Source organism: Strigops habroptila, chromosome 2, assembly GCF_004027225.2.
Source record: "Strigops habroptila isolate Jane chromosome 2, bStrHab1.2.pri, whole genome shotgun sequence".
Taxonomy (NCBI): Eukaryota; Metazoa; Chordata; class Aves; order Psittaciformes; family Psittacidae; genus Strigops; species Strigops habroptila.
This window is the reverse complement of record NC_044278.2, coordinates 50518494-50582316: the sequence shown is the minus strand read 5'-3', so window position 1 is coordinate 50582316 and position 63823 is coordinate 50518494. Positions and strand designations below refer to the sequence as shown.

General features: G+C 37.7%; 1 long non-coding RNA gene across 1 annotated transcript; it reads left to right on the top strand.

The window, feature by feature from the left end:
• The first annotated feature begins 6263 nt into the window (after positions 1 to 6263).
• On the top strand, positions 6264 to 46514 carry LOC115604044. Its single transcript, XR_003990108.1, has 3 exons — positions 6264 to 6625; positions 45624 to 45746; positions 46018 to 46514. It is a non-coding gene; the product is annotated as an uncharacterized LOC115604044 (long non-coding RNA).
• Positions 46515 to 63823: the final 17309 nt, after the last annotated feature.

Below are 63823 nucleotides of genomic sequence, written 5' to 3'. Positions count from 1 at the left end.
CAAGGAATCTGAAAGCTTACATTATAAAATCATAATTTCCTTTCTTAGCTATAAAATATTTGATCACTTAGCGCAGAGCCAAATATGTGCTTTCCCTTGTCCTAATTGTGGGTTGTGAACACAGAAAGACAGCTGCGGTTTTAATTTTCTGGTGAGAAGCTGTTTATTACTCTAGTATAATCTATACATAGAATAGTGATATCAGATGAGAACTTTGGGAAAAATGGGTTAAATTTTTAAACCTAGAGTTGCCTGATAAATAATAATAATTTTAAAAAAAGCCTTAATAATACTAGTGCTTTGGGACAGAATTCTTTAGAACCAGCACCTTGAAAGATCTCATGCATGCAAAAATTTACTTTTTTTTTGTCGTGGGTAAGGTTGAGGTATGAATCTTGTTGTCATTGTTTCAAACACCTAATTTCATAACATCTATAGCATTGCTATTGCCAAGTACCAAGAATTAGCCACAGTGGAGGAAACAAGGTTTTTTGCAGCATTTGTTACCAAGAGCACTTTGAAGTAACTATTCTGCCTTGGTGGTAATTCCACAATATCTGGTCAGATCCTTAGATCTACTAGTCTTCTACATGCTATAGATGGTAGCTTTCCTTCCTGAAGTAGGGTCTTAGGAGCTCCTGTTTCTTTTCTTCATCTTTTCTGAGAACTCCAGACAGACTTGATGCTGGTGAAAGGACCTTGTTTGCCTTCAGCCAGTCAGGACATAGAGTCTTTTGTTTCATTGTTACACTGGATTGCAATAGGTGGTGGTGGAAGCCAAAAGAATATTTTCTATCTATCTCCATTTTACATCACAAAATAGCTTAATAACTTGGCTCAGTAAAGAACATTAAAAAAAAAAAAAAAAAAAAAAAGAGCACTTAAGATACCCACAAACTTTCAGCTGAAAGATTTCATTATGCTTTCGTATGCTGACAATAGAAGAGATCTTCAGGATGTGATAAAGGCAGAGGATATGGCATGAGGAAAGGTGAAAATTACCAAAGACCTGACAGGAATAAGATGTGTCAGCTCATGAGAAATAGAGAAATTCATTCTTCATCTTAGTCTCTAAGCCAGGGGTGGAATCAAGGAAGTGAACCATGCAAGAGACTTTCAGGTACATAGTTGTTACAAATCCCCTGGTGAAAAAGCATTTTTTTGTAGTTGGGTGCTGATGAGAGAGGAAAATATATAGACATTCATGGCAAGCCAACCGCTGGTATTTAGACCACAACAGAGGGTAACCCCATATCGTACAGCTTTAATTACTCATGTCTAAGCAAAGAAGCCCTGCATTCTATCAAATTCTCTCTCTTCCAAGGGGAGAATAAATAGATTTTTCTCTTATTTATTTACTTATTAATAAAAAAAAAAAAAAAGACAAAAAAGAAGCCTCTTCATTCATTTCTCTGCTCTTCAGTTTTCATTTAACTCATTCCTTGGTGTACATAAAGCAAGATATTTGAGGTAGAGGATTAGGAATCAGGTATTCAGAAAAACAGGATGATCAACAGTCACACATTTGCATTGACTGTGTCAGCTTTCAAATTTTATTTTCAGGAAGACTTTCTTTTGAGAATGGAGATAAAACTTGCTGATGACTATAGGCAGACATTTGGCAGTCCCAACTTATAAATGGAATTTCTTGAGCGTAAAATTATGAAAAGAACAGATTTAGTTGTATTACTTGAAGAAAAAAAAAAATCCTTATTTTTGAACTTAGAATGATTCATGTTATAGAAAACTTTTCTGCACAAAAATTGGTTTAGGGAAGTGTTATTTAATTGCATTTTCCAACTTTCTAACAGACTTAGTCTAATGACCTAATTAATATTGTTCATTAATGTTGAACATACATGACAGCAGAGAAAGAAAATTATAATTAGGATATGGCTGATTAACTTAAGAAGGTGTATAAATCTGTGGAAGTATTTCTTTTCTGAGTCTAGTTTTAAAAAATAAAATATACCATGAAATTCCAGAGATCTTAGGATCTTATTGACATTTAGGCCTTTGCAGGCTTTGTGTTGAACCAAGTGAAACTGTAAAGGATCTGAAATACATTAGGGACTTAAAATTTTTGTATTCAAGTGACACTGACTCTTGAATTGGCTGTAAAATGACAAGATTTTTTGCCATCTTAAACTGAAGTGGACATAACCATAATTTCTGCTCAATATAGAGTAAACAATATTGGTAAATAAAAGCTGCATCTGGCCAAGAGATCACCTGTGGTTTAACATGGCAATGTTAAGAACCCCTATGTCCACATGAAGTCTTTTTCCAAAGTACTGTCTTAGGTTCTCAAGGCAATATTGTGTGCAATAGCTTTGGTCCTTTGGAAGTAAGGAAGTCATCTGACAGTCATCAGAGGAACCCCACTCAGGTTGGGTGGACTGTTCTCTCTCATCCACTTTTAGGTAACCAAAATACCCCAAATAGTTAATTCATATTGTCAAAAGACAGATTCCCCCAGTTTCTTTTCCCAACAGGTTTTACAGTTAGGGTGCAATCAAGGGAGCTAAGATGGCCACAGAGCCAGCAGGTCTGGGCCCTCCGTAATGAGGGCCCCATCTCACAGCACCCAGTGAAGGAGCAGAGCTGGGAGAAGTATGGTGATAGGACCAGCCAGAGCTGTGTGTCTGCCCAGCAAGATCATGGTGACAAGCAGTGCTGAGGTTCAGCCAGAGCTGAGGTTCAGCCAGGGAGTCAGCCTGCAGGTCAGAGTCAGGATCATGCCTGGAGACAGGAAACAGAGTGATCCCAAAATGCTGAGGTTGAAGGCCTAGCCAGGCAGTCAAATCTGTGATGTGGGGTCAAGATCAATTTGGTACGTTGCCAGGAATGGAAATGGTTGCAATGCAGCTGCAAGGTGACTCAGAACAGACACCCACCAACCTGGGGAGTCTTAATTTAAGAGCAGCTCACAGGGAATGTGAGTGAGCCTTCATTCAGGCTTCTTCCAACTTTTCTTTAAGAGCTCCCCAGCTGGCAGAGGCATCTTGAACATCTCTTCTAGGAGAGGTGGTCTTGAGCAATGAGAGAAAAACTCCTACAGTGGAGGACAGCACTCCAGGCCTTGAAAACTAACTCCACTACTCTCCCTTTCACAAACATCCATGCGTATTTGAGCTCCTCCATCACAAGCATGTTCTCTCTTTCCCTACATGTAGTTTCATTCTGATGTTGTGAGAGATTTTTCTTGAAAAAATAAAGTCTGTGATTCACCAAGAGTTGCAATAGGAAAGAGGAATCAGACTGCTATTTCTTCCTGAAGTAGTGAAACATCGAAGGTAAATGTCAAGGCAGATCTGAACCCTTTTCCTAGGGAATCTGTTTGTGCTGTTATTAAAATTATACAGTTGTAATGGCGAAATTTTGAAACAAACTTTGAGAACTTCTGTTACTGTCAAGGCCTCCTACAGTAATTGGCCCTGGTTTATTATGAATGACCTCAGCCAAGATTGTTTTGCTAGCCATAGAGCTTTGATACCTGCAAATAAGTAAAAAAAACCAGCATAATTTGAATGTTCAATATTGTTACCTACTATGAATTAGTGGGGAGATTAAGATTTTCAGCCCTGGAAGCAAAAGCTGGTAAACATTTTAAATTTAGTTATAGTTGTACTTTACTTTAAATTTTTAGTTTTGTAAGATGCATTTTCTGCTGCAGTTTTTGACAACAAAGAATGGGGGGATTTGTTCCTTAATGGAAAGTGAGTTCTTTTTGTAGTTTTAACTAGATAATGTGCCCAAAAAGCCAAGAGTGTGAGTCTTTAAGGAAATTATCACTGATTCTGATAAATGTTGAGGAAACTATCACCAAAACCAGAAATACAATTGTCAAGAGCACTGAAACTCAACAGAGAGACTGAGGGTCCACTGTAAGGAACCAAAGCAAACAGTGTGACTTAGCAGTCTAAGTGGCAAAAACTTACTGCATATCATTTATTGGTTAGCTTTGGCATGGTGGTTGGCCATAATCCAGCCTTACAGCCAAAAACCAGCAAATCCAAGTTTATTAACTGTAACTGTACTGACATTATGAGAAGGTAATTATGTATTGCAGGATCCAGGAGTATTGCCAGTTTCCCAGCTCCAACTGTCTCGATCCTTAAATGCAGTCCAGCTATGTTCTTACTGAATAAAACCTATATAAGCAGTAGACTCTTATTACCACATGCTCTGGTTTTCTTAGAAAGGAAAAGAGGACATCCACACCACATATTGTGTCATACGTACAATCTGAGAACCAGGTCTTGTGATCCAGGAAATTTTGTGGCATGCCTGGCACGTAAATGTTGTTGCAGACAGAGAAGCCAGTCTTCTGCATCTGGCTCTTGCGAAGATAGTGGCTTTGGTGGATTTCTTAATAAGGAGTGGAGATTAAGGAGTTTAGATTTTAGTTAAAGAAAAATCAGCTCTTCTTTCTTCTGTCAAGACTAGTTCAGTCCTGCAGTCTTCTCCCTCCCTACTTCATTACTGTATCAAACAAGATATTTATTCCTAGTGCTCAATAACTATAGCAGGAACAGTTTGCTTCTAATTTGATTAAACTTGATTGGACTACAGTCCTGAAACCATTATTTTTTTATGTTGTATGACAGACATCCAAAAAACTGTGAGAGACAAGAAAAGTAAAAAGTATCTTTTTACCGATTTAAAAAAAATAAATCAGATCCAAAGTTAAATAATGAGAGACCTCTTGCACTGCTATGTATTTCCTCTGTGCTGTTTTTAATTTTCATCCTTTTAAATACTCACAGTTTTTTTATGTCTTTGAAAAGTATGAGAAAATGCTAGTTCCCCTTTCAAAATATAATAGTGAAAAAAATCTTGGAATAACCATTCAACTCAATTTCATTTCCAAAAAAAAAGATTTAAAATAAATATATCTTCTCTGTTTCTCTGTTTTACAAAAAATCTTGAGGGAAGTAAGCAAAAAAGTTTGTTTTTTGTTTAAGAATATCCTACTGAGGAAAACGTGCTTGTTCTCTGACCACCACTCACCAAAATAAAGCCAAATACAAAATTTAAGTAATGCTGTGATGTTAGGTTTTCTTAATAATAGGTAATCAGGCCCCATCCACATGACCTCTGTTTAAATATACAAATGGCCTCCATTGTTGTAAAAGGAACGCTTTCTTCCTTGATACCATTTTCATAATCCCCCAAAAGCTTTTGCCTTCAAATTAAGTTCTTATATTTCTAATTCTTCCATTTGATATGGCATCTAAGTTAGTTGTACATTTCACAGCACATTCACTCTGACACATTCTCAGAAATAATTTTTTGCTTGCATATTTACCCGTATGTCTATATTGCCTACATTTTAGTTAAAGGTTTCTGTGAAATGCTATGTAATATCTTTTTGTCCTGAAACTAAGAATAAATATATTGTCCTGGGTTCAGCTATAGCAGTCATTTTCCTCCTGCTTAGTAGCTGGTGCAGTGCTGTGTTTTTTAACTTTCAGCCTGGGAACAACGCTGATAACACCGATGTTTTTAGTTGTTGCTAAGTAATGTTTATTCCAACCAAGGACTTTCTCAGTCTCATGCTTTGCCAGGGAGGAGGGGAAGCCGGGAGGAAGCAGAGACAGGACACCTGACCCAAACTAGCCAAAGGGGTATTCCATACCACAGCACGTCATGCCCAGTATATAAACCGGGGGGAGTTACCCGGAAGGCCCAGATCACTGCTCGGGTCGGGCTGGGTATCGGTCGGCGGGTGGTGAGCAATTGTATCCTCTCCCCTTGTTATTTCACTAATCGTTATTATCATTGGTGGTAGCAGTAGTGGTTTTGTGTTATACCTTAGTTGCGGGACTGCTCTTATCTCAACCTGTGGGAGTTGCATTCTTCCCATTCTCCTTCCCATCCCTCCGGGAGCGGGGGGAGGAAGAAGGGGAGGGGGGGGAGTGAGCGAGCAGCTGTGTGGTTCTGAGTTACCGGCTGGGCTCAAACCACGACATATATGAATCTATCTATCTATCTATCTATGTATCTCTATATATCTATTGTCACAACTTCAACTCTTTAACCTGAGTTCTTCTCTGAATTTTACAAGTTAGTCTTTAACTCTTAGTAATATTTTCAGGTATTTCAGATATACTACTTGCTAGATGAGCAAATGATGAAGGGAGAGAAAAGGTGTCAGCTTTACAAGAGAGCTTTGTTGTTAGGTGTTTACTTTTTCTTGCAAAGGTAAGAAATGCTTCGGTTATTCTGTGATGCCTTCAGGGCTTATGCATCCTGAAATTTATATTGCATGTATTTGTTCTGATAAATATTTTACATATATAGTGAAAATTATGTAGTCCATTTTAGAGAAGTCTGTTTACATCGTAGCCATATATTAGATCTCTTATTTTTTAAGAGGTGGCATTTCTAGGCAACAGTGATATGTTGAGTCTTTCTTGACATCCTAATGTTTCTGAAGAGCTAATCTAGTTGTAATATGTCGTTATGTGAGCCCTAGTTGGAGTGAAGTTTGTAGACTCTAGGGGTGGACTTCTGTGCTCAGGAACCTCCCACATTCTCATGCCCTCATGACCTCCAGCCACTCATGCACCACGGCTGTTCTTGGGAACTTGCTCACAGAAGCAGCATCCATACTCTTCAGGTTGGTAACTCTTTTTTCTCATGACTCATTGACCTTTGGGCCTTCATGCGTTATGAGTATCCATGGGAACTTGATAGGCTGTTACCCTCACACAATATTTGGCCTAGAAGATTTCTCTGAGTACTGTATTGAACACAATGTGTTCAATATCAAATATTGACTTGTGTTTCAAAACAGAAATTATATGACAGTGATAGGATTAATTTAATTGTATTTAACACATTGACTATATAAGATGAACTTAAGGCTATCCATATTCTAAAAGTTTTGTGTTTTCTTAAGCAACAATGAATACCCCTGCTTACCTCCCAGGAAAGGGAAGAAATTATCTTGCAATTTGGAAGAAGTAAGACTCAGCAGCATACTGCCATGAGTAAAGCATTGAAGAAAATAATTTGCTTGCCTTCCAACACTGTAGTGTTTCATACAGAGTCATCCAGTTTCTGATGTTGAGTATTCATTGTGTTAATGATAGGGAATAGATACTCTCTAAGGCTGTCAATGTTCACAGAAAAATGAGGGTTAGTCATTTCAGGAAAATGAAGAGAATGGAGGACACAGATGCTTGAAAGTGTTTTCCCAGAATATGAAAGGGATATATCCTCATTGTCCTGATCCTGTCTTCAATTCATTTGAGGAGTAAAAAATATTTAGATGCTGATGCCTGAGGAATTTGGTCCATCATGTACAGTGGAAGTTTTCCATTACTTTTCATTGTGAGCAGGAATGTGTAAGAGGAAGTGTTGTGAGGAGTGGGGTGTGAGGATGAAGGCAAATAGAGTAAGGAGACTTATAGTGTAGGGATCCAGAGCCTAAAGCCATTTGGCATAAATCCACCAGATCCACTGCAATTATGAATGATGACACCAATGGAGATTTTTTTGCTTTGATTTTTAGGCTGTAATGATGAAAGTCAAAGTGGTTGAAAAATTTCAGCTACTGCATATTTTTGTGGTTATCATTTAATTTCCTTTTCTTCTTAGATTGTCTTTATTGTTAAACTTATTTTCCTCATTTAAATCACAGTTCTTTCAATGCTGAGGAGAATAAAGTTGTCCAAGAAGCTTTAAGACACTGTTTTCACAAATATTTTATGTCTCTGTCAGCCATCCTAATATATGGCTAACAGCTGTCCATTACATGCCTGAGATATTCAATTTTAAATACCTGTTTGTTACTTTCTAATAGAACACAAATCAACCTTTTTTAATTCAAATACTTCTTCCAGCCTGTCATTTAAATGCTTAAAAAAAATCAGTGACATTGCTCCAAGTTAGTTATTATTGTAGGAAGAAGTCATCAAATGGAGACAAAAATATTCAGTAAAAAAATAGTTGTGCTCCTTTAATCTATAATCATGCTCTCACTCCTAGTATGTTGAAAAGTGTTAAGCCAATAAAACACAAGTTTAACACAAGTTTCTTAAGTAACTGTTTCAATGATGTGTTAACAGTCAATGACTGCCAAGTGGGAAAACTGTGAAAGTGATCAGACTTTGTGTCTCAGGCCTAATAAAGCTTCAAAGGCTAACCACATTATTTAAGTGATGAGGTGTTTAGGCTTTAAAGCTTATTCACAGCCTTCACCATCAATCTCTGTATTACATTTCTAATGGAGCTTTCTGTAAAAAAGGACTGTGAGGAAGCCATGTCTAAAGCTATGCCTAAAAAAAAGATGGGTAAGAGAGACATAAAGGAGAGATCAAAACATAAGTGGTTTAATCGGAAGTATGTGTACTACAGAGTTATTTTCATATGAAGTATGGAGATTGGTGACCAATACCAAAGAAAGTAAGATTATAGGAACATTTGAAAGTAAATAATTGTTTTCTAAGTCCTAAGATGTAACACATCAATTGCTGCATTTAATGGTTGCTACTCTGGCAGCTTGTAATACAAAACAAGCTCATCAGAAGCTTTGCCAGATAACCTCTGGCTCTTTACTTAAATTTTTGAATAACATGTATAAATTATACTGCATGTACAGCTCTGTCAGTGAAACACAAACCGTACAACTCTATAGCCACTGCTTGCTAAATTGGTAGATTTTTTTCACTGCCAATTTGGTAAATTATGAAATTGCAGTAAAAGTTAGTTCCATGTCATAGTTGTTTTAACTACTTCTCATGGAAGATTTTGTATGAAGGGAAATTTCAAACAGATTTGAAATAAATCTAAAGGCTGTTTCTAAGTTAGACAATTCATAAATATGATGTTTCCAGTTCTCAAAATTTTTCACTATCGTTGTCCATGTAATTCCACACACAGTTGGATTTAAAAGTAATTTACTGAGTAATCACTACTGTGCCAAAAGGGTGGGGATCACATACCCAAGATAATTTTAGACTGTAGCTCCTGTATTCTTAATTGTAACAAAAGAAGCAAATAACTCAGGGCATGCTAAAAAAGCTCATCAGATTTAATTCATCTTCACTCAATGTTTCAACCATTTTAATTGCTGAAAAAGCAGAGTGAAATAGCCAAGACTGGTCTGCAAGTAGCTGCAGCAAGACTTCTTCTAGTACCCAAAAAACCTTCTACAGCTCGACTCAGTATCTGTTTTCTACACTACTTCTGTGTCTGGGGATACGTCCAAAAAGTATGAAAGGGTTCTTGAGACAATGCAACTTAATGTATAAAGTTTTCATGGAAACCTGAAGACCAGTCTGAATGAAGAAAGAAGGGAAATGTCTGGCTAGGGAATCACCAGAAGTAACGGAGGGCGGGAAGAGGGCTGTGAACAAGACAGGTCCCAGTGGTATTTTGAATAGGAGGTCAACAAGACTCTGGCACATGTATGTGCTGCTTCTTGGGACACACAGCTCTGAAAATACAAGCCTAAGAAGAGGGAAAACCTAGAACAAGGAATACCATAAGCCAATATTAGAGAGATTTGAGCCATTAAGAGGTGATGAAAGGAAGACAGACAACAGGTAAGAGCCAAAATTCCCTTTGATAAGTAGACAGGGGACAGTGAGTAAATCTAATGACTCCTTGACAGGGACAGATGAGAATACAAACAACACATTCATGGTCAGCCCATACGAGGATACAAAAGGCAGACCTAAAACCTGCATGGGGTTGCATACCCAGAAAACATCAGTCACAAGGATACCTGCGCAGACTTCCTGGGGTCAAAGGTCTTGGTGTATGCAGCATGGGCAAATGTCTTCTTGGTGCTTGTGAGAATGTGAATATGACAGTGTAACTGAGTGCATTAAATCAATTTTTTTTCAGTGTTTTTATAAAATAAAATTACTTTCACCCGCCATCAGGTCTCACTGAGGTGTTGCTACAGTAATAAGGTTAGTCCTGCCTTCTTAAGCTTACAGCATCTCTCTCTCTCTTACTGTCCAACATCTTTCATATAGAGGAAGGTAAAAGAAAGTCTGCATATTACTCCATTGCCATTTTCTGAAGTGAAAGAGGTGTTTATAGGGCATACATCTCAGCAGAGTCTGTAAATGGCATAATTTCTATGGTGACATCCACAGTATTTGCTAGACCATGGAAGAAGATGTAGCTGAATTTTGAGAGTGAGAAGAAGACAAATGCAAATAACAGTTGTACTACTTTACTTATGTATTTATTTATTTATTTCTCCCACGTCACCCAGGAAAGGTAACTCATGTTTGATGCTTCGGTGAAAATCTTTCTGCAAAATTCCTGGGTGCCCTTTGTGAATGTGTGTCCTTATTAATTTGAAATAACCCCTCATATCAGCTCTATCTTCTGTTCCTATCTTAGCTTTTTGCTGTCTACCTCCAGCTTTCCCTGACTTTCCAGACTCCTTTCCTGACAGTCTTTCATTTTCCTAACAGAGCTGTTCCTCTAGAAATATTGAGGTAAAGATGTCAGGCAAATGAAAGAGAAGAGCAAAACTCTGCATATAAAATGCAAACAAAACTTTGAGCACAGCTCAACTTTGCAGAACACTGACAGTTACAGATGTTGCACTTGCTAAATTCAGCTGTGAACATCATAATTGCTTATAATAGCTCCTGCTCCTTCTGTAGTGAGGACTGTGTTTGCAGACCACTTCCTATATGATGGCAAATTGCGCCTCATTAGATTGGCATTTGTTCATACTTCCACTAACAAGGCTGTGTCCTTTTAGACTGCTTTGCAGTCACCCATTCTGTCATAAGCCTCCTGCAGTTTGCTGTCTCTGTCTTAGCTATTGTATATAGTACACATAGCAGCCTGGCTTCATGCATAGTGGCGGAAACTTCGGCAAGAAAGTGGAAGAGACTATTGTTCTTTTCAGTTTATGGTTACTGGACTGCTTCCCTCTCTTTCTAACAGGTTCACTGCTTCTGTAGGAGTCCAGTGGGGAGCATGGCAAACAAATTGCAGAGTGCAATCAGTCTCGAAGCACTTAGCATCCTAACTCTCTGTCAGGATTGGCTCACATCTGAGGTGTAATTCTGATTGCCATTTGGTGGGAGTGAATAAAGATCTTTGGTGTCAGGATGGCCTAGTGACAGAGAGTCTGGAACAAAAATAAAAGAAGTTATTTGTTAAGTGTCTTTTAAAAGTCATCATGATCAGTTTGATTGAACACCCGGATGAAAAAATTGTTCTGAGTAGTGGTTTTGGCTTAGAGAATGTGGTGGTGGGTGAAGGAAGACCTAACCCTCAGAAGTGGTTCTGGCAAAGAGCGACATGGTGTGGGCCAGCATCTGCTTGCAGGTTCTGGGCTTAGAAAATGGAAGAGGAACAAGCAAGGAAAAAGGTACACACTGGCTGTAGAATGTGCTGTCAGGCTAGGCATCCTAATGCAAGAAAATCTGCCTACTCAAAATTGCTATCACACATTTTCTTTAACAAATTTAACCCAGTTGGCTACTTTTTCTGTGTGACCTCAGCTATTTTTTTATGGTCCAGTAAATCTGGATTAATTGTAACATTTAACCATGGTCTCCATTTCAGTCCTTTTTAATTCTTATTTCTTATTCATTTTACAGTCAGCTTAACCACACACATTTCTTGACTGATCTGATAGCCAGAATATATATACACTCAAGAATAAGGTGTTAATATATATATATATACTATAAAATAAAGATCAAGAGCTGCGAGCAGGCATCAGTCTATTTCAACCACTGCTTTGTCACTTCGCTCATTTTCCCACCTTTTTATTCAGGTCAGGATCAAGCTCTAGGCCAACTCCTTAACTGTACAAAGGGTAACTGTGGCTGTATTATTCTGGAGGTGTGACTGGATGTTGTTGGTAAGAAGCATGGTCCAAAAATGGAGATAGACTTATAGTGGAGCCAGGAAACTGAAAGATTTCAAAACCATTCTACTGTGTAACTGTTTGATATACTTAACTCTGTAACTTATAGCTCCCTCTGATCTTCAAACGCTTACTATAAAAGTTTGAGATGGATAAGACATAACATATCAATATGTTGTAGAAAGATGTTTTATTGTACTTCTTTGGTTTCTTGATTGGCACTTTTCTGAAACTTCACAGTTGTGGCTGTTCATGCACTGAATACCTTCCAGCATTTCTGCACTAAGTACTTTTTCTTTATTACCCTCCTCTGAGATGCAAATACAGTAGTATCGGCCCACTGATGGGAGGATGGAAGGATATGTTCATCGTCTGAATACTCGGAATCAGGACTATCAGAAAGCTGATAGCTTCTTTTCAGCATTTCAGAGAAAGAGATACAAAGTTGTTGCTCTGCTTATTTTTATGCATTTTCTAAAGCTCATTGTTCAGGATTTCTCAGGGTGGTTGTTTCTTTGCTGATGTTTTGTTCTTTCTTCCTCAAGTCTGTACTTTTGTGCATACTGCCTGAATAAAAAAATATTTTTACATGGATAGGTTAAACATAGTTCTTCTAAACTGTTTTGAAAGCACCCAGACATATGAAAAATAATACTCTTACAATACAAAAATACCTAAAATATATCCAATAATGATAAAAAATAGTACAAAATCCACTGATCTGATTTCAGTTTCTGATGTATATAATCAATACACATGCATATTTATGACTGTCTACAGGTAGAGTATAGCACATAATTAACATGAACACATTTAAGAAAATGTGCTGTTATATGTATGTATGATATGATACACCTTTTTTACACACACACACAACTATGTAATTCTAGAACAATCTCAATAATGCTAAAAATATTCAGAGTCAAAACGAAATATAAATAAAAATTGGGTAAACGTTAAAAATGCGTGTTTTCATGATGTCTTTTGTACATTTGAGTTTGACTTTCTAATAAATGTTCTATGTTCATTCTAGGATGATTACACATGGAACAAAATTATATTGCTGCCTGTCATGTCATATTCCTTTTGCAAAATTAATTCTAGAACTTGGGTAATTTTTTCTAGAATTTGCAGTAAAATATTTTCAAAGTCTGCAAAGTTTAAACTCCCTATTTTAATCTCAATTTCCAGTATTAAAGTACGAATGCTACCTTAGGAAGAGCATCACATTTCAAGCTTTCACTAAACAAGATTTCTAAATGCAAGAGTGAAAGCAACATTTTAAAATATATGAGAAGTCTCAAATATGAAACTGATAGCTTAGAATTTGAGCTAAAATAACAAGTCACAGTGAAGATTTGAAATTTCAAGAGTGAACTTCTCTTCAAAAGAAAGTAGGCTACAGAAGATTCAGGAACCGTGAATTTCTTCCGTAGTCAACTGCTGTTGGAAAGAGTGCAATAAAAGTTATTTTCTCATTCTAGTTAACAACAAAGATTTTTAATAATCACATCTGCTTTTCTTTCCATAAAGAATGAATCCAGATCATATTGATACTGGTTGAAATATTTCTCACTTGAGTTTTGGTTTAGCTCACTGAACTAACATAATATTTTGCAAGGGATCCAAACAAAAGTGTCTCAAACATGCAGCTTGTTAACAGAGCTAAACATCTTTCTTTCAATTACAGACTAGTTTTCACAAATATGATGTTCCTTTCATAGGTGCACATGTATACATAGGAAGGAAAATATGTAATCCAGCCTTAATAAACTCTTCTGAGCTGTGTTCTGGCTATCTAAGAAACTTGCTAAATTACCTTTCTCCCCACCTCAGCAGAGAAGTAAAGGACACCAAAAGCTATAAAGCACTGGTAGACCAGTCAGTCGAGTTTAAAATGTTACAGTGTCAATCATTAATCAACCAGCTCAAGCATGGCACATTGTTCTTTTGAATGGTAAATATTGCTAGCAATTTAACCAAGACATTATTAGATTATTTATTTTCACTCATTCAGTTTAGGTCTCCCATGTGTTATTTAATAATCCCTTGGGTGCGAGAGGAATTTAAGCCTACTTGTGGCTTATTTAGTTTGTTTCTAGAGTTAACACTTTTCACTTCTGTCTCTTACATTACCTGTTTAAGAAATTATGTTTCTGTGAAATTCAAATTAAAAAAACAATCAAGTGTAAAAAAAACCCCAAAATTATTACCTGCAGTTACAACCTTAATACATAATGAAAACCATACTTTTTCATATAACTTTTTCTTTTAAATAAATTATTTTATCTTCTAAAGCTAAATTTTGCTGTCATCCACTCAACTTGTAAGCTTCATAAAATTAACATATATATATAATAAATGTCAGGATATTTTTATTTTAATTTTTTCTCTACAATAGTTATACAATTAGAAATGTGTAAATAAGCTTTAAAGTGTGTAGCTAGACTATGCCATGATATGAAGATGCTGATAAATTTTGTGGACAAGTAATATACGGTTCTTACTTTTAATTAATTGGCTTATAATTTCAAAATGATAGCAGCTGCATTTTTGATCTTTTCACTGGAAAACATCCATTTAGAAGCACTTCCTGAATATGTATGTTTTCTTGAACATGAGAGCACCAGTATCACTACTTAGACATTTAATTACATGGCAATTAATGCATATATAATTATGCACTGATATTGTGCAATAATTGTGCATTGTATATGCATATGTATGCAGTAATTATGCATTATATATGTATTTCATATGTATATCCATGGTATATGTGTATGGTATGTGTATCTTTATGTGTGTAGATATGGTATATAGAAGGTATGTGCCTGAGAAGCTATTTACATGTGTGTGTGTTTATGGATAAATATATTAAAATGTAGAAAAATACACAGCTGAGTGCTTAACTACCCTTATAAATAATTGCAGAAAACAGCATATGAGACTTTTAGACTGCAAAATTTTATTGATGAAAAGCAGTCTCATTCAAAACCCAACCGTTGCTGTTAATCTTTGCGTGATTCTGAAAATTAGTTGTTTCCTTGGTACAGATATACAAGGGTAAGTATCAGAAGTCAGAAATGAGAAGATGGGAGCTAATGTTGTTGATACTTAGTGGTTACAGAATCGGGCATAACTTTTCTGCTTTGTTACTTACTTGTTATTTCTATTTAAAGCAAGAGAAAGTGCTGAGCAGCATAAACTGGGTCTTTATCCAGTTGTAGAAGGTCCTTTATCTATGAATAAGCAGAAGAAATTCATGTACCTGAACTGCTATCTTCAATCCATCTTCCAAAACAGGGAGTTAAGATACCCCATCCCTGGAAACATTCAGGGCCAGGCTGGATAGGGATCTGAGCAAAGTGATCTAGCTGAAGATGTCCTTGCTCATTGAAGGGGGAGTTAATGACCTTTAAAGGTCCCTTCCAAGTCAAACTATTGTATGATTCTATGATTAAGAGTTGTACATCTGTCTGGACCACAGCATGAAGCGCAGCTGAAAGCGTGGGGCTTGTGAGTTTCTGCAGAGACCTGCGTAGGCTACCCTGATCCTGGTGAAATCCTGGGCACTGTGGGGCACTTCTGGTGGGATACAGGGATAGGGATAAACATGCTTTCAAGGCATCCAGCCCCACATGTACTGTGAATTTCCTCTTGAGTTTCTTGCAGATGTAGGTTAGGATCTGTCACTGTAAACAACAGATGTGAAGGGAACGCTTTTACTTTTGGAAGACTTTTGTTAATACACCTATTGGATTAAAAATCCAGTTTGTTAAAATGTTTCTGCTCTGAACCACACAGACATCTTTTTTGATGGCTTTTCAAATTTCCTTGCTTTTTAAAAGATTTTTTTCTCCTTAAGGCAAACAACAGAGATCTTTATTTCAGCAAGACTTTTTGTAGAGGTCTGACATGATTAAGTCTGTCACCAAAATGCTGAAAAGAAAGTGGGTTTTGAAGAAAGGCATTCTTATGTGTCCTTTTTTATCTTCAGCCAGGAATGTTTTAACTCACATGGCAGTGTTAATCTTTTCACCAATGTAGTCTAACAAGTTTGCTAGTCTAACCAATAAACTAAACAGGCTGAAACCTAGTCTCTAGCAGGAAGGCCATCTGGTGTGAAATGGTCTGTATCCATACAATTAAACTCTGCTAGCCTCCAAAAGAAAGTGGTGGCAGGCAAAGTAATTATGGGGAATGGCTCCTTGCATGTGTTCATTCCTGAATCTTACGCAGAAGTCATCTGAGAGAGTAATACTTGTTTCATTAACAGCCTTCCCAGACTCTTCTATCAATAGATCATGAAGTTAGAGGACTCTAATCTGAGCTCTTGCTGTAGTTTATTTACTAGTACAGACATAGCAACAGTACTGCAAAGGCAGACCATAATATTGACTTTAAAGCTAACTTCCTAAATAATAAGTTCTACAAAACAATAATTTCAGTCAGTAAAAAGCAGAGATTGATGATGGAATTGGGAAGAGGCAAACTTCTGTGTTGGTTTTGGCAGTGGAAGTTGCATGTGTTTCAAAACATCTCTTCAAATAATAAAATTTAAATTTTTCCTCTGTGAGTGTTGAGTGTCTAATGTTTTACCTGAAACAATGGGCTGTTAGTACATAGCAGGTATTTTTAACCAAGCACTACGAAAACTTGCAAATCCTACACATGATTATTTTTAAATTATCTGTATTCAGATTCCATTTTGCCATGTCTTGGTTCTTTCATAATATTCCATTCCATTTTAGGAAACTATCTATTTGAAAAATGTTATAAAAACCAGCACTAGATAACATATTTTTCCCCAAAAGAGAGCTGGGTGGATTTTAGCTTAATTAAATCAACTGCATAGTTGCTTGCAAAATACATATTTTTTTCCCGAAGTATGAATTTCAAAGAAAATGTCACTCCTCAAAGAAATCAGTTATCAGACTATGTGGTTTGGTTTTTTTTTTTTTTTTTTTAGTACCTAGGATATCAGACTAATCCAGAAACTGTTCAAGCCCGGAACAAGCTTTAAAAAGAAAGCATCTTGTTGTCCTTTATGAAAAGCATTGTTTATCTAAGAGGTCAGTTTAAATTTCTCCAAGTGTTCCTAATGAAGCAAAATTGCTAATGATTGCACTTTGTTTTTTCATTCAACTTCAAGAATGAGGACAGAATACAGATGAGTCAGAATCACTTCAGAATGTGTTTAACACAGTTCAGCCTGTGGTGGTAACGAAAGTTTATCTCCAATTCTGTAGGGGTGACACAAATCACCTTGACACTTCTGATGTGAAGAGGAGAAGAGAGAGTTTCCTGGGTAGCATCTGTCTAAAGAAGATTCACACTTAGCCTGACAGAAGGTCCCACCAGTCCTGAGCACCACTTCCATTCAAACTCTCTATATTCCTTCTGGAGTGACCAAGTGCTTTAGAGAAGGACTCAGACCCCTTTTAAATACATATTTTTTGCTTTCCAGTGGTAGCTTAGTTTTGTTTTCCCAGTTCCATGTGAGGCAAAACAGTTTCTTCAGTAAAGCCATGGACCTGAATTCCAGTCATTTTTGCAGACAAGCTAAATTTAAGTTGTTCAGCAGTTGGTGCCCATGGGGCTGGAATTGTGCGGGATCCTCATCCAGCTGAGTCCTACTTAGTAACAAGCTTTCTGAGTCTGGAGGTACCTTTTCCTACATCTTTCTTTGCACAATGATCATGAAGCTTGGTTGCTAGGTGCAAGTATAGATTAAATATCAGAAAATGAAATCATCACCATAAAGATTGGATCTATTTTATTTTAAAGATATATTTTTATATCTTCAGGGACATAAAAGTTCTAATCCTTTTTTTTTCATATAATCACATAATCATAGAATTATGATTCTTCTAGAATCATAGAAATATGATTCTTCCTCCCCCCCCACCGAAGTCCAATCTTTGGTTTGTTGGATGTGAAGTTACTTTAGTTTCTTTGGATTGAAAACCAACAGAGAACTTGTTGCTTTCAAATACAAAATTATAAGAGTTTTTAATTTCTGGAGAGATAATTTGCAGCTTTATTATTGTTTAAATCCTTAAAAAATACAATCGAAATTTTGTATGGCAACAAAAACATCCAGCTTTCATGTATCGTATATCTACCTGTTAATTTTTGTGAACTAAAACGGAAGATTAATTTCACCTCTCACCTAGAAATGATTACAGATATTACAAATCCTAATTAATACTTTTTCCTTTTGGAAGAAAGCATTTATAAATCTCTGATCCATTTCCTTTTACAAAATTTCCTGTACAAAATACTTGGCAAGAGCCTGTATGGTGACCTGGAATCTAGATTTCTGAAAGTTTTAAAACCTATTTCTGGAACTGGATGCAAAAGTCTAAAGTGAAGGAAACTGTAACTTGTACTGCCCATGAATTATTAGCATTGTAAATTATGCTATTTGATACTGTGTTGCATGGCAATGTACAGTAAATTATTGTGTGTTTATACTTCACCCCTTACTTTGTTTTCCTGCCACCCTGTTACCATTTGCCCTGGGATTTCAGACCTCTTGTCTGACAGCTCTGCTATAAATATTTGACCTCTCATTCTCTCATTTGTCTGTTTTCTCCTGCTGAGTCTTTTCCTCTTCTCATAAAAGTCAGCTGGGGAGACATCAGACCATTGAGCAATAGCCTGTCATGGGCAGCTACCCAAGTTGCACTGTGCAGCTCTGCCTCTCCACAGGTCACATCCTGATAGAGAATGCTGCCAGCTTGGCAGGCTCCAGGCAGAGGGGGATTTCCTCAGTGTTACTAGGGAGGACAAGGGTCCTTCTGCAGCCAGCTCTTACCAGGGAGGGACTAGTAAACAGGGCAGATGCCGTAGCACCTTGTCTGGCTGGCATTAAAGGTTCAGTGTAAAATCTGCTCACTACACTAGCTTCCAAAATTTCTTCGTCCCAGATGAAAAAAGTACAACACTTTGAAGGATATTAAGAATCTTTCATTTCCCCCATGCATTCGTCTCTGTTGCATTGCAGGATCTTTTGACCTTTGAAAAGAAGATTATGAAAATAATAGGCCAATAGCCTAAAGGACTTCTGCAATCCATATGTGTATTCATTCTGTGTTGGTTAATGAAACAGTTGGAAAAAGAATGAAAGTGAAGGTTCAGATAGTTTCTTACCACTTTGAGACATTACATCAGTTTCAGGAAGAATATAATCTGCAATAAATGGCTCAAAGAAGGGTGTACTACTATACGGCCATTTGCAAGGGTCTTTTCATTATTAAAGCACATAGGTTAGGTCACAGATCTGGTAGCTGTAACATGAATAAACAAAAATTCAAAGTAGTACAAATAGGGAAAAAAAATTCCACAAAACAGAGAAGAAAACCCTCCAGAAACAAACAAAATTTAAATCTATATTTAATTTTCTAATTTAAATCTATAAATTTATCTTTCTTTTGATAGCATTTGTTGTTTAACAGCATCACTTTAGCTGAAATAGTCTTTAAATGGTCAAAATTAATTTAGCTTTACAATGGTTCTCTCTGACCTTTGCGCTGCCTGGGTTACAGCAAGACGCACATAAGAGCTGCTGGTGAAGGCTCCACTCTTACAAGCCCTGAAAGAACATCCTGCCACAGAAAGTCCCCCTATTTAGATAAATTGTATGGCCAAGGTTTTACAGTTCTGTTCCAAAGCTGTTTTCTGACAAGTTTTTTTATCTAATATTCTCACCACCTCCTTCCAGACTATCTTTAATTCTCAAGACCAGAGAAAGCCTCTTATTTTTCCCATTACAGTGACTTCTTGACTTGCCTTAAAATTAATAGGCCCTGTGCTCTTACCATGCTTTCTTTGCTTCCCCCAGCAAATGACTGGGCATCTATATTTCCTTTCGTTTCTGTAAGTTGATTCTCTTCAGTAAGACTTACTCCAGCCAACACACAGGCTGGGAGCACATGATAAAATTAATTGTCCTGACTGGTCCATTGGATGCCTGACCTGTTATAAATTCTTATGACCTGCCTGGGATAGCCACAGGTAAAGGCTTCCAGAATAAGCCATTTGGGCTCTTTTAGTTTTTAGCAGACAGTTATTCTTTACTGCTGCCACGTGGGAGGCACTTCTCTTGTGTCTTGGATGAGATGGAAAATATCACCAATTAAACCATTTATCTGAGAGAGGAAGATAAATATTGATGTGTCAGATGTAGTGTATTTTATTGTAACTCTATCAAAGTGAGTTTTTAGACACTCTAACACAGGTACCATGCTAGTAGTGTTTTCATGATCTCCAATGCCTTTCTAAGATTACTTCTGCATAGGCTTTTATGGGAAATTTAGTTGTTAGATTGTCTGCAAGCAGGCCTATGCTTTCTTCCTCAAATAAAATAGAGACATTGAAAACTGCAAATAGAAAGCTATCTTGAAGACAAATATTCTATTACAGCATTCAGCAGAAGCTTGTTACCGGTTATGGCAAGATATCCATACAAGTAAAGCTTCAGAAAAAAATTATTAAATAAGTAGTTATTATATTATGATCATTTAACAAAAAAGTTTGTTAATATTTCTGCTAAATGCAAAGTTGCTCTGCATAATAAAGAGGAGTGCAGATACAGACCAATTAATTTTTATGCAGCTAAAATAAATAATTATGATTAGAACTATGTAAGATTAGAAATCCATGGCAAATCCTGGATCTAAAGGAAATAAGTTTTAGCATAAGTTTAGATCTAAAGGAAATAAGTTTTAGGAATAAGCTCTCAGTGCTTTACGAATGTGGCAACAGAAATTTGTATTGTGAAGAAATCTATAAGCAAATTATATGTTTCTACATTTACTTTTATTCATACTACAAGTTCCATTGGATTATTGAATCAGGAATCTACAATAAAAATCATGAGGCTTAATTAATCCACTTCACTGATTATAAGCTGTCGAACAACTTAAGATAACTAGTAAAAGGAATTTTGTCAGTTGCATTTTGTTGCAACTTTTTTGGTAAGTCCTAATAAATACAAAAAGAAGTGTTCTTACACAAAATGTGTTTTTTCAGTGGTTTGAACTCACTTAAAAGTCATTAGTTTCAGGCAACAGACAAAATTTGTTGAGTAGTCTTGGAAAACAGATAATAATAATCTGTCTGGGCTTTACTATTAGATTACAGTCAGCATGAAAAATAAAAAACATGAGGAGAAGGCATTTGACCATGAGACCTGAATGTTCATTGTTTTAAAGCCAGCTGAGGAAATTCTGGGTGTAGGTAATCTGGAGGCATTTTTGGAGTTTTATTTTATTTCCTCCACCAATATAAGATTTTTTTAAATAGTTGTTTCTAACTTCATGACTGCTTACATCTCAATTAGTCAGAAGAGGTGATTACATAGACATGCAGCTATACACACAAATGCTTTTTAATTCTTTTCATCTGTGAACCTTTCTCCAGAACTGAACAGGAACCAGAGATCAGGAAAGTTAGGAAAATTAGTATTTTCAGTTTTGCAGAAAACTAAGCATTTCAGTCATGCTTCAAATTTCACACAATAGAGAGAAGAAAATTCCATATTGGGGGAGGGTAATTTTGCTGAAAGCAGTGTGCAGTGCTAAAATATCAAAATGCCTTTTGGGGCACAGGCACTATTCCGCCAGGGAGAAAAAAAACCGCCAACATCTTCACTGAGCAGCTGTGGCAAAAGTAGAAAACATTACTAATGGACTGAATTTATGAGCACATAGGTTACTGCATGAAGTTAATCACAAATTATGGATATTCTTACCATTCCAGCAGTTTGCATACACATTTTAACCTCCCCCCCTCCTCCCCCCCCGAAGTCTTCCCGGACACTTTGAAAGGGTCAAACTAAAAATACAAATAAAGGAACAAAAGCCTCTAAAGGTTCAGAAAAGTCTTCAGAAAAACTCCGCATGAGTGTCCTCTGCCCTAGCATTAGGACAAAGGTGAAGTTTAACCCTCACAGTTAGCTGCTTCAGGCCTGAATACTGGACGCAGCTTGATCCTTGGCTGCACTCACAACACAAACAGGGTATGCTGGATGAACTAGAGGAGCAGGTCTGCAACTCTGAGCAACAGCCCATGGTCTAACTGAGTTGGACCAGCCCGCCAGTATGTGTTAAAGAAACATAAGGTTTATTCTTATATATACAGCATACCAGTTATCATAAAGACTCAAAGATCACCTGGAGATTATCTGAGTTCATAACTCAGGTTCTCTCACATTTAACAGCTGGGAAAAGTGACATCAATTTTTTCCCAGCAGATTTTTCCCAGATCTGTTGCATAAGGCTGGTACTTTCATTGCCAAGTATGTGAAGTAACATGTCTCTTTAAAATAGCAGAGCTGCAAAAAATTAACTGGAACACAGCTAAGAACTGCAACAAACTGATTTTTCACTTTGGCTTTTGAGGTGCTGGCTATAACAGGTGTAAAAAAGAATAGCTGTCCTCAAACAAGTTTCACGTCTAAAACACAGCTTGCTCAGCCTGCTGGTTGGTGGTCCACTGTCTAAAATTGCTTATTATCAGTAGAAACTAAAAAGCAATAAAGTGATGCAGAATGGAAGTTTGCTGCAGTGTGTTGCTTAAAGAGCAAAGTTGCTCTCCCAAGACTGGTGGCCACAGCTCCAGGCATCCAGCGGAGCAGGTGTCAAAGTTATCTCTCACGACTAAATACGCACAGGCTTCCTGCAGAATAAGCAGCCTATTCACACTGCAGACTTACTGCACCATGTGTGCCTCATTAATTATTATTATTCATGTTTTAATTGTTATTATTTTACTGTGCCCAAGAGGAATGTAGATTTTATATCATCTGTTAAAGACACAATTAGAAGAACTAGGCTCAAAGGAGCAGCAGAGGCAGATGGTATATTGGCAGTTAAATTTATAAAACTCTTCTCTCAAGTCTTGCCAGCAAGCAAAATAGCTTTTTGCTCTTTTTTTTCTTTTGCTTTCAGGCAAACAGTTTATTTCAAGATGAGTTTGCTGTATGTGAGAGGGTAGAGAAGTACATGCTTGGGTTTCTCAAGAGTTTTGACATTCGGAAAAAAACCCACAAGAAACTAAAATTATTTTGACTGAGTCACAAATCATTTATTCATATGTTCTTGCCACAGAGAAACCTCCACCAGCTTCTAAACCAAATAATACATGCCATGTGTCCAGCTTCTCTCTTCTGTCTGTCACGTTTCTAGTTAACCTTGTTAACAGGGTTAGTGGAAAAACACTGGTGTAATGTAACACAGGCAGTGACCTGCCAGATGACCTATGCAGATCAGATGAAGAATATCAATTTCAGGGTTGATTGGGGGTGTGAATAGGACCACTACTGCTAATAAAAGCTAGGGGTTTTTTACAGTCACACCCCTCACAGCAAAGCAGTAGCCTTTGGAGGTACCAGGAGCTGATCTGAACTGCAGGTGAGAGTGCAAGTGCTCACATACCAGAAAGCAGAAAAAAGTTTACTGAAAGGGCAAATAGTAAGGCTGTCAGGCAGCTAGGATTACTTGTTTAAATGGCATTTTGGGTCAGGAAGCAGCTGGTCTTAAATAAGCAAATACTCCTTAGAAATGAGTATTGTGCTCTGTAAATATGGTGATATACAGGAGTTTGAGGATTTAAAGACCAAAAAGATATTACAAAGTTTTCTAGTTTTCTGCTGATAAAATGTGGTAAAATTAGGAAACATTATATTGGAATTTATAAATATTATATGAATGAAAGTTGTCCCAAAAACATATTTTTTATACGCAATAGTTTGAATACACTTACAGTCCCTGCAGTGGGCAAGATTCTGCCAGTTTATGTGTTAGAAAGTTTTGCAACACCCAAGTTTCCCATGCAGAGTATTTAAAGACTCTGCTAAGCTGCACACTGAAGTGCTTTTTTTCACGGACATATTATTTAGCTATGCTTGTACGGTCTCCTCCGCTCTATAGCACCTATACAGAGCAGATACTTTACCGTGCACACTTTTACCCAAGCACTGCATGGATGGGTGAAAGTACGACCTCTCTCGCTTTGCTGCTGCTTGTGCATCGTGGAGCAGGGTCAGGCACGTTCACAAGAATATTGTCTTATGAGCCTCCAGTGAGTTGACTAGACCTGGTGGAAACACACGTTTCAGATTTATCTTTTTCGGGGGGTTGAGGTGGGGGAGAAGGGGTTTGAAGAGAAAAAAGAAAACGTTCATAAATTCTGCCACACTTTCCAGCCACTTTGTAGAGCAACTGAATGTTTTCAAATATTCCAAAATGTAAAAAAGAATAGCTTGTTTTGCATAAATAAATCAGTTGTGTCTTTCCCAACCAACTCATTGTACCAGGCAAAGGGAGGGATATGTGCTATACTAGAGAGGAGAAAATGTTACTAGTGAAGTGATTAGTCTGTAAGACCCAGAAAAGAAACCCCAACATTATCAGTACATTACTCTCGTTTCTTTCTTCAAAGGAGCCAAAAGCACAATTAGCTACACAGAAACATAACTAAACAGTTCAAGTACCCAGTGAGCTTATGTGTAAACGTGATTGGGAACCTGAGTCATCATAGGTCCCTAGGTCCAATAGTCCCTTTCGTCAGTTCATGGTCATCATCTCAAAATTGACATACAATTTTTCCATATCATTTTTATGCAAAAGCTCTTTATCTGTTGCCTCACAGTTTCTTATACCCATGTTACAGTTTAGACTAAATAACATAGCGATACCTCAGCGCTGCTAGCGCCTTGGTGGGCTAGCAATAACCGGCCGCCTGCCTCCAGCAGGGTGGGCCCGGTGCGGAGCGCTGCTCATGGTCGGGACCAGAGGGGCGGACAGATGCGGCGCCGCCTCTCCCCCGTCACATACTGCATGATCGTGGGGCACCCAGCGCTAAGTCATTCGTAGACGACATGATTCTGGGTCAGGGTTTTGTACGTAGCAGAGCAGCTCCCTCGCTGCGATCTATTGAGAATCAGGTTTGGTGTTTTTTTTTTTTTTTTTTTTAGCCTTCTACGATGGAGCCACGGAACTAATGGACAGGGGCAGAGCAGTTGATGTCATCTACCTAGACTTGTGCAAAGCGTTCGACACTATCCCGCACAACATCCTTGTCTCTAAATTGGAGAGACATCAATTTGATGGATGGACCACTCAGGGGATAAAGAACTGGCTCGATGGCCGCACGCAAAGAGTTGTGGTCAACGGCTCGATGTCCAGTTGGAAACCTGTAATGAGTGGTGTCCCTCAGGGATCGGTGTTGGGACCAGTCCTGTTCAACATCTTTGTCGGCGACTTGGACAGTGGGATTGAGTGTGCCCTCAGCAAGTTTGCCGACGACACCAAGCTGTGTGGTTCGGTTGATACGCTGGAGGGAAGGGATGCCATCCAGAGGGACCTTGACATGCTTGTGAGGTGGGCCAATGCCAACCTTATGAAGTTTAACCAAGCCAAGTATAAGGTCCTACACCTGGGTCGGGGCAATCCCAGGCACTGCTACAGGTTGGGTGGAGAAGAGATTCAGAGCAGCCCTGCAGAGAAGGACTTGGGGGTGTTGGTTGGTGAGAAACTGAACATGAGCCGGCAGTGTGCGCTTGCAGCTCAGAAAGCCAACCGTATCCTGGGCTGCATCAAAAGAAGTGTGACCAGCATGTCGAAGGAGGTGATCCTGCCCCTCTACTCTGCTCTTGTGAGACCTCACTTGGAGTACTGTGTACAGTTCTGGTGTCCTCAACATAAAAAGGACATGGAGCTGTTGGAGCGAGTCCAGAGGAGGGCCACGAGGATGATAAGAGGGCTGGAGCACCTCCCGTATGAAGACAGGCTGAGAGAGTTGGGGCTGTTCAGCCTGGAGAAGAGAAGGCTGCATGGAGACCTCATAGCAGCCTTCCAGTATCTGAAGGGGGTCTACAAGGATGCTGGGGAGGGACTCTTCCTTAGGGACTGTAGTGGTAGGACAATGGGTAATGGGTTCAAACTTAAATAGGGGAAGTTTAGATTAGATATAAGGAAGAAGTTCTTTCCAGTGAGGGTGGTGAAGCACTGGAATGGGTTGCCCAGGGAGGTTGTGGATGCTCCATCCCTGGCGGTGTTCAAGGCCAGGTTGGATAGAGCCTAGGGCGACATGGTTTAGTGCGAGGTGTCCCTGCCCATGGCAGGGGGGTTGGAACTAGATGATCTTAAGGTCCTTTCCAACCCTTACAATTCTATGATTCTATGAGTCTATGAACTCATGTTCTGCCCTGCTGTTTATACCTCTGTTAAGTTGTTCTTAGACTTCCGTTTGCTGAAGGGCCTTGCATTTTTTCGATGTATTAAGTATAATTAAAGGAACTATTTAGACAATGTATTAATAATAGATGATAAAGTTAAAAAAAAAAAAGGAAAGAAAGAAACCCAAGTTCTATCAAAATCAGTATGCACAGTTTGATTCTGGCTTGTGTCAGGCACAAAGCTCCAGGACAGCAACCTCCCTGACTGGATAGTCTCCAGGCAGTTGTGTTAGCATTACATTTTATGGGATCTCATATACTGTAAATCTCTGGAGCCTGAACACAGTGCTAGCCCTATTCTAGCTCTGGATTCTGGGGCATGTTCTCCCCAAGTGCGCAGCTCACATCTGACACCATTCTGTGAAGCCAGGACCCTATAGCTCAGTGCCTAGGCGCAGAAATCCATGTGGGCTGCCCTGCTGTGGAAAGGACAAGCATGTGTTGCAGTATCAAAAGTCACACCCGTACACTGTAATTTCATAATATGTCATTTTAATAGCATGATATCAGCTGGAGACCACAAATGGTGCATAGAAAGATTTCCCAAATTACCACAGCTGTAGGAACACATTTGACAGCTTGATCATAAGACATTATTTTAGGCTAGAGCAAGCTTCGACACTTAGAACCTGCCGAAAATATTAAAAAAACCCAAAGAAAAAACAAACCAAACAGAAAACCTTAGATTTTTAGCAAACTTAACTCAAAGAATGTGAGGTCTGTTGAAGAGATAAGAATTTTTCCAATCAATAGAATCAGAGCATGAATGGAATAACAATTCTCAGTTACTGCAATTCAGCACAAGCTATTTTCCCTCTGTTGCCAGTAAAGAAAATAGCAGTGAATAGCCGAATATAGTTGCACCCTGAAAAGGAACAATAGAGAGCTGCAAATCCTCCATGGGCCTGAAGCTTTCACTTAGAAGCACTGCAGACAAGATTGCATGAAAAATAGAGGAAAATAGAGGATCTCTTCTTCTCAGGTCTTGAGAGAAATCTCTGTTCATAGGAATATGAATCCTCACATATAAGATCATTGAGGAGAGATGTGCCTGCACACCAGTGTTTAGTCACCATCACATTGGAAGTAAACCTAGAGCAGGTGTTGCTGGGGGAAACTCTGGTGGCCACTGGAGAGGAAGGTCTCCACACAACAGACCTGTGCACCATGATGGTGTTTATGGAGATCTTAATTCTTACCAGTGTTATCAGGCACATCTCCAATGCCTGTATCTATGTGGAGAATCAAATCAGCACCAGGAATAGATCCCTAGCTTGGAAGCCAAAAGGTACAGACAAGCTTGTGTGCACTTTTCTGACAGCTATCCTCTTCGGTGCTAAATTGCCTTGCAGTTAATTCTGAGTTTCCTTCTGGGATTTCTCTCTGGTCAGACTATGGGTTTTGGGTTTTATTGTGTGTGTGTGTTCGTGGGGATTTTTTGGGGGTGCTTTTTTTTTTTTTTTTTGGTTTGGTTGGTTTGTTTGGGGTTTTTTGCAGAATCTTGCCCACTGCAGGGAGCATAAGTGTATTGAAACTATCGTGTATAAAAAATATGGTTTTGGGACAACTTTCATTCATATAATATTTATGAATTCCAATATACTGTTTCCTAATTTTACCACATTTTATCAGCAGAAAACTAGAAAACTCTGTAATATCTTTTTGGTCTTTAAATCCTCAAACTCATGTATATCACCATATTTACAGAACACAATACTAATTTCTAGCTGTGCTGCTTATGCACCTCTTTCCAGTCAAAATGTGCTGAGTTATTCAGAATCTTTTTAAAATGCCTAAATTAAACTAGCTTATTTTTCCCAACCCTGGGGATGCCTAACACTTTTCACTCATAATAAGGTTAAACATTTGAAATAGTTTATCCAAGCAATCCAACTTGTTTCTCCTGAACTGTGCAAAGAAGCATTATCAGCAAAATGGCAAGAGAGTGTGTCCAACAGCTGGGGAGCAGCTGGCAAGTGGTGACCCTCTCAGCAGAAACAGCTATTTGCAGAACACAACTGTTGATGCCCTTGTTTCACTCATCCTTATATCCTAGGAAAGTGACATGGGGATGTGTGCACTGAAATGTTAGCTACCTCAGAACTAGGAAAGTAGTCATCTCCTTTGGGTGCCTTGAGAGGTGAAACATCTAGCAGATGAAGGTAATTGAAACAGATGGTGTGAATTACTTAACTAATTGGGGTGTGAATGAATAAACTATGTGTATGCCTGTCTTTTTGGGTGCTATGCACTAACCAGTAAATTTATATGAGCTAGCTAACGTTTAGAATATGAAATTAGGGAGGATAAATCTCACTCTTCAGATACATTAATTCTGTTATTTGTATCTGTATATGTGAAAATACCCATAGATATATAGCTATGGAAGATGTTTTCTCTGAAGAACTTTGACTTTCAAAAAGCCCAAAAGATATCAGAAAGAAAATCTATGTTTATATGATCTCAGACAATCCAGCAAGAATTAAGGAGATATTGGAATTAAAGATAACCACTCGCTATTCTCTGACCTGGACAGATAATGGACTCACAATTTTTTGAAGTGTGTTCCAGAGATAGTCTTTAAAACAATCAGATCACATTTTAAGGGGTTTTATTTTTTTTTAATCTCCAAATCCTGCAATGACATTTTAAAATAAAAATGAAGAATTGTACAGTATGTCATTCCTATATTAATGTCTATATTTCGGTGTGTGTACATTCATTCCCTGTGGTGGATCATATATTGTAATCTTTAGAGTAAAATAACACAAAATTTGATATGTAGAGTATTAGAAAAAGAATATTAATGGTTGCACATTCACTATTGTTCCTAGTAGGGAAATAACAACAAAAGTAAGATGCTAGTCAGTAAGTGATTTTGTAATAATTTTTGGTACTTATGAAACAAAGATGTAATTCATCTGTATTCTAGAAGTGAGAGTAAAATGGAGGATTTTGGGAAAATATTTTTGTACTGTTGCATCATAAAGTTTTTTTCTAGTTTGGGATTAAAAAAAAAAGTATAATTTTGTGTGTAAGAAGGGAAAAGATTTTGCCTCTCTATGCAACATTATCCCCAGGTCTAATGCTCAGTCTTGAGTAACGTTAAAAACCAAGGATGCTCACAACATTATTTGCATTCAGAAAAGGAGACAGAAAGGTGACATATCTGCTGGTGGAGAATTTTCAAGTCTGATGATAAAGACATGACAATATACAGTTGCTGGAAGTCAAAGTTACGAAAAATTAAACTTGAAATAAGATGACGTCTCCTATTAGCGTAGGAGTAGAATTCCAATTGAAAACTGAACATTGAGGGAGAAGGTGCACTTTACCATTAGGGACTTCAGATTCTGATTTGATAGGACTAAAAGAATATTTATTTAAAGCAAATTTTTATGATCTGTGTGGTTGTGTTTGAATGAGTATACCTAGGGCAAAAAGGGGAGCTAAGAAAGGAAGGGTTGTTGAGATAGTCTCTTTGCTTTTAAAATCTGGGTTTAATGCCATACTTTAATGGGCATTAATGAATACTGTGGCAGCTGTTTAACACTCAACATGCCAAATAACACTTTGTTAAAAATTAGGAATTACAACTAAACATCATTCTCTAAAGCTTAGTAACAATTTATTTCTCCATCTTTAGACGCAGAGAAGCCTACATAAATATGTTGAAAAGTTGGGAGGTTTTTTCCTCTGGAGAATGAAATATTATCTGTTGTCAAAGATGAGACAATTAACAGCATAGCCCCATGTGTTGAGGGATTGCAGAGAATTTTAATTTTCAGATGGCTGACTAGTGTTAAATGATTACTGATCACCTGATTTAGGGTTGGGAAGGCTAAGAAGCATGTTAATTGGCTTTGTTTATATCATAGGTCTTGGTGAGGTTGTCTGGGTACACTTCACCTGCACCTCGCATGTCCATTGCTGACCTCTGAAGACTTCAGGCAAACACTGGTCTCACCTGTGCATTGATGTGAAGCTGAGTCCATTGAATAATAAAATGACTTTGTGAACTTGCTTGTACATAAAACAAGTTTTCTGGATGAAATGGGATGATTTGTGGTGTTCAGTAGGTCTGGCTACAATAATTCTTAAACTCAGGCAAACTGAAAGCAAGGCATAATAAAGTATACAGTAAAAGCTGGCTATGCCCAAACTGTTATTCAGGAACTTTTAAAGTCCAAACCTTTTCTTGTCATGAACAAGTAATTTTTCTCATCGTCTACTGTACCTTGTTATTTCTGTACTAAGTTTGTGCCGAGTTGAAAAGGACTGATGGTAATGCTGCTCTTGTGCACCTGTTTTGGAAGATTCAGTTACTGTAAATAAATGATTTTTATTTTTTTTTTTTTTTTAGGAAAAAGAGATCTTATGGACACTATTTAAATTTTTCCAGCATTAGAGGAGTTTTGCCTCTGAATATCTGGGAACTATGAGAGAAACAATACCGGACTAGGTGAGATCCATTAGTTGGATCTGGGAGGACAATATATATAGTCCTCTCCCACATACAAAGACTGACATCATGCCTTGATTCTCTAAAGAAAGTGATAGTAATTCAGACTCTTCGGCTGTGATTTTTGAAGTGGTTAAGGTCTTCCCTGATGAAATTTGAAAAGAAATCAGTGGACTGACTGAATGGATTCTTCTAGGTCTGTAGCATCTGTCATTCCTTTTCCTCAGTGTTTTTTTCTTTTCTTCTCTTAAAAGTCTCTGTGTTGATGCCCTGTCTGGCACATGGGAGTAGCAAGGTCTGTTTTCAGGCAGGTGTCAGATCATATGACGAAAGATGCTGGAAAGTGATGGGCTTTATGAAAGAGGCAAGACACCCTCTTGAAAAACAGTATTTATCCTTCTCCTTTCTACTGATTTCCGGAAATCAGTATCAGAGGAAGGAAGGGAGCTGCAAATTGACAGTACAATCTGCTGTATGCAGTTACATGCAAGTGGAAAAGATCTTGGAGATGAGGAAATCAGCATCACCTCCTTTACTGAACCCACTATCTGAGTTTATTATTGAAAGCATTCCTTTTGCACTCACTGAGGTTAAGATTTCACCATAATACTCAAGGCCATGCTGGCTGACCTGGTGCTGTTCTAGGAAGTATTATATTCTTGCTGCGTTTCTCTCCTGAGGAGAGTAATAAGTTCACATCCTCAAGGAGCACCTAAATCTTTGTGCTTTTAACCTTTTGGCAAAGCTACCTATGGCATGGGTTAGAATGTGAGGAGTTTAGCCTAAGCATCTTCCATAAGCTCCCAGATCCATGTCATCTGTTTAATCCTTCATGGTGAGACAAATGCATTAGCCATTTAGCACAAGACGGCCTCTGCAATAGGAATAATGAAAGACTTAACTACAACATGACACCATCTGTGTGGCCTCAGATGGTTACATAAACACAAAGGAGGAGGTTTCTGTGCATTTTAGAGAAATTAATGCCGCAGCACTTTAAAATTTATATGCTGGGTGACCTCTCAGACCGATAAATTTATCTATAAATGAGACAGGGTTTACCAATGAGCTAGTGCCTCTTGCCTGTTAAATCTATAAAAACATAAATTACAAAATCTGTTGGCCACAACATACAACCACATATGTGTTAGCAGGAAAAAAAAAAAATAAAATGGCGGTAGGAAAAGGTGATTTTTTTTCTCCTTTTTGTCCTTTTTTTTGTTTGTTTGTTTTGTTTTTGGATTTTTTATGAGCCATATAGCAGAACTTTCTGTCTGGTGAAAAAAATGCATTTAGAGGGCTGTTAAAAGGTTACAGCTTAAACTTTTGTTTGAATGCCAGGCCACTGAGAAGTTAAAAAAGTTTCCATACTCACTGGTGAAGAAACATGAGTGGTTGTTGTCAATGACTTCAGTAATTGGCCCATTTTTGAACACAGAAGCTTCCTTCAAGACAGAGAATAGTTGGTAATAAATTATTGCTTAGTGCATCTGAATTTTAACAAAGATTTGGCAACATAATAGGGGATTTATTTACTTAAGTATTTATTTTGTTGATACTTACATGAAGAGATATTAATTTATCTTAACCATAATGGAATCAAAATGAGTTATGCTATCATTCTAAAGGTCTGAAGTCTCACTCTGTGCTACTAATTAGCAATGTATTTTACTAGTAGTACTTTAACTAATCTTATTAGCTAGCAATAGCTACTTTAACCTCTAGTAAAAAATGTATTTGCCAACTTTGATTTGTGTAGTAACTTTCAGTTCACTACATGATGCCTCCAATCTTTGCTATTAATTATCCATGAACATTGATATAAACACTATTTTTTCATTCAACAGTACTTGAAAACTGTAAAAGTCACATATAAGTTCATTTTAGCAATATATCTCATATGTTCTCATGTCCTTTATTATGCATATTACTGCTACAACTTCTACTGAGATGAATTTGTCCTTAGCTAGAATTACACTGGCTTACTCTGCTAGGTCTGGAGGTCTTCAAATTAAGGCCAAAGGATGATCATTATGATGTCTTTTTACACTCAAACCTCATACCTACATATGAAGCAACCAAAAAGATTTACAGCTGTGTGTGTATGTGAGACTGCATCTATTATTTGTTTCCTTTTGCTTATAGATAAATGATACTGGCATTTCTTTGGTGAAAAAAAATGTTATTTCTGGTTATTTCCTCAGCATGTGGCCTATAACATGTCTAATAATATACAAAGCTTAACAATGTAATGGTTTCATTTTTCCCTGTTCATTTGAGAACCAGTTCTGTGTTTAATAAAAAGTAATACTGTGTCACCATTAATTCATCTCAGAATGGCTCTGGCTGCCAATGCTTGAATAGGCTAAAATTTTGTGAGAGTAAATGGATTTCAATCTGTCCCATATTGAAAGTTGAGAATTAATAGCAGGCTTACACTCAAAAATCAGGGACAGAATATAGTTAAGTACCAATGTCTTTCACACAGATACCTTTAATGCAGACTGGCATTATTTCTCTGTCAACCTAATTAAGCATGGCAAAGTAGATAAAACAAGACAAACACAATCATTTAAATTTAATTGAGTACAGAGCTTGTCATAAGAAAGCAGTAAGACATACAGGAGTCTTCTAAAATAGTCATATCCAATTAATTGAATTCTGTAGAGATATGAAAGGGTCAGATATAAAAATTAGGTAGGTGATGTGAGTTATGTTCTTATAATAAGAGGTCAGAAGGCAACATTTACTTTGTCCTGGTAATTGATTATCACTGCTCTCCCCCAGTTCCTGATTAACTTGGAATGAGAATCTCACTAGATCGTATCACTCAAGGACAGAAAGACTATTCTGGAAGAGCTATTACATTGTATGATCCAAAAGATTTCTCATACTAGAAGCCAGAAAGATAATCGACTAGGGGGAAAACGAATCAAAACAACAACAAAAAATCTCCAACCAAACCCCGAAAGAAACAACCCAGTACAGTTGTTTAAAGACATCACCGGTGCATAGCATAAACACACACACATAAACATACTTATTATAAACAGTGAAACCATTTAAATTGCCAAGTTGAATGAGAAAAATGAGAGTTAATTGGATTCTTTTCAACAGTTCAGAGCTCCCACAGTTGGCTTTATGAACCTTGGGCAGGGGAGGGAGCAAAGAAATGCTGAGCAATTCTCATTAACCATTTAAACAGGAGCTGATGTGAGGGTGCTGGTCACTGCGCAGAACTGTACATTTTACCCACCAGTTTTCCCCTTTATACCCTTGTTTCCTTACCTTCTTTATGAAACAGAGCCATGACCCATGGGTGGAAGAGCTCTATTCTGCAGTGCCAAGAACAGTGTAGCCTTGATCCTTAACTGCTAAATAATATCCAAATAATAGATCATGATAATCAAGAGGCCCTTGGCTCTCTACACTGAAGACCAAGTGATTTATATCTGTTACATCTCTCATTTCTCTATAAGCAGTACCTGAGTTAAAAAGCATGAGGTTCAGGGCCTGGAGACAGTAACGAGGTACTGCTTCTCACTACACACTGCGGTAAGAAGATTCTATATGGTCCTAACTGGCTTCACCAAGGACCTGCTCCACTCCTTTGCCTATGGCCCGGGAGCCCTATTTCATCTCAGGCTGGGTCCCCGTTCCCCATTCGGGCTGTGCTGCTGCTGCTGCCTCCAGACCAATGTCTGCCTTCTGATATTCTTGACTTGTTGGATGACTTCTTGGATGGATGTTGGACTTGCCATTCTGAATTTGTCTGAAAGTCACTGGACTGCTGACACAACCTGTTATCGTCAACAGCCCTGCCCAGCTTACTGTGCTCAGGTGCCATGGGGCTGAACTTTCTTAGTGAGGGCTCTGCTCTGTTGCTGGTTGGGTCACTGTGACTTCTGGTTCATCTGCCTCATAGAGCAACCCCATTCCTGGAGACTCTCATGGCCCCAGAGCACATGGAATGTGGCTTCCCCACAGCTGACAGGGCTCTCATTAGTGACCTAGTATATTGTCAGCAAAAGTTCCTTTGCATACCAGCCTAGTGAAAGCAGAAAAAATGGGTGATGAATATAATAGTGGCATAGCTAGATGTGAAACACCACATTGAGTTATTTTTAGTTCATTCATGGTAAAAGAACAAAGTCCCTAAAATTCTGTTGTCTTTTTTATAAAACAGAGATAGAAAGAGGTCTTCCCTAATTACTGTCAGATTAATAAAGTTGGATCTGCTTGGAAAAACACATGGGCCACCCAACTAGGTCGGTCTAAAGAGAGACTGGTATTCTCTCTCACAAGAGACACCTGTGTAGAATGGGAGACTGGCTAATCCAGTTGCAACTTGCCTAATTAAAATTGTCCCCTATGACCAAAGGAGAGAGAATGTCATGTCTTGAAGGACATTCAGCTTCCCAAAGTCAGCTCACCATCTAACACTGCCTGTGACTAGATACAGTGTCTGACTTCCTCTAAGTGACTTCTGATTGCTTCACTTAGTGCTGAAGGTCAGAGTAATCATGACCAGATACATTCACTAAAACTTCAGCAGATTGTGTCTGCTTCTAAACTGAGGAAGACTGATGCTCTAATGAACAAGAATGTCTCGTCACTTCTGTAGCTACATGTCTCTTTTTCTCATGCTTTCTGTTTAGACTAACCTAACTTAAGCTTGAACCGCCATATGTTCACTCATGTACAAATGACTTAGAAATTCTCTACCAATGGACTACTGAATTAAGGGCCTGCTTCAGTAAATAATTGCCTTTTACTCAACTTCATTGCCATTGCTATGTACCTTTTTAATTAACATTTTCAGAGCAAATAGTATGACAATTAGTATTAGATTTTTCCTAATCTGTCTTTTAAGAAGAACATATGCTGTTGAATAGCCATCTTAGAAGTGGAAATATATCTATTACTAATGCACAATATGTGCTACCACTAACAGCTACTGAATAATATTAAAAACTTCTTAAGAATTCATTAAAATTCATTAGAACCATGTGTCCACGGACTTATAGGGAAGCAGGACAACCTAACCACTTGAGACATGATCACCTAGAGAAAGACCAGAGCAACAAAGGCTTTCCTTCGTTACTAGAGGGCCATGGAAATTTTACCTATTTCTTGGTGTTTCCACAGAATTTCTTCAGGAGAGTTCTGAATAAAAATGCAACTTAAGATTGGAATACAGATCTTGTGGATGAGATCGATCTATTTTTTGTTTTGGCTATAATGTTAATCTAAACTCTTAAAATGTTTCCAGATCAATTTCTATGTTGCTTTCTGCCTTTATGTGACCTTGGCTTTCCATACAAAGATTACAAAAATATATTAGATTTCAGCTATATGTTTATTATTTCATGCAGTCTTTTAAGAAGAACCTGTATAGGAACAAGATTGTTGTAGATTTTATCTGCATCTTCCCTTTGACTTATATAAAAATATAATTTTAAATAATATAATTTAAATGTGTTTAGAAGAAATAAATGGAAACCAACCATCCATACTCAGTCATTTGAAACCAAATGAAGTCTTTTTCAGACACTAGGCATCACACATGGTATTGAGCAATATATTTGGTTCCCCAGTGCAGGAGCAGAACATCAGAGGGCAGTATTTTCAAGAGTCCGATAATCAGGAAAATGGTTCTTTCGTGTAGTTAGAACAAAGGGAACTTGGATATTCCTAACTAATCTGCAAATTCCAGTGTTAATAGTCTTTAATTTTAGTTTGCGTCAAACAAAATTCCTGATTTTAGCCTACTCCTAGAGGGTACTCCTACTCTGGGGTTTTGTGTGGATTTTTTTTTTATATTTTTATTTTGCTTGTTTCACACAAGGCTGATATCACATAAAAACATTAGTCAAAGAGGAAGATGGCAGAAATCCAAACGTAAGCTCTTGCTATGGGAAGAATTCATTGTGGCCCCATCCCCTAACTGCAGCTCTGATTCCTTTCCACTTTAAACACTGAAACCCCCTCACTTAACGATTAATTAAATCTGATTTAGAATGCTGCTTCTTTTGATCAAATGTAATTTGAAATCACCACATTTCCTGAACAATCTTCTCCCAAACATCTTCAGAAATTCTGGCTTTTAAAACCTCTATAAAATAAACTATTTTTACACTGATTTATCCATAAAACAAAATTCTATACTTCCATGCCATGTGATTATACAGTTTGTACAGCCTGTATAAAATGAATAATTAAATCTACCAAACACTGTGGGCACTGTTCTTACAAAGTACTGTACGAAATGTCTTTGAAAATGCATGTAAGAAAGAATTTAATATGAAAACTATTAAAGTCAGTTACACAATTTGTCCAAAGTTGTTTGGGGTTTGTTATTTATTCTGGGGTTTTTTTTGTTGGGTTTTTTGGGTTTTTTTTTCCCCCCAGGAAATATCAGAATCTCTTGGCTTCTCTATCCAATCTGAGATGACAATGACAACATAGCAAATTGTATCTCACAGACTTCTCCCCAAAGTGATGGGAATTTGATAATGTTAACATACGTATCTATGCCACATTAGATACTGCAGGTTTCTTACCTGGCCCCCACCTGCAGAAGAATAAGGTAGCTCCTAGTCCTATCACATCTGTTCTATGTGAATATCTGACACTCAGAAGATCTGAAATATCAATGAAAGTTTATATGCTTAGACAACTTAACTGCTCCTGGAGTGGGGGAATGGGAGCAGGGCAGCCCATTACTTTCACTGAAGCCTGAGTCAGTGCCTTGGTTAAGTAAAAAGCTGATTAATTTTTTAATGAAACATCTTTCAAACCATTTACAGTTTTTCCTTGTCTTTTATTTGAATTAGTATATATACATTCAGGGCACCATTTTCTTGTAGCTTCATTTGGAGAGTATGACCTCACACTCATAAAAGTTATGCTTGTCTTGGAGGCGCACAGATTGTACTGTGATGGTATGGAGGTTCAAAACTATACCTCTGTTGTGGGTGCAGATGATGTCTCTTTTCTCTGAACTATCTTAATGGGGTCTGCCTTCACCCATGTCCAACGTGCAGGAACTTTGGACTTGTGGTAGTGGAGGGGGTCTGACAGGACTTTATTGTTTTGTGATCTATAGCAGGCTTTGATCAGTGAGTCATAGCTGTGCTGTTTTCTGCAGGGCAGCCCCTGCCCCGGTCTGTAAGCCAGGTTGGTCTGGGCAGCATCATGGGGAGCTTTCAAGGGGGCAGAAGGGTCATATCCACTGGGCCTGGCACTAGTCTCCTCTGCTACTGCTCTCTACATCTATCAAGGGTGACATTAACTGGAGTCTTCCCTGAGGTTTGCGAAATGTGTGAATATGTTCCTCCTTTGAAAAGGAAAATACGCCTTTGGTGAGGGCTCACCATTTCTGAGGATGAGTTTGACAGAAGTCGTCTGCTCCCTACCTCGCTTTGTAGGGATCCTCCCTTGGATTATTGCTGTTACCTGAATCTGTCCTCAATGGACTGCTCACTTCATTAACGAAAGATTTAGTGGCAGGAACTGAGTTAGGTCTCAAAGAGAGAAACAGAGATGGGAGAATTAGGCAGACTAGCCATTTAAGTAACTTACTAATGTAACAGATACAGAATGTATACATTTAAATACAATGTGGCCTTTGCTGTTCTGCTGTGAAATCCATTAAATGGCTTTCTTTGATGGCAAAATAGCACAGATATGCACTGTTATTTTTGAGGAAAAATGCAAACAAGCTACCAGTTTTATTTCCTATGAAAAACAGCTTCGCATTTTGTGACAAGCATTTAGGGATGTATAATATTGTTTCTATAGTAGTCCTCATCTGTATAGCATTAATTAGGTATGCAAAAAAATATTATTATGCAAAATATTAGGTACAAAACCCATGCTTTTCTTGTGGTAAGCACCCATAAGGAGATACAGGTGCATAATGAGCTATAAAAATGTAAAATAAAGTACTATTAATGTGTGATTTCTAATACTGACCTAGTGAGTTACATTTCTAAACCAGAAATATAGCCTTTCTGTTCTTCTCCCACCCCCTGCATTTCATTTAATATTGGGAGATAACTGGTGAGATCTGCAGGTAAAACAAAATCCATGGAAAATAAAGAGACAGTAAAATAAATCACAACATCTAAGATTTGTGAGTTAGCAAACAACATGTCTTTTTAGGGCTTTTCTTTTTTTTTTTTTCTTTTTTTTTACTAACAAGTTTGCATTCTGCCTTTTAAATATAATTACAATGGTGTGAAAAATGATGGAATTCAGTACAGAGATAAAATACCATCTCTTAAAAATCTCTTTGGCACAAACCTAAGGCTCATAGAATCATAGAATCATAGAATAGTTAGGGTTGGAAAGGACCTTAAGATCATCTAGTTCCAACAAACCTGCCATGGGCAGGGACACCTCGCACTAAACCATGTCGCCCTAGGCTCTGTCCAACCTAGCCTTGAACACCGCCAGGGATGGAGCATCCACAACCTCCCTGGGCAACCCATTCCAGTGCTTCACCACCCTCACTGGAAAGAACTTCTTCCTTATATCTAATCTAAACTTCCCCTATTTAAGTTTGAACCCATTACCCATTGTCCTACCACTACAGTCCCTAAGGAAGAGTCCCTCCCCAGCATCCTTGTAGACCCCCTTCAGATACTGGAAGGCTGCTATGAGGTCTCCATGCAGCCTTCTCTTCTCCAGGCTGAACAGCCCCAACTCTCTCAGCCTGTCTTCATACGGGAGGTGCTCCAGCCCTCTTATCATCCTCGTGGCCCTCCTCTGGACTCGCTCCAACAGCTCCATGTCCTTTTTATGTTGAGGACACCAGAACTGTACACAATACTCCAAGTGAGGACTCACAAGAGCAGAGTAGAGGGGCAGGATCACCTCCTTCGACATGCTGGTCACACTTCTTTTGATGCAGCCCAGGATACGGTTGGCTTTCTGAGCTGCAAGCGCACACTGCCGGCTCATGTTCAGTTTCTCACCAACCAACACCCCCAAGTCCTTTTCTGCAGGGCTGCTCTGAATCTCTTCTCCACCCAACCTGTAGCAGTGCCTGGGATTGCCCCGACCCAGGTGTAGGACCTTGCACTTGGCTTGGTTAAACTTCATAAGGTTGGCATTGGCCCACCTCACAAGCGTGTCAAGGTCCCTCTGGATGGCATCCCTTCCCTCCAGCGTATCAACCGAACCACACAGCTTGGTGTCATCGGCAAACTTGCTGAGGGCACACTCAATCCCACTGTCCAAGTCGCCGACAAAGATGTTGAACAGGACCGGTCCCAACACCGATCCCTGAGGGACACCACTCATTACAGGTTTCCAACTGGACATCGAGCCGTTGACCACAACTCTTTGCGTGCGGCCATCGAGCCAGTTCTTTATTCCCTGAGTGGTCCATCCATCAAATTGATGTCTCTCCAATTTAGAGACAAGGATGTTGTGCGGGATAGTGTCGAATGCTTTGCGCAAGTCCAGGTAGATGAGGTCAACTGCTCTGCCCCTGTCCATCAGTTCTCTAGCCCCATCATAGAAGGCCACCAAATTGGTCAGGCAGGATTTCCCCTTAGTAAAACCATGTTGGCTATCACCAACCACCTCGTTGTTTTTCATGTGCCTTAGCATGCTTTCCGGGAGAATTTGCTCCAAGATTTTGCCAGGCACAGAGGTGAGACTGACTGGTCTGTAGTTCCCCAGGTCTTCCACTTTCCCCTTCTTGAAAATGGGGGTTATATTACCCTTCTTCCAGTCATCGGGAACTTCACCTGACTGCCATGATTTTTCAAATATGATGGACAAATATCATGGTTCTTGATATTCAAAGAAAAAAAAAAGTGTTCCTCTCAGAATAAAGAAAAGAACCTTCAGGATTTTAATAGATAATCACTGTAAAACTGTTGCATCAATTTAAAAGACAACATTCTTTTGTCTTTGTGAAATGATTCCTAGACCTGTTTACATATGTCCCAGAAAAGTTGTAAGTCTGATTTTTTCCTTTGCCTTCTTTTCCTGTTAAACAACCACCCAGACAACACTGTCAGATGTTTTGTTTGTTTGTTTTATCATGAAGGTGTAGCCTTAATTTCTGGAAGAACTGCACAATCAAAGGGGTAAAAAGTGACCAAAGACATGGCACTTGCTTTCTGCCTAAAGATACGCAAGAGGGTTTTTTAAGATTTTGTTATTATCAGTGAAAGGCAAAATTTGCTCAGTTCTTTAGAATATAAAAGTGTGAAATTTAGTGTCATAAGGAATTTCCTACTAATATAATGAAAAACCGCTACAATATTGCAAATTATATGCTCTCCTCTTTAACCAGAAATACTGATTTTTTTTTTTTTTTTTTTTTTTTTGTTTATATGAACATCACCTTGAAAATTGAATTAATAACTTCATCATTTATCATTATTTTTAGGACAGAGTTTTCTTTGTATTCACAATGGGACCTCAGTACAGAAACTGTACAACTATAGAACAACACTAAAAATGTAACTTAGTCTCGTGAGTTTTCATGGAAGTATTAGCCTAGATTTACTGTAACAGTCAGCCCAGTTTTCCACATAGTTTGCAGAATTAATTTTCTTTGTCAGCTATGAAGAATTTTGTTAATCAAGACTGTCCGTGTGGTTTATAACTACCAACTTATAACAAATGTTTCCATGTTTCAGTATAGGGATGTAAGAAAGACCCAAGATCACTCAACCAGTGCACATAATTTTAGACTTTTTAATCCCATTTTTTACTAGTGTCTCTCTTGAGCAAGAAAGGTATTTTGGCACTCAAGTCTTCTGACTTTTATTTTACTGAGAATTTAATGGATATTTTTCCAAACTGAAATAAGAAACAAAAATATTTTTATATTATTGTTTAAAACTTCTCTGGGTTCATAAAACATGGTGTCATAGGACTAGTGCCCATTTAAAAACAATATTTACATTAGATTTTCTTCCTCAGTAGATAATAATACTGATCCCAAGTGATATGAAGGCAATGCAGGAAAGTCCTTTGTTTTCGAGGTGAGATGGGTTAGTGTTTGCCTTGCTCAAACGTTGGAAGGTCCATATCTGCAGAAATAAGTAGTTGCACCTTGAGCACAAAGCAGCACCAGAGCACCTCTGGTAATTTATATCAGATGTGATCTTCTTTCTAAATTTTATATTTTGTACATAAAACTCTCACCTCACAGAAGATGCAAAACTATGCATCTTTAAGCACTGTTTTTCAAATGGTCTCATTTTCCTCCAGTACTAAAAATTCTTAAACACAAAAATTGAAGCAGGATAAGCCTTACTGCTCAGCCTTCATGCCACCAAGCATTTTTTTCTTTCCCTATGCCAGACCTCGTCAGGAAGCGTTACTTGATAAAGTCCTGAAAGAATAGATTAATGTTTTCACTGATTCATAACGCTTAAGGGGTTGGTTCAGACAGCTGCAAGAACAGGTCCTCAGGCTGAAGCCTGATTTCCTTCAGCACATTGCGTCATCTGGGAATTCCTGTGCTCCTTGTGACTCCCTATACCATGGTTTTGTTTACCATCCTCCTATCCATGACCAACCACAAATGTTCCCACCTCTATGCAAGCCTCCTGCTCATCCAAAGCCACACATATTCATATCTGTTACCATTAGCGTTTTTGTCTGAGGCGATGAAGGTGTTTCTGGAAGGGGTTCCACAGGCCTGAAATACACTTGCAGAGAGCGTTTCACACTCTCTTAACATTCCTGTTTATAATTTTAATTGCATTTCAATCACACTCGCCTTTCCATCTTGGAGAATAATTGGCCTTGCATGATCAGGGCTGTATCAAACACAAATGTTGGAAGCTGACCTTGGTAGGGTTTCCCTGAATTTCCCTTAACTCTTGCTATCAGTAAGCAAGTGTCTACACATTATCTGAGTGTGAAGATTTGCACTGACCCTGGTTTGGGTTTAGTCCTAAAATTTAAGTATGTGCTAAGGGAGACCAGCAAAGAACTCTTTTGTTTTGAATAAAGATTTTATGAAGATTTTATTTTGAAATTAAATGTTTTTGTCTCATGTCTATTGGAGCACTGTAGTTATCAAACAATACACAGTTTATGCTTATAGCTTATGTATGCAGATGCCTCTTTTCAACATTTATTTGTTTGTATTGTATGTGTTATTACTATAAAAACATGCTTCATATTGTGTAAGACTTTTATAGATGGAAGAAAGAATACAAAATCCTGTGGTTTTCATCTTGGCGAGAATACTGTAAAATAATAATAAAATACTTAATACTTAATAAAACTGTAAATACAGAAAAAGATAATAAGGAAAATATTTCTGAAAAACTATAATGCAAAACAGCTTTGTATGTCAGATTAATGGAATAACATTTTACCTAAAAAGTTGAATGTGCTACACTTGCCAGATTTCATCCCTAATGCATTTTGGGCCATAGTCACAATGAAATACCTATTTTTTGGTAGATAAAATGAAACTTTATAAAATATAACAAAACGAATGAGGAGAATTTCCTTGGCATCTTAGATACAGGACAGTATCAAGGATTATCTCCTCTTCAGTCTAGGAATTTATCAAAGATATACTAAGGGAAATGCTTATCATTTATCAAATAAAGCATGAGATTACATTTGATGAGAAAACTCTCATTGATTTGAGAAGGCATTGATCCATTAGGAAGGCAAGTGAACATTCTAAGTGAAAAATATACTGCTTACCATGAAATTACCTTTCTGTTACATTACACTGTTTAGCAAAAATCCAGACTGGGACCCATTACTTTTAATAGGGATGCATCTGAGAAGATGAATTAAGTCTCAGACAGAAGACATAGGTGAACTCGTCCTAACTATGGGTGGTGCAGTAATTAAACCACACTCTCTGACAGTTTATTAGACAAAACATTATGAGGAAAATGTCTTTTCATGTCTAATTGCTACAGCTGCTTGGATTTCTCTGTTATACTATTCATAAATCAGCAGGAGGAATTCGTCTGTGGAAAGATGCACTTCCTACTTTACGTGGGTCCTTCTATGTGGTCAATGCCTCCGGTCTTTGACTAAAAGCTTAACTTAACTAAGAGACCTGGCAAATATAACAGTGGAAATCTATATCTAGCGAGAGTGTTAAAATTATTGAGTTGAGCCAGCAACATTACTGTTGGGAGTGTAATGCTATCTGAGTGGGATTATATTGTGTTGTCTATCAAGATAATTTTTACATATACCTTACTAAGCAGTTCCAGATGTGGAATTTGAGCTAGAGCTACTGGTGTTGGAGCCTTCTTGCTTCATCTCACGATATGTAGGAAAACTAACTCCAGTACATAGGTGAATGATCTTACAATATAACAGCAAAAAAATATATATCATTGATTTTCTGTACTTTCGTTCCTATTTTCCATTGTAAAAAATATTGGAATGCAGTTTAGTTTTTCCATAATAAAATGAGAGGCAATGAGCAGCAGGGCAGCTTTTGGGCTTGAGCTGATTGTAGTTCACGCATTTTCAGTGCAGCACTTCGTGCCATAGCTGAACATTTCATGGGTAGTATCAGACAGCACTGTGATTTCAACTGAGGTGACTGGATTTACATTAGACCAGCTGAAATCACAGTCTAATTCATGTCTGCAAAACTGATTTCTGCTTTCCAATACAGGCTGTGTGGTTTGATACAGCCCTGACCCTGCAAACATTTGTGCATATATTTATCATTATCAGTAGCAGATTCTCATCTTTTGATGGAACTTCATATTAACCAGGTAATTACTGAAATTTCATTGCACTAACATTCCTTAGTAGTTAAAAAATATGGGGAAATCCATCTACCTCAGTTTTTAGATTTCCTAATGTCCTAAGCTTTTGCTTCAGGGACTGCTTCAATGCCAAGAAGCCTTTCCAGCTGATCCATGCACCTGCTGCCTCATGCTCTGAGGCATCTACTTTATCAGGCTTGAGTTTTCTTGATATAGACGCTATCTATGGGAAAGTACTTCTCTTAAGTGACTTGTAAACATGCTTCTGGGCATGTATGGAATATGCTGGAAGACTCATACATGTTGCATTTTACTGATGCAATTATGCAAAGTTGAAAATAAGGATGATGATCAAAAGAGGAATAATAAATAATAATAGGCCAGATGCACAGAAGTTCACTAAGGATCTTGAAGTGATTCTTTTGTATAAAACGTAAAGGTAGTGAGATAGTTATTTGGTTGATGGCTACAGTGTTTGCAAGTATTTTAGCATTATTAATTCATGCAAATTTTTCATCTTTTACACTCAGAGTTAACAAAGCATTACATAAACAGGATCTGACTGACCTGTAGGAGGTATTTGCACTCTGACATGGTGGACTAGTTGTGGTTTGGTGCCACTCCCTGCAACGAGTGCAAGAGGCTGAAAAGCTTCCAGTATAGCTGCAAAAGTGGAGGCATTAAGGAAAATAAACAGGAGATAGAGGTCAGCTCCATCTTATGAAGTCCAGTCTAGCTGTGCATGATCAGTCTAGTTGCAGAAGTGGTGACTCGGGTAACTACAGCATCCCTGGTATCATATAATGACTCACAAACAAATCAAAAATCCCACTGTAAATATTTTAAGAACTAGTAATCTACACCTGGCACTTAGCAGCCATGATTAGGAACTGAAGATGTGGCATGTATTTCCCACCCCCACAGTACTGATTACATGATTTTTAAGGCAGTTCTATGCCACTATTCTACCTTAACTTTGTGTTTAGTACCTCTATATTTATTATTGCACTCTAACACGTAGAAATCCTCTGTCTCTTTGGACGTCAGAGAGTAGTGCACAGGGGTGCAACTTATTAATTTCAGTAATTTTTCATTCTTCTGAGTTTCTTTTAAAGTTTTGTCTGTATCCTATCAGCATCCAGAAATGAAATCACGTTTTAGGATTATTGATTCTTCATAAAAATCAATAGATTGTGTTAGTCCCTGCCACAAGGCTTAGATGGAGGGTTGCAACTTGCAAATTGCAAGCATGAGTTTAAACTTCTCAACAAGATGGCAATTTAACCTTTTTTTTTGCTCCTAATCTTATTGCAGGCCCCCTGAGGCTATCTTTACCTTCAAGGCAAGTGAAGATTTTGAACATATCAGCAGGAGGAATTAAACAGCCCTGTACCAAAGGAGCAAGAATAGGAATTTTGAAAGGGTTTCAGGTTTAGGGTGAGACCCAGACTAATGTCTAACCTGTCACTCAAGTTCTCATTACAGTCCCAAGGTCAATCACTCTGACCAGGATAATTTGGGTGCACTTTACGTAAGTAAAGTACTTTTAAAAAGTACTTTACTTTTAACACTGCTGGAGATGAATGTCTTTATTCTTTGCAAGTTTTCCTTAAAAGTACCAGTGCTTTCAATTCAACCTCTTAGTGCTGAATAATTTTTTTAGAAGGGAATTACACCTTAATTCATTTTTTTTCTTTTCTTTTTTCAGGTCTGGGAACAACACGTGATTGATGGGCTGAAACATTTAAAGCCTCTTTTCATCTAAGTACCAGGCTTCACCAGTCAATACCTACTGTAGGTTTCAAGGATACTGATACTTCTAGATTCTTAAAAAAAAAAGGAATAAAGCATTGCTAGTAGCAAAAGAAATTGCTGATACAAAATGATATCTTGATAAAAACCAAACAAATGTAAATGTACCCAGATTCTGCAACTAGATCTGCACAGATAGATTGATTCTGGCACCAGTTTTCAAAAACATGAGTCTGACTATAGACGCATAACCGGAGTGGAAAAATCTAGACTGCAGGTGGAAACACATGGATAGCATTTACATTAGCTGGAGCCACATTCAGCTGTAAGTGTTCTAGGCAGAAACTATGCTGGTTTTTATAGCTGTAAAATATTCAGCTTTGTACAGACACCCTCAGTTCTGACAGATACTCTGTAATAAAATAACTAATAATAAAATGTATGTTGAAAAAATACGTATGTGTATGTTATGATTTCTTACTAACTCCTTGCTTTCTTATGTTCCCTTTATTTGAGATGAGAAAACACAAGATTAATTTTGGCAAAGTCTGCCATAACAGCCAAATTCTATTCTAGAGGGACCAAGAAAGGAACAAAACTGAAATGTCTGGAACATTTAACCTGGATAGGGAAAACCAGTGGCACAACTGGTCGTGTGGCACAACTGGTTGTGTAGCACAACCCTGTTGCGTGGCACAACCCTGTGTAAAACTGATCTAGTGGATGTCCTTACACTATACAAGCAATAAATTAAATAATATCTGCTTAGGTTGCAAGAAACTGCTGTCAAGAACATACATTTCACATTGGCCTGTAGAGAAATTGTATATTTTGTATTAAATATAAATAGCAGATAAAGACTTAAAAAACCCTAAAACACTCAATAGAAATCCAGTTTCCTCCTTATATTTACTGAGAAGTGTGTTCTCATTTTATCTCTTTTTTTGTGAAAAAGAATGAGAAATTATCTTTTCCTTAATTTTTTATTTAGATTATTTTTTTTTTTTAACCAGGCCAAGTAATTCTGAATACAGTCCATAAATGTAAAACAAAACCCACTGTATCTAACCATTACTCTATGAATCAATATTAATGGAGGACCATTCAGAAAATAGCTGATCTGTAATTTTAATAGTAGTTTAATTTCTTCTTATATATGCTATACTTTCCTCAGTATTAACTGTAGATGAGATGTTACACCACACAGAACTTCTAAAATAAATAAACTTTATTATTTTAATCTTCCTTTTTCATTGGTATTTGAAAATTTCTTTGGCTGCTGTTGATTTTCATCATTCTTCCTTTTTTTGGATATCCGAGCTGTGTTTTCCTGGTAACTAGTGATTTGGGCATTTTTAGGCATGCCTATGTTAAGAACACCGAATTTCCTAAGTGGGGCTATAACTGACTTTCAGAAAAGAGGTTAATTAGAAGAATAGCTGGAATTACAGGTCATAAGAATTAAATCTTATAATGCTATTAAGGTGATAAGTCATTTTGTGAACACTCCACATGGCCACTGTAACTGACATCAAAGGGACTTTAAGGAAAGCCATGTCTTGTTACAGGATTCAAAATCAAAGCAGGAACATCTGTGCCAAATGAGTTGAACCAAAACCTGTCCTTTAGAGGGATTTACGTCCAGTTCTGAATGTCATTGCTTGGAGCTCTCGCTTTCCCTTTTTTAAATGTCATGTTTGCTTAATCCAACAGCTCTAAGAGCTGCAAGTTTGTTTCCATTTTTTGAGGTTTTTTTTTTCCCCATACCTTGCTTTACCTCTAAGTTTATGAAATTGATAATTCTTAGAAAGCCATGCCTTGTACAGCATGTTGACTGGTCAGATGAAGATAAGTTACAATACATTACTACACACTTACAGATTGACTTAACACTGCACAGGTTATAAAATAAGCATATTCATAGTGATACACAATTTAGCTTTTCTGTGTGCGGCAATTGTTCCAGGCTATCTACATGGTAAGCAGTCCTACCTACCACTCACCCAATAGATTCCACTAACTGATTATAAGTCTAGAGGTCTAACAGCCAAATCAGCAGGACTCCCATCTTTTCCATTCATGCTGGAAAAAAATGCACTCATTTGTAATTCAAACACAAGTAAAAACAAAATAAAGAATAAAATAAGCATTTCTTTTGAAACTAAATGTATTTGATTTTTTTTTTTTCTTTTGGTTGGTTGGTTGGGTTTTTTTTTACCAAAAAGTTATATCCCATTTTAACATATATTTGCTTTTTGCCCTAATCAGGTCTGACTGTTCCAAAATCACTGCTTTGGTAAACTGTTCCATATAATTTTCCATCCAGTCAAGTACTTCACTTTTCAAGTTGTCTATATTTTAATTAGTCAGGATGTCAAACATATGTCAACCAAAAATTTCAAACTGAAGAAGTAAATTAATGTTAGTGAACAGCATGCCACAAACATGAAATTGCTTTAGGTCAATATTTTTAAAAACAGGTACCTAAATCTTTTCTAAGCTCCATATGCAGGTGCCTAAAAAGAAGCACAAAGCCTAAAACAATACCGACTGTCATTATCTAGTCTAAAAATTTTGTTCCTTAGACAGTAACTGTTTTTTCATTATAGTGTTGATGATTCATATTCCAATCTCATCAAATGGCAGGTAGGCTTCAGATTCTACTAATTAAGATCCATTAATATTTTTTTATCTTTTTCTTTTAATGGTTTTGCAGATCTCAGTGTTCTCCTGTTGCCCCCCGGGTGGCATCTCATATAATGAAAATTACATACAAGTGGAGAGCACTGTCAATTGAAGGAAGGATGGAGGGCAATGCTGAAGAAAAGAGTGGGGAATTGCTGCTCGTCATGAAGTAGTTACAGTAAACACGGCAAGAGTTATTTAAGCAATTCAGTATGTTCAGACTGTCTTTGCCCACTCTTTCTTCTCATTTCTTACTGGCTATGTTGACTGACAATGTTGGTGAAAGGCAGCTTCGACAGTAAGCCAATTAGTTACTGAAAAGGAGAACAGAGAGAATTGGAGATGTGGTATGCACAGTTACACAAGCGGAATCGCTCTGTCTCCTGGGAGGGGCTTTTTTTTATCCTTGGCTTCATGTAGAACAGAATTTGAAGAGAAAATGTAATTAAAAAATTGTCAATCCTAGAGACAAAGGTTTGCATGTTATTTCATTCATTAGAGAAAATTCAATAAGGTCATCAGCAAGGTAATGCTAAAGAAACACTTTATAAAACCACGTTCAGCTGGTGGTGGACAATTTTATGCAATTGCCTAATGATTTAATCAGAACTGGGACTTGTTTTGAATACACCGAAATGTATAAAGTGACTCCTCAGCTGGAAAGAAAAGACAGGGTATGAAGTTGAAAAAGCATGCAAGTCATTAAACATGGTGAAGAGTTGGCAGAATTCTATTAATTATCTTTGCTCTATATGGGCATAACCAAACCCAGAATTAAAATGTAATTTATTATGGAAAAAAAACCCCAAACCAATAAATTCATCAGCCAGCAGCAAGTAATTTGATCTACCTCTAAAAAAATTTTATTTTTCTAAAAACATATTTTTATCTCTAGAAACAAATAGCATTTGCTGTTTAGATAAATGTCAGTATGCTATTTGTAATAATAACAACAACAACAAAAAACATAAAAAAAATGAACTCAGGAAATAATGGCCTGCTTAATTTTATTCTTATCATTATATAGCACACTGCTTGTATTTGTATTAGTATTTAGTAATAAAAGTAACATAATAGCAACATAACAATATCATTCGGCTTAAGTAACTCCCTAGTTACTTTTTTCATTATGTATGAGAAAGCAATGTCCTTGTAAACTGTGTTGGTTTGGATTTGGAAAAATGATGGGAGACACTTTTGCAGATGCCTATGTAATATATTATTCCTTTTCCCAAAGCATTAGGATTTATTCTCTCCCAGTTATCTTGTATTAGTGCCAATAATTCTTCTGCAAATTCCTTGTCTCCTGCTGAGCATGAAGACTTTAGAGAATCTGCGCAGCATTATAATTCACCACATTTCTGAATGCTTTTTCTAAATTATTCTTAAATGTAAATCAAACTGTGGAAATAAGATTTTTATACAAATTATAAATTTTAATGGAATATAGTGGTTCTGGCTTTAAGCTTCTGAATAGTCCACCTGAACTTAATCAGTGTTCTGTTATTTCCTTAATTATATGTCTAGTATTTAGTCTCTAAATACTCTTAAAGAGTTTAACATTGTCAGGAAAATATTTTATTTTCCTTTCGTAACATGGCTGGATAATCAAATTCTTAGCCAAGAGTGATACAAAGGACCTCCAACTGTTTCAGTCCAATTTGTCATTCTTTAATTTATTGCATTTTAAGAACAACGATTATCAGCCCTTTGTTTTTCATTAGCCCCCAACCTAGATGGTTCAAACACAAGAATACTAATGAAGAACAGTGGCACATCTCTGCAGTTGGAGAATGGAAAACCAAATTTCCTGCCCTGACCCAGCAGGTGTGCTTCAGCAGTCAGCAGTGTGTATGTTGTTTCAATAAACTACAGTTTCCAGAGCTCACCCACATACTTGGCTCTTCAGCTGCCTGGTTGATTCAGTGGGAATCTTCTCTTTGCCTTTACTCAAAGTGATAAGGGTTTTCACTCTTATAAAATGGAGCAGAGTGTAGATGCACTAGTTGTTTATGTTTTCATTGTGAATGAACCGGACCCCCTCTTGTCCTTTGCCTGTCATTCTGGTTATCAAAGATGTCACATGTGAAAATAACTGTACCACATCAGATTAAAGGTCCATCTAGCTTAGCCCCTGACAATACCAAACAGGAGATGCCCAGGGAAGAGTGAAAGGATTCAAGTACATAGGAATACTTTCTCAAGATTCTTTCACTCTACAGCAATTAGAAAGTTGGGATTTTTTTCTGAGACAGAAAGTGCATCTTTACATTTAATGCCCTTGTTAGAGATTTCTCTTTTAATTTCTTCCAATCATTCTTTGAAATGATATAGACTTAATATCTACAACACTGTTGGTCAGAAAGGTTTATGGCATAATGGTATGTTGTGTGAAAAACTACTTCATTTTATTTATTTTGGACTAGATCGATTTCATACTCTTTTGTATTTGAGCAAATGAGGAACTTGTGAGTGTCCAATGAAGATCTGCTAATGTGGCTGAGGGCTGGAGCACATAATGTGTGAACAATAGTATCTAACAAGCACAGTTCCCTTAACGTCTCTTCACCCATGATGTTATCCAGTTGCTAACCACATTAGCAGATCTTCACCAGGCCCTCTCCAGTTTATCAATGTTTTTTTTGCACCTGGAAGCCCCAAACTCATTAAGTTGTTTGCATACTGCTATGTGAACATACAGCTATAATTACTGAGTAGAGGACATCAGACACATGGGGTATATAGCACAAGTGTTGAGAAGTTGTTCAAAATTCAGCATCCTTCAAGAAGTCACAGGTGAAGGACAAATGCACATAGGCTACTAAGCTTTATGCTCCTAACAGGAAGATGACAAAGTATGAGCTGCTAATCCAAAAGTCAAATGGCATAATTAATTTATAACCATGTGGGTGCTAGAGATAGAGATAGCAGTAGCCTGGAAAACATTAAGAAGGACTACAGAGCCCTGGGAGAGGTGGTTAGGGGCTCTGGAGCTCAGATAGTTTTTTCATTGATTCTCCAGGACAAAGGGGAGGACCTTAAAAAAGCTAGGCGTGTTTGGCAGGTTAATAAATGGTTAGAATGGTGGTGCCATAGTCAGGGGTTTGGCTATTTAGAACATGGGGCTCCATTTGGGAGGCCAGGTCTACTGGAGGCTGGTGGAGCTGGTCTGACAAAGAAGGGGAAGAGCTGTTTTGGTAGGAGGCTTGCCAGGCTGGTCAGGAAAGCTTTAAACTAGATGTGTTGGGGGAGGGGAGCATTGATCCATCCCAACACTCCTGGTCAGTTGCCAGCACCTGTAATAAGTGCTTGGAGCAATGCAGAGATGTTCCAGCTGCCCCAGCCATTGAGTCGGCTGCATTTGGAGCTCGGCTAAGGTGCCTCTATACAAACGCCCGTAGTATGGGGAACAAGCAAGAGGAATTAGAGATGTGTGCAAGGCTACAGGAATATGATGTCATTGGTATCACAGAAACATGGTGGGATGGCTCCTATGACTGGAATGTCGGAATGGAAGGTTACAAGCTGTTTAGAAAAGACAGGCCAGGCAGACGGGGAGGGGGCATTGCTATCTATGTCAGTGATAGGCTAGAGAGTATGGAACTCTGTCTGGGCATGGGTGATGAGGTAACAGAGTGTTTGTGGGTCAGGATCAAAGGGAAAACAGCAACAGGGGACATTACGGTGGGGATCTGTTACAGGCCGTCTGATCAAGAGGACTCTGTGGATGAAGCGCTCTACAGACAGATAGGAGCAGCCTCACGCTCGCAGGCCCTGGTCCTCATGGGGGACTTCAACCATCCTGACGTCTGTTGGAGGGACGGTACGGCCCGGCACAAGCAATCCAGGAGGTTCCTCAATTGTGTGGAAGACAACTTCCTCTTTCAAGCAGTAGAGGAGCCGACGAGGAGAGGTGCCATGCTGGACCTCGTGCTCACCAACAGGGAGGGACTGGTTGGAAATGTAACGCTCCAGGGCAGCCTTGGCTCTAGTGATCACGAGATGGTTGAGTTTGAGATCCTCAGGACGGTGAGAAGAGCGTGCAGCAAGCTCACTGCCCTGGACTTCAAGAAAGCAGACTTTGGCCTCTTCAGGAACCTCCTTAGTAAGGTTTCATGGGATACAGTCCTAGAGGGCAGGGGGGCCCAAGACTGCTGGTCGGTATTCAAGGATCACCTGCTACGTGCTCAAGAGCGTTGCATCCCGACTAGAAGAAAGTGCAGCAGGAGGGCCAGGAGACCTCCATGGATGGACAAGGAGCTGCTGAGGAAACTTAGAGGGAAAAAAGAAGCTTATAGAAGGTGGAAGCGAGGACAGGTGGCCTGGGAAGAATATAGGAGCATTGCCTGGGAAGCTAGGGACCAGGTTAGGAAAGCTAAGGCCCAGCTAGAATTAAGTTTGGCAAGGGATGTAAAAGATAACAGGAAAGGATTCTATAGATACGTAGCAAATAAAAGACAGACTAGGGACAATGTGGGCCCTCTCCGGAAGCTATCAGGAGAACTGGCTACCCTGGATTTGGAGAAGGCTGAGGTTCTTAATGACTTCTTTGCCTCAGTCTTCACCAGCAAATGCTCTGACCACACAACCCAAGTCTTGGAAAGCAAATGCAGGGACTGTGAGAATGAAGACCTTAGGCCCACTGTAGGAGAGGATCAGGTTCGAGACCATCTTAAGAACCTGAACGTGCACAAGTCCATGGGACCTGATGAAATCCATCCACGGGTCCTGAAGGAGCTGGCGAATGAAGTTGCTAAACCACTGTCCATCATATTCAAAAAATCCTGGCAGTCAGGTGAAGTTCCCGATGACTGGAAAAAGGGTAATATAACCCCCATTTTCAAGAAGGGGAAGGTGGAAAACCCGGGGAACTACAGACCAGTCAGTCTCACCTCTGTGCCTGGCAAAATCTTGGAACAGTTTCTCCTGGAAAACATGGTAAGGCACATGAAAAACAACGAGGTGGTTGGTGACAGCCAACATGGCTTCACTAAGGGGAAATCCTGCCTGACCAATTTGGTGGCCTTCTATGATGGAGCCATGGAACTGATGGCAGAGCAGTTGACGTCATCTACCTGGACTTGTGCAAAGCGTTCGACACTATCCCGCACGACATCCTTGTCTCTAAATTGGAGCAACATCAATTTGATAGATGGACCACTCGGTGGATAAAGAACTGGCTTGATGGCCGCACGCAAAGAGTTGTGGTAAATGGCTCGATGTCCAGTTGGAAACCTGTAACCAGTGGCGTCCCTCAGGGATCGGTGTTGGGACCAGTCCTGTTCAACATCTTTGTCGGCGACTTGGACAGTGGGATTGAGTGCGCCCTCAGCAAGTTTGCCGACGACACCAAGCTGTGTGGTTCGGTTGATACGCTGGAGGGAAGGGATGCCATCCAGAGGGACCTTGACACGCTTGTGAGGTGGGCTGATGCCAACCTTATGAAGTTTAACCAAGCCAAGTGCAAGGTCCTACACCTGGGTCGGGGCAATCCCAGGCACTGCTACAGGTTGGGTGGAGAAGAGATTCAGAGCAGCCCTGCAGAAAAGGACTTGGGGGTGTTGGTTGATGAGAAGCTTAACATGAGCTGGCAGTGTGCGCTTGCAGCCCAGAAAGCCAACCGTATCCTGGGCTGCATCAAAAGAAGTGTGACCAGCATGCCGAAGGAGGTGGTCCTGCCCCTCTACTCTGCTCTTGTTGAGACCTCACTTGGAGTACTGCGTACAGTTCTGGTGTCCTCAACATAAAAAGGACATGGAACTGTTGGAGCGAGTCCAGAGGAGGGCCACGAGGATGATAAGAGGGCTGGAGCACCTCCCGTATGAAGACAGGCTGAGAGAGTTGGGGCTGTTCAGCCTGGAGAAGAGAAGGCTGCGTGGTGACCTCATAGCAGCCTTCCAGTATCTGAAGGGGGTCTACAAGGATGCTGGGGAGGGACTCTTCCTTAGGGACTGTAGTGGTAGGACAAGGGGTAATGGGTTCAAACTTAAACAGGGGAAGTTTAGACTAGATATAAGGAAGAAGTTCTTTCCAGTGAGGGTGGTGAAGCACTGGAATGGGTTGCCCAGGGAGGTTGTGGATGCTCCACCCCTGGCGGTGTTCAAGGCCAGGTTGGACAGAGCCTTGAACCACGTGGTTTAGGGCAAGGTGTCCCTGCCCATGGCAGGTTTGTTGGAACTAGATGATCTTCAGGTCCTTTCCAACCCTTACGATTCTATGATTCTATGATTCTATGATTCTATTTAGTCCTACTATTGTGTAGTTTATCAGTCCACTACTCGTGTACTTTTAGGCTATACTCATTCCCTTTTTTTACTTTTAGAAAGAAAATAAAATTAGTAAGTGAAGAGTTTATACTATATGAGGCAGGAAGTCATCCTTGCTTTTTTTTTTTGGGTAGTTGGTTTTGCTTTTTACACTTTGACACCTATGGACATAGTACTACTTTTCCAAAATGAAGAAGTCTGTCTGCCAAGATATTTTCTTGGACAACTCCTTGACCCTAAAGAATATGGGAGAACAACTTGCTTGTGAGCTTCCCTTTCACACTGAAAATGTGGCTTCTGTTCTATGCACTTTTGTTTTGTCCAATCGATATTCTAAATTTGTAACATTTTGGGACTCAATCTACCAGAGTTAGGAGACTCCAAGTCTACAGTAATATAGTTGTTTGGGAGAGTGATGTACTACGAGCACCTTTGCTCTTTCCAGTGGTTTTGCAGAGGCTTAATACAATTTCAGGGTTTACAGCACAGGTTTTCATATATCCTTGCTTAATTTACTTAAAAAAGAGTGCAAAATAGATGCTTAAATTGTACCTACAAATTCAAACGCATTTTTTTGTTTTAGCTACTTATTATTTTTAACATGTACATATTTTTGACACTTGTCTGAACATTTACCCATAAGCTACGTTCACTGTGTTGGAACAACTCCACTTCTCTAACATACTGAAACTTTTTATTATAAAACCAGTGCTTGCATACACATAAAAATATTACTTGTGATTTGTCTCAAAGCAATGAGATGGAACATAAAAGGAACATCTTAAACTTGACTGTCCATTCTGCACTTTCTCTATGGTAGACTGCTGTCAGGAAAACACAATACTTCACTCTGTGCAGACCAGGAGAGAAAAGGAGATCAAGAACAAAACTATATGGCAGATAGTCAACAATTTTACTTAATTTTCTAAAAGAAGAAGTTTAGATATGATGATGATGATGGTGGAGATGTAATTACTTTACATAAGATGAGGTATTATCTGGTGTAGAATGCCACAAAATTTTATCAAGTTTTTGACATTTCCATACTTTGATGCACATATGAAACAACATCTAATTGCAACTTGTCAAACAAAACAAAACCAGATGCTTTATTTTAGACAAATTTCTCATTTTTTTCGGACAGAATATAGGAATCTTGGAATATTAGTAACTTAATATTTTAACTTTTAGTATTCTTTTTTTTCTCTTAAAATACATTTTGTGATTTATTTGCAATTTATAACAAATTGCTGCATTGTTCTTTTTTAGATTGCTTTTACTGCCAGTTCCAAGTTTGATCAAAAAAGAAGACTAAAAGCAAAACTGTTCTTTACTCCTAATCCATTTCAATGCACTCCACCCTATTAAAACAGGCAGAGAAGTCTCAGTATTAGCTGGTAATTAAACAGCAACGACTTCAGAACATAAAATTTAATGACCTGTAATCCCATGCCTATTAAAGACTACATGTTTTCTTCAAAAACTTTCAGGTTACAGTTGCAAATAGGTAGATTTTTCAGGTAATACCAGTGGTGTCAGAGAGAATTTAGTACTCTGACATTTGCACTAACAAGTAAGACATTGACTGGCAATGTTTAAAATCTTAGATCAAGTAGTCTGTTTACAAATTTATTTATAGTCAGGGCCTGTTGATGAGTCCCAGAATTCATTAAATACTAGTAAAATTCCCTTGTCATGGAACAAAAGACATTTTCTAGAGTTTAGTCTTGAGATAAGCCAGAACAACATTATACTTCATAAAAGGTCAAAAGATTTAAGAGTACGGGCAGGTTTATAAAAAAAGTGATTTATTTAAATCCCAAATGGCCTAATGCTCTTAGGGAATAACTCTGAAAACAGTCTAGGTAAATTTTAATGGTTGATGGTAAAAAAAATACACACCCCAAAAAAACTCCACAGACGTATAAAGCTGTCAATTAGAATCAAGTACTGTATTTTCATCTGACATTCAGCTTTTGTCTGCCAGGAAGACACCTTGTCTAGAAGCTAACTTCCATGGTAGTTAATTATATGTTAAAAATGTTGTCTGGGAGATTATATTGAGACTAAACATATTTGTTTGTGACCTAAATTTGTACCTACTTTTTTGTTTTAATAAATAATCATGCAGAAAATCTTGCAACTGAAAGTTGTTAGGTTAAAACAAGCAAACATTTCTATTTTTGCTTACTGGTAGTTCACATTTACTTTTTTTTTGCTTGGGAATAAGACTTGAACTTTTGAAATGTAAATAAAAATAATTATTTTTACAAAGGATTTCACTTCTATGTGTAATTATCTGCTTCTTTTCTGTTACTGTATGTAAAAAATAAAAATTACCTCCTCTGTAGTACATACTGGATATCTATGGGGATTATTATCATATGGATTTTTTATGGGTAATATTTTGCCTGAGATTGAGAGGACAGTTTGAGATAAGAGAGTAGTTCTGGGCTAACAGTAATTTTACTTCTGCTAGTACAAGTCTTTGTTATGTGTATGTTGGAAATGGACTATCTCTTAAAAAACACAACAGTGTTTTTACTGAGATCATTCTTAATATTTTGCTTGTGGTCTTGCTCCACTTGTGACCCTTCAGAGTCTAATAGACATCCTAGAGAAGAAGAGCAGAGAAGACATCCATTTTAGCTGGCCAAGAGACAGCAAGGAAAGAAGGGGAAAAGACAGCCAGCCTGGGGACACCAAGCATCCAGAACCAATCTTATTTAAGGTAGCTGGGCAAAATGTGTCAATCCATCACATCAGCCCAGCAGGAGAATTTTAAAGTCTGGAAGCAGGGAAATATACAACTGAGTAAGTTTCTGAAGGTTTCAGCCAAGTACTGATTTTATTGATTATTTGCCAGGTAACAGAGGATAAATAACGGTGTTGTTCATATAGCCATTAAATAATAATAGTAGTTAACTAGGACTGTTAAATTACTTGTATTGCCAGAATAGTTCTAATATTGGTTAGAAACATATAATGGCTCTTATCCAATGTCTATGGTGCTGATTTTTTTTCCATTGCCTGCAAGGGAGTTTCCGTCTTTTTTTTTGGTATAAAGAATAGTCTAAATCAAAACTTAAAACCAGAAGTCTTTCACTTAGTCTACCTTGAATTCCCTGCTTGTGCATCAGGTTCTGAAGAGCCCCCTGCAGTTTGCAGTTGTCTTTTTAAACTCCATCTCAAGAAATATTTCCAAAAGGATAAAAAAATTAAAGAGCTGCCACAGCAATAGGCTATGCTGGAAGCCAAAATGAGAGTGTGAAGCAATGTGTTTGGGCCCCTGTAAAGGAAAGTGCATGAAGCTTTAAAAGCAAATAACTGGTAGTGATTTGAAGTGTGAATTATGCTGTGAATAGTGCTCCAAAGATTTAAGTACTAAATGCATCCTTCATCACTCCCTATTTCCCTATTTCTTAGCTTCAGAAAAAGCCTATCAAAGCTTAAAGACCTAAAAATCCAAAATAATTCCAGCATTAATCATGGGAAAGTAAAATCTTACACTGAAGTTAGCAGAAAACCATGGATTTTCATCTGACAAAGTAAGAAAAGAAAGAACAAACTTCAGAGCAGGAGACCTTGAGTCCTTCATGTAATGTTTTTGCCATGAGAAAGGATAATGTTCATCATTAGCATCACCTAAATTCCACAACTTTGTAACATTCACTGTATAGATCAGACAAATCATAGTCTTAACTGATTGTTTACTTCCATTCATGTGATGAATATTCAAGCACTTGTGACTGGAAAATTTCAGAAGGCACCCTATAATAAATTATCTCTCTGAAACAAGAGGAGAATGCAAAAAAAGTCTAGTCTTGTCAGGATAATTAAACAGAAACATGTGAGAGCTAGAATCTCTCTCTTGCATAAGATGTCTAGGCCAATGCTAAAAAGAAGCACACATAGTAAAACCTTGCTATTTTTCAGAGTTGTACTGTAGAGAGTTGTAAGTCACTGAAATACATCTTGCTGGCATCAGTTTAAAAAGAAATAATAACCTGAAAAAAAATTTCATTGTGTTGTATAATTAAAAGTCTGAACCTGGAGAAAAAGTCATTGTTTTTTCTTTAACATAAAACAGCCATGCTGCTGAAAACTGCTTTTACACATTTATTTCACATAAACAAAGCAGTTAGAGCTTACAGCTATTGAAGTCCTCACACATAAAATACACATCTGTTCTCAAACTGTTGTATGCAGTGCATATTGTGGCCTGGTTTATGCACCTTTGTTCCAGAAATAAAAAAAAAAAAAAGTCATGTTCACATTGAAATAAAATTTACATTCCTGATGGACTGAAGTATATAATAGCCTTCCAGAACAAACAGGATGAATATTTAAAAACATCCTTTCATTTTAAATGAAGAGGTGGATTAAGGCTAATTGGAGTCTTATCAATCAAATATTATCTACACACAAGGGACTGAGTCTCTGTCTTCCTTCAACAGTTTTTTGCTTTAAGTTAAATATTCTCTAAAACTAGTCTTCCTTTTACCGCATCTCAAATCCTTCTGCCCTACTTTTCAGCCATTTCCAAAGACTTCTGAGCCCATACTTGTGAGTTAAAAAACTGGCAATATAATGAAAGGTACCATAAATTTTTAACAAAACAATTTGTTAAATATATGTAGAATTTATAATTTCACTATAAAATCTAATCGCTGTTAATTAAATACAACTTATTAGACACAATTATTTTATAGTAAATAAGGCTTCTATAGAGAAACAAAATCTTAAATGATTAAATTTTTATTGTAGCTGTGTTATATTTTGAAATTAAAAGTTTTTACATAATGAATTTGTCCTCCTGTATTCTTATTCCTCATTTTGAAGACAGCTGACCTGACAGCTTTATTATTTTTTTATACGTGTTTTATTTACGTGAAGAAATAGGAGAATTTAAGAATAAGTCTAAAAAAAAACAAGCTTATTCTAAAATAAGAATAAGGAGAAATTAAGAATAGTCTAACCGTTTCCCACAAACTATTTCAGGCTTATTGAATGAATTTCAACTAGAAATAATTTACCAAAAGATCTTGTTCAGGTACATTAATGACATGAAAAAATTATCTACATCTTAGAGTCCTAAGGACTTTTTTTTAAAAAAAATACATTCCAGTCAGACTTTGGAAAATACTTTTTTTTTTTCTTAGTGCTTACCTTCTTTTTTTTTTTTTTTTTTTTTTTTTTTAATTGAGAGGACATTTTCTTTCCTGTTTGTCAGTTTTCTTCTTAGTTTACATTTTACGCAAAGTGAATGCAATCAGAAACAAGTGAACGAACATTTTCTCCTAGGAATATCAATAAAGTGCAAGGCCAGGTCACAGCATTTTTGCTGAGTTTCAAAGAACTCTGCAGATGTTTTAGGCACAGACAAAATAATGCACTAAACTTTCTAATTATTTTCCAGACTGTCAGACTCATGCCAAGTCTTTGGGTTCATCAGATCATTAACACTTTGAAGGATCCTGCAAAAATAACTTCTTCTTGTAAATGCCCCATACTTTAGCTACCAGGGTAAAATACATCTCCAAACTGTTGCTGCAACTGCAGAGAAATGATTAGGCAAATATATTTTACCTGGTCAAAAATGCAGCTTAATATTCCCTCAGAAGCTGACATTACAGAGCAACCTTAAATGCAGTCAGAAATAGTTTGACTCATACTACTTTTCTTCCTTGCTTCAGCATGTGCACTATAACTAAGGGAAAATATGCAAGTGGAGAAGATACCATGTTTGCTAAAAAAAAAAAAAAATAAAAATCAATTGCTCATTTCTTTGGAATTCAAGTTATCACCTACAAAAGTGATTCTTTGGACAAAAAGTACCATACTGGTACTTCATTACCACAATCATTGTCAGAAATAACAGGAAGAACATCTAAATTTTTCAAAACTGAAAGATTGTGTGGAAGGTTCTTCTTTTCTATCCTAGGTTGCTAGACTATGTCCTCCTGTCTCCAGAGTAAGAGAACTTCCAGAACTCTCAAAAATGTTCTTTAGAACATTTAGAGGCTTTTGCTTTTCTCACCAGCTGCTTAGTATATGGGTAAAAAATTGGTAAAAAGAATGGAATAAGCTTACTCTTCTCTATACATCGCCAGATGACATAACAGAAGAATGAAGAATGTTGGAACGTTAAAGCTGAATGCAACGAAAGGCTGGGCACCTTTGAGGCTGGTCCAAGGAGCAGTGCAGTGGCCAGAAAGCTCCTTCCCTTGTAACAGTCTTGGCTGAGCAGATCTGAAGACAGAGTTTTTTGTGTAGTTTTGTTCTCTCTGCTTCTGTGTTTTGAAGATTGCCTTTCAGAACCCATTATAAATCACTCATGAGCAATGTTAAAACCAAAACAGAGTATAATGTGGGTGGAAAAAAAAAATCAACCTTAGCCACCACTCCTCCAAAAAGTCTCAATTTATATTATAAATCCTGCAGTGGAAGTTATCATTATTTGGACTTTGTTAGTGTTCTATACTGAGAAACTCATAATCTAACAGAGGAGTTTCTGGGGTTTATTTTACCCCAATTCACGGTTTCTGGGTTTTTGATTTCTGTTCTAATCTCTAGGTTCTTACCGAAAAAAAGAACTGTTTCAAAAGATTACACTGAAAACACAGAGCAGTTTTCCTGTTTATTCCCTGGTCTTCTGTCCCATGCTTAAAACATTGATTTGCAGGTTTTAAGAGCATAGTAATACAAATGCAGTCTTCACTGCTCTGCCCATAAAGCCAGAGAAAAAGCTATCTTTGCTGAACATCTTTTCTGTACCAAACAGTGTTTAATTTTTTTTATACAAAAAAATAAAAAATATGTTTCACTGCAACACATTTTAAGTGACTAATATATACTAGAATTCCATACCAGAAAGAAATTAGACACCATATGTAATTAATTCAATAGAATTTTCCAAAAGCATCTTCAGTTTTCCCATTTGCTAAATGGCATTTTCACAAATTGATTTAGGCACCAGCTTATAAAAATATTTAGCAGAAAATGGACTTACTTCGGAAAAAGTTGTAAATTAAATTGTTGCTCTTCACTTTTTGAGCTGATCAAGAAGTTGACAAAGATTTATTTAACTTTTTGTGTGCGTAAATGGGTATAGATAAATGAGATGATAGGATTTCCAACACATGGGAGATCCTCTTGCTTCTCTACAGCTGTGTTTGGTTTAAAATTCAAGCTATTGTATCTTCAAGACCCAACATCCTTCTCTATCTCACCTTCTATCCAGCATTAATAGGAACAGATTTCATGGCTTGCAGTTTACATTTTTCTGTAGAAATACAAGCATGGGGAATTAAATGAGAAACAAAACTAGGGAGACTGTAATAAGAAGTATCTTTTGCTGTGGGTGAGATCTGACCCCACAGAAGCAAATGCCGAATTACAGCTGGCTTCAGTGGTACCTGAACTTCAGCATGGAAGTAGAATAATGAAAATTACAACTTTCTAAATCTTTCTGGAAAATCTCCTGAACTGTTCATGTAATTTCCTGAAGACCCAGAGCTGACAATTAAGCCTGAAATTTTCAGTAATTTTAATTCTCATTTTCATTTATATTTAAGCAAACAAGTACATGAAGGTGGAAGATTTTATGTGAAAGGCTTGATTTCCAAGTGTAGAGCTGCCCTCATGTAGCTTCTATGAGTTAGCAGTATAGCTTTCTTAAATCATCACTCTTCTGATGAACTCTGCACAGCGGGGCTTTTCTTTGTTTTGCTGCTCTGTTGCCCACTCTGTACCAGTGCTTACACTGACACCAAGACAATCAACCTGACTTAGCAAAGAACTTTTCTGTATGTCTGCTCGCTCTGTTATCCATTTTAAGTTAGGAATGATGGAGGCTTGGCTATATGTAATTCCTGTATCGTACCTTGGATAAAAGACTCCGTGGGCTCAGCTCATTTCCTACTAGGCATAGCTTACATGCTAAATCCACAGTCTTAAAATCCACTAATTTTTCCTCTAAATAAAATTGGCAATTTCATATGGAAAAGTCAATTGCTAAATTGACTAAGCAATTTTCATTCTCATGTCATCCTTTCAGGTAGTCCTTCCAGGTGTCTTGCTTGAGGTGCACTGGAAAGGCAGCCAGAACTGTTACTCTTCACGTGCCTTTAGATAAATCACGATCAGATGTTCTTGTTTTCCAGTCTTGCACTTTATTCACTAAGCATAAAGCTAAATGCTATACAGGCAAGACTTATGCAGGTACTTGTAAATAAATTTTACATTTCAACATTTTAACCTGCTTTGACAGGGGTTTAGTTTGAATGTTTACTTTCCCAAGGACAGCAAAGTGAGATAACCTCACTCTAGAATGAAAAAAATGAATTAGAAATAACTTGGAGAAAGTAATAAAATAAGTACAAAACTAATGTCTGAACCTTAAACTTTACTCAGATTTAGAGCAGCATGGGTATAGTAAAAAATATTAAAAGGTCAAAATTCTCATTCTCTGACAGCGTTTCAAACATTAATTACATATTTGTAATGAAGAGGGGTTTGTTTGTTTGTTTGCTTTTTAAGAAAGAATTTTTTCCTAAAACTGGCCAGAGATGTTAGATTAATGTTAGAAGAGGGGGTGGGGAGGTGGAGTTGTGTGTTGTGTTGTAGAAGAATGAAAGCAACATTTTGAAAGTTTCCCCAAATAACTGTAACAGAATGCCCATTCTGAAAAGGCTGGGCATTTTACTTAACTTTTTACTTTCTTTTTTAATGTTGATTTTTTTCATCAAAAATTGTATTTACATGTGAAACATTTCAGATTTTATAAAGAACACATTTTGATAGCAAAAA